The 72,089-nt window shown below is 33.4% G+C and overlaps 4 protein-coding genes across 7 annotated transcripts in view; all 4 read left to right on the top strand.

Moving 5' to 3' along the window:
- The window catches only part of LOC148278724 (inactive peptidyl-prolyl cis-trans isomerase FKBP6-like), an 11,021-nt gene extending 5,297 nt beyond the window's left edge, over positions 1 to 5,724 (top strand). The window contains exons 1-5 of one of the 4 annotated variants that reach the window (XM_088230955.1): positions 697 to 714; positions 1,023 to 1,159; positions 1,756 to 2,096; positions 3,463 to 3,665; positions 4,733 to 5,724. In XM_088230955.1, coding sequence (XP_088087081.1) covers positions 1,872 to 2,096; positions 3,463 to 3,665; positions 4,733 to 5,468 — 1,164 coding nt within the window. In that variant the 5' untranslated portion in view covers positions 697 to 714; positions 1,023 to 1,159; positions 1,756 to 1,871 and the 3' untranslated portion in view covers positions 5,469 to 5,724. The other 3 variants (XM_088230954.1, XM_088230957.1, XM_088230956.1) reach the window with 3 other exon arrangements.
- An 8,139-nt stretch (positions 5,725 to 13,863) lies between these two features.
- LOC148278723 (trypsin-3-like) lies at positions 13,864 to 38,477 on the top strand. Its single transcript, XM_088230953.1, has 7 exons — positions 13,864 to 13,960; positions 22,985 to 23,076; positions 25,105 to 25,211; positions 29,445 to 29,592; positions 31,982 to 32,092; positions 36,906 to 37,061; positions 37,875 to 38,477. Exons 1-7 carry the CDS (start codon positions 13,921 to 13,923, stop codon positions 38,088 to 38,090), a joined length of 870 nt encoding a protein of 289 aa, XP_088087079.1. The 5' UTR covers positions 13,864 to 13,920; the 3' UTR covers positions 38,091 to 38,477.
- A 4,932-nt stretch (positions 38,478 to 43,409) lies between these two features.
- LOC148278722 (uncharacterized) lies at positions 43,410 to 50,800 on the top strand. The gene is made up of 3 exons (XM_088230958.1): positions 43,410 to 43,539; positions 46,966 to 47,039; positions 50,690 to 50,800. Exons 1-3 carry the CDS (start codon positions 43,485 to 43,487, stop codon positions 50,789 to 50,791), a joined length of 231 nt encoding a protein of 76 aa, XP_088087084.1. The 5' UTR covers positions 43,410 to 43,484; the 3' UTR covers positions 50,792 to 50,800.
- A 5,564-nt stretch (positions 50,801 to 56,364) lies between these two features.
- On the top strand, positions 56,365 to 70,552 carry LOC148278721 (trypsin theta-like). Its single transcript, XM_088230961.1, has 4 exons — positions 56,365 to 56,494; positions 60,320 to 60,433; positions 67,046 to 67,180; positions 69,809 to 70,552. Exons 1-4 carry the CDS (start codon positions 56,489 to 56,491, stop codon positions 69,947 to 69,949), a joined length of 396 nt encoding a protein of 131 aa, XP_088087087.1. The 5' UTR covers positions 56,365 to 56,488; the 3' UTR covers positions 69,950 to 70,552.
- The last annotated feature ends 1,537 nt before the right edge of the window (positions 70,553 to 72,089 follow it).

Here is a 72,089-nt window from a genome sequence, read left to right as displayed (position 1 = left end):
CTCAAAATAATAAATGCCTGTTTAAAAAAACATTAGTTAAAAATGTGTTTATATTAACACATACATGAATGTCCAGAAGATTGTTTGTTTCAACATAATTCATGTTTAAACGAAGGTTAATGAACTTAGTATTTTTATCCTAAATGAATTTCAAGCAGGAATATTTTCTTTGTGGGAGAATAAATCAATCGTTACTAAAGTAGTTTTGATCTTAGTGTTGTGTTTTGTAAACATAAACAATAATGTCATTACACTTGAGCAAGACCCTTTCCATAAAAAAGTAATAATTAAATAAGATGATGTCATTGAACTTTTAATCGTATGTAAAATAAAAAATCGGACTTCATTTTTTAACAGCTGTATAGTGTACAAGGAGTTATCCCTACTCAGCGGAATCCGAGAGATAAGGAATGGTCACTACGAGTATGTTGTACGTTTGTACGCAGTTCGCAGATGTACTATCTACTATCGCTCTGTGCAAGTTGTCACTTGAAATATTGTTTTATTACAATTGCGTTATAATTTGCATTTTAATGCTTTATTTTAGGTGTTTTCCAATACAAAATGAATAATTTTGTGAAATAACCTGCACATAAATCTAAAAGTATGTGCAGGTTATTTCACAATTATTTTACTTTAAAGGCTAGGAAATATGAATTTAGTAAGGATAACCTTAGGTTACCACACAGGGACTTTAGGAAGTTTTTTAACATAGTATGTTAAACGTTAATCTTCATTAATTTATTTTTATTATTTCTCGACAATTTATATTCTTTTTCATATGATTTATTAGTAGGAGTACTTTTCCATCTTTTATAAAACATGTCTCTATTTCGTATTTCTTCTGATAAATCATTTGTGACCCATTCTTTAATAGCATAAGGTCTAGTCTTTGGCTTAAAATGTATAATTTTTTTACTTTAGTTTTAAATTTCATTAAAGCAAACATATAATCTCTCCTAAACTATAAAACAATTTGATTCTTCTTTAAGAGAGTTCCATTAAATTATATATAATTCTAGGGACCTCGCCAAAGCTGGAGTGGTACTCAAGGTACGAGGGGAGTCAGAGGAACTTAAAACCAAACTAAATGTTAGCCATCGGGAGGTCACAGAGGAAATTATTGTGGGTGGAATAGAGGCTGGTGATTGTGAATTAGGTAAGAAAAAGTTTTTAATTTAGATAGAAATTATTTTAAAGACCCCATATTATTATTATTGACATATTGTTTGCTATCATTAATAGCTTTTACGGAACAATAAAAAAAATACTAAATACAGATGAAAAAAAAATAGTATTTAATATTTAATTTACTACAAATTAATATAATAACTTATAAATTAAATATGTGTACATTGTAACTATTAAAGCACACATAAGAATATGTTTATGTGTGCCCTATTTCAAGATTAAAAATAAATAAAAAGTAAAGAAATAACCCAGAAAAACCAATTGTGAAAAAATAAATAAAAATGAATGGTTACTTACTTCTGCAGCGGAGAAAACAGGAGTGCGGAGGGAGTAGCTAGCTCTGCGTTCCGCAGAAGTAAGCAACCATTTGGTTTTTTAAATGTTTTTTTTCTAAATTTTTTTTAATATGTCATCTTTCTTACACTGAACATTGTGATTTCGAATGTGACAGGGTTTATCATACACGCTGTAGAATACGACGTCAATCCCCCACTGGGAGGTTAAGAGAACACAATGTACAACAGGCAGAAATGCCCTGTGATGATGATATTGTATTTATTTCAGATGATGATGTTATTTATTACAATGCACATCACGGCCCGAGAAGCAATAGATCCAAACACGACTTGTTGAAGATCCACCCTGGACACAGTATAAAGTTTGCAGATCTAGCCTCTCGTATGGAACCTGTACTAGTACCCGATCTAGGAACCGTGCAGGGGGTAGTGGGAGCCATTCAAGGCAAGCATTTTCAAGTTCCTGATTGTGATACAGACACCATAGAAAGCGACGAGGCTCTTAAACCTTTACATAATAGTTTAGTTTGGATTCACTATGCTATTTTTCTCGAGGGACAGGATCTTCCATTCGATAACTCCATAATAAGACTGCACGGTAGACCAGCTGTAAGTAAACACATTACTTCTATCTCTCCGGAGAACATTTTTGAGAAGTAAGTATTCAAATCTAAGATCTGGTTATTAGCTTTGTTAATGCCTAGACTTTCTTATTTTCATAATGTAAAAAAAAAAAAAAATATCAATTTTATACAATAGGGTAATATTACATACTACGAATACCGATAAAAATATATGAAATGGATTTAGAATAGTTAATTGTATTTTCAAAATCAATATGGATATTGTGGAGAAATGTTTTCATAATAACTTTAAAAAAGAAATTGTAAAAAAATATGTCACTAGAAAAACGCAACATGTTTGGCATTGATAGTTGTGACACCAAGGTTCTGACGATGTTCCATAAAAAATTGAATGGTTAGGAACAAAGTTGAACATAAACATGAGTGGTGACGTATAACGGGCGTGGTCAATGCAATTACCGTTTTTGCGGGAATCAAAAATTACAAATTAAAAAATACTTTTTATGCTATTAATAAGTAGCTTTTTTTTTATTGGACAGTATTTCATAGACCCTTATTACTTTTAAAATGTTTAAAAAATGTGATATATCCTTGTTACGAATTCATAACTGATCCAAAATGAAATATTAAATTGAAAGGAATTGAAAAATATTCTCATGTTTAATTTTTTAATTTTGTCAGAAAACAAAAACAATAATAATAATACTACCTCTCTCTCTGTCGCGTCCGGTACACTGGACGCACGTGCATATATGGCTAAATGTTAACACAACTTTTGAATTCTATAAACTTTTCGACTTGAACCTTTATTTTACTATCCTTTCTTCCAGTTTTAGCTTACGGGGGTCAAATTACTGCAATATTAAAATGTCCCGAATAAGTGGATGAAAGCTAATACCGGAAGAAATCATAGAATAAAATTACCTTTTGCATTATTTGTGTACAGATCTGCCTCTGGGTCGCGATTGCGAACGATCATTGATACATATCAAGACGGTATAAAGTTAAATCGATATTTATGCACAAAAATATATATGTATATTTTTATGAAAATTAATATTAATTGAACATGTTTAGAAAAAAAATTGTATGCATATTCTATTTTTCACACTGAAAACTTAATTTTATTTTGTAGATAAAATTTAAGATAAACTTCCCATTATAGAGTTATATTGACTTTAAATAAATATCTGTAAATATTTCAGCTTCTTTTACTCTTTTAAAATTAGAATATTATACATAGAATATTCTGTAAGAAAAATTTAGTATTTATTTTTTATCTTTATTGAAACATATTCAGTTATAGGTTTTTGAAAAAGTTACATCAAACTTTCATACAAATATACACATACAAATTTAGGTTTTTAATCGTTTTTTTAAAAAAAAAAAAGATTATAAAGGCTTCTCCCGATGAAATATTCCCCGGTATGGCAGTGGCTATTCGCTGGATGAGCGTCGGACAGAAGGCTCGCTTCCTTATTCCCCCTCAGGCGCACTTCGGAGACATGGGTCTTCTGGACATCATTCCTCCCAACACCACTATACTCCTGCTGGTTCACCTTCTCCGGTACCTTGATGCAGCAGCACTAGAAAGGTAACGGATATTTATATACTTCAGTATTTATTAATAAATTAATTTGATTTATTTATGACCTAAGCCAATTAAAATATATACATGAAAAAACAGAAAATAAACACATTTATCAAAGACAAACATGGACAATAAATTAATGATATACAGTATATTAAAAAAACACAATCTACACATTAGACTTCGAGCTAAGTCGTGCCAATCCTTATTCACCCCACACTGTATTAGTTGGTGAAGAGATCTACGAAAAGGGAGAAGATCTATCCCAAAGAACTTCAAGTTGTGTGACGAATTGACTAATCTACACATTCTAGATATTAGGGCATAAAAACAAAGATTGCTCTTAGAAGATTTGATAAATTATGTTTAAAAATAATAAACTAAAAAAAATACAATTCTGTTTGTGGAATATAACTAGAATGCTTGACAAGTATTTTCGACTTGAACGCTACTCTTCTCTAAAAATCCTGGAAAAGGAAATGGAGTCGAGCCCGTGGTGTTTTGCCTTACAAGTTTGCCTTCATTCCTGGGATCCTGGGCTCGATTCCCAGCAAGGTTGACATGAAACATGTATTTAAAAGATACATAGGTTTTCCAACTGCATAGTACTGTCCATCTGCAGGACATCAGGTAGACTGTTCATATAATGACTTCCTGATAATTACCTAAGACAGAGTCAGCACAGATTGTTTCATATTCCGAGATACAGGACCAACCTGCCTATGGTTATGCCTGTTGGAAGGGCTACCGCTATGCTGAACAACATCGCTCTGCATGTTGATCTGTTTCATGTATCTGAAGGGGTTTTCCGTTGCAGAATTCTCCTACTATTTTGACAAGAGTCTTATTATGTATTTTTCGTCTTTATATAATATGTGCGTCTTGAATTTTAGTTTCTTATGTACGTGTTATTTGAAATAAAATGAATTGAATTGGATTGAATCTGGACTGATATCATAATTTCGTGTCTGTCGTATAAATGATTTAAATTATTTATGTTAGTTTGTGTTTCACTATCAACTACTGTAAAATAAAAAACTGTGTATTAATGAATAGTTTTATCGTTACAGATATGAAAATTTAGAACCAGAAAAAAAGGAAGACTTTAATATTGTTCACCCTTTTATCGAAAGCATAAATAATTTAGCAAAAGACTACTTTTTTAGAAAAAAAATTAGCCAATCTGCGCAACTGTATAAACAGTCCATAAGAATTACAAAACTTTGTCAACTTACAAGAGATAATAAGGATTCTATTAATGCTCTTAAAGTGAAAACATACGTTAATTTAGCACTTTGCATGGATAAGTTGGGAAATTCCAGGGATGCCCTCTTTTATTTAGATGAAGCTTCTGTTTTGGAAGATTACATGAAGAACTGTAAAGCACTCTTTCTCCGCGGAAGATCACACTCCAAGCTCTCGGAATATGAAGACGCTAAACTGTATTTACTGGCTTCGTTGGAGATGCAACCCCTGAACGAAGAGATCGGAGCCGAGCTGGAGAAATTAGAAGAAGCTATCAGCAGCTGGGGAAAGATAGAGCATCGTATCGCTAAAACCATGGCCGGGAATCTCGAAAGCACCCAAAACTCCACGAAGAACTCCAGAAAACTCGACGAACAATTCCTTTCCCCCCATGATAGAGAAAAGATGATTGAAAATTGTAAATCTTTACTTGAAAATAATGTCACAAAAATATCAGTCGGCGCGCGGCTGTTGAAAAGTGAAATTGAGTTACTTGAAGGCATTCTGAAAAGTAACGGAGGACTAGAATTGTGGAAACCAGACACCAAAATATCCACTTAATTTAAAAAAGGAATTGTCAATCTATCTTAAAATTTGTGTTTTTTGGGTAAATTGGATTCGTTACTGCAGGAGGCATCTTCAGGGTAAACTGTGTAATGATTGCTCCTGCAATGGTAACCAAAACGTCAGAACGAATCCAACAATCGTGGGTACCCATTTCGGCCGCACGTTGCAAGTTTCATTTTTAAGGTCCAAGTTTTGTAGGATATGCTTAATAAAAAAAATTGTATTAGAACATAATAAAAATGGCTACGAATATTTGTAATTTTATATATTTGAGTGTACGTTTATTAAATTATGATACATAGTTCATATGTAATAAATTTTCTTACAAAAAAAACCCAATTTAATAAATATTACATGCTTTCCATTTATCATCACTGTCATGCTTTATTTGCCTATTCCCCTTTTTCTAATGGGCCGAAAATCTTATTCACTTTTCAAACTTTCATCTTAGTTTTCGAAAATAGTTTTATTTTGTAATTTAGCTAAAAGCTCTTTATATGTTGCAATAGATAAACTTTTCATGTCATTTACGTTGTTGGCTTGTACGAAAAACGCGTTAAATGGAAACCACAGCATGCTTTATTTATTTAATTTAATTTTGCAATTTGCCAAAGGGGCATTTACAAAACTAATACAGGTTAGTACAAACTTAATAATTTTAAAAACAAAGAAAAAACAATACAATACTTACATAATTTTTTCTATTAAAAAAAAGACTTCTAGAAACCAAAAATGCACGTTGCAATGCACAATCAAAAGTAAAACTGCCTAATAAAAAGAGAAAAATATAGAAATAATGTAACATTAATAGTTAGGTATAAAAAGATGCATTAAACAAAATACAATAGGTTTATTGTCTTATATTTCTTAGGGAATGTATTCCCTTCTTAGAGTATATAGATGTACACCGCAAGACAAATAAATTTACGAGTTCTCAAAAAAAACTAAAATTGACATATAATGAATTATTCTTGATATTTAATTAGTTTTTTTTATATTGTTTGACATATGTGATGACTACTCGTTATTTCAAGGTTAAAATAAAAAATCTTACTCATGAATTGTACTTAGAAATTGCCATTATATATCAGGTATCAGATTACCCGAACCTTAGAGACCCATAACGGTTCATTTATGGTCGAGTGTTTGTGATGGAATAATAAAAGACATGTTATTTTTTAATTCATATTTAAGAAGTAGGTTCTTATCGCTTTATTTTAAATTAAAGTATTTTACATTTAAACATATTTATAACATTTAAAAATATTTAGTACTTAGTGAATTCACCTTTATTTTTTATAACATGTAAAATTCTATTATTTAGAGAAGCGTAAAGCGAATCTAAAATTTCTGATGTTATTTCTTCTTCCCAAACTTGAATTAAGTTTTTTTTTAATTCCTCAATGTTTTTTGATTTTTTTTTCCCGACTTTTTTTTTCATAATCGCCCATAAATTTTCTATCGGGTTCAAATCAGGGCTATTCCCGGGCCACGTCAACGATTTTAAGCCAATTTTCTCCTTGAATTCATTGATCTATAAAAAAACAATAAATTATTTATCATGTGGTCACAAAATGCATTTAAAAATATATATATTTGTACTCACAGTGCGGGCTCTATGGCACGGCGCAGAATCGTCCTGAAAAATTGGGTCCGCGGTATACTGCGTAATGTCCTCGATTGTTGGAATAATATGTTTTTTTAACACTTTTTTGTACTGAATGGCATTCATCGTACCCTGTACAAAATTTAGAGGTCCTAAACCGTATGCTGTCATGCACCCCCAAATCATCACGTAGGGTGAATGTTTAACGGTTCGAGTGACGCACGACGGATGATATCTTTCCCCACGTTTTCGTCGAACTATCTTTCTGCCGTCTGGACCAAAAAGGTTGAATTTTGATTCATCAGAGAAAACAACATTTTGCCAATCCTCCAAGGTCCAATTCTGGTGCTCTTTCGCCCAATCCAGTCTAGCCTTCTTCATTTTGTCCGTGAGTAATGGTTTCTTTGCGGGACTCCGTGCTTGGAAACCATGCTCCAACAGCCGCCTGGACACTGTTTTTACTGAAAATGTTGATGTGCTGGTAGACTGCACCTCTGCGTGTATTTCAGGTGCCGTTAAAAATCGATCGCGCATAACATTTTTTTTTATTAAGCGATCATCTCGAGCAGATGTCACGCGCCCCCGTCCGCTTCCTTTTTTCCGTTCTATGGATCCAGTTTCTTGGTTTTTTTTTAATAAAAACCTCACTGCACCTTCTGAATACCCAACTCGACGAGATATTTCACAATTAGATATGTTTTCTTGCGACAATGTGATTATTTTGGATTTTATCGCAATCGACATTTGCTTTGCACTTTCCATGATTGTTGTGTTATGTTCACTCAAACGCGGGTAAAACAAGACTGTTGAGACATTTTAAAATGTAAATATTGTAGAAAGGTGACACATAGTGTCCTTAATTTATTAAACAAAAGAAAGAGGTATCGATAAAGGATTTCTTAGAAAAAGTGTTCAGTAAAGTCAAGGGGCGCGGTAGCAGGTAAGCTCGTAATTTTTTTTGTCTTGCGGTGTATATACTCTAAGATTCCCTTACAGTTTGAATTTTACAGCGTTATGCTCTTTCGATAAAGCAGCGCTTCGCAGTTTGGAGGTAAAACAAAAAATAACCAAGATGGCGACATTATGTTAGAGTCAGAGATAATGTAGAACCATAATAGTTATGTTAGATTTTTAATAAGATTTGATTGTCGAAATAAATCATAAAAGCGAATTGGAAACATATTGACTTAATAAACTTGAATGTTTCTTTGTTTTTTACTGGTAGAAGTGTTAGTAGTTAGTGGTGTGTGGGAGTGGTGGTTAGTTTAGTTTGTTTTGTGATGTAAAACTTTGTTTTTTACAGGGCAATGCAAGTATTATATTAATTAGTCAATCAATTGAATGGAATTAATATTATGTAAAGTCAATGTAAAAAATGTTAGAAATAAAAAGCAAATTGTAAATATAAAAAAAATGGTATTTACAAATTAATATTACGAATAAATGATAAAAATTAAATTACATTAAGTGTATAAGATAATAAAATATATGGTACACATATTAAGAGCATTTAGTATAGAAGGGTTATTTTTACACTTGGTTCAGCTGGATGAATCTCACCCACATGATAAAGGTTTCAGCTCCTTTACTCCACAAAAGTCGACAGATGGAAGAGTGGAGTGAAAGTGGATGTTTAAAGATGAGCAGAATGGTGAATGTTACACAGTGTGTAAAGTGGCCACTTAAACCAGCCAATGACTGGTCATAAGCCCTGTACATGCCTAGACTTCCATATTCCCTTCTTGAAAATGTTTTCCCTCTCTGTTGCAACAGAAGACAATTTAGGAAGTTCAATGTTTTGGGAAATTGGATATAAAAAATGATTTCTTACACACGGTAAAAATTAGAGCATTTGATTAAAATTGAAGAGCATGTACAAGTAATATACACGGCGAAGTTTCTCAAAAATTTGCATTAAAATTTTTATAAAAATAAGTTTAATTTTAAAAAAAACTATGTACTTTGAAATGTCACAGGTTCAATAGCCAATGGTAAATTTCCGATTTCTGGGTATATTCAGCGTGTTTTAAAGGTAGGTACTTAGGAGGTTTTCTTTTTAAATGTCACAAAATCTCACCGACTTAAACTCGTTACGTCACGGGCGGTGTAATTTCAAAACTTTAAAAAATCGCAGCGATGATACTACGATTCATAAAAATAAAATAAAATAAAAAATCTTTTGGCTTAGTTTGATAGCCAATTAAAAACTATTTAAAGAAAACACTGAACTTCCTCATTGATGGCTATTCTTAGGATATTATTTTTAGCCTTCAAGGCTGTAGTCTGTCATTCGAATCCTACGATTTGCACCAGTGCGTAAAATATACCGTTTCAAGACGAAGCAAGTAAAAAAAATATCCATTGGATATTCCTCAATTTCTTACGTCTTTACACCTAATTTGCGAAAAAGAGAAAGACAGAAATAGTATTTTTGCATGATTATTTAATAGGTAAAATCTATAAATCACACATGTTATCATTCTACAGGCAATTTAAGAAGATACCTACCTACTTTTGAAGTTTACACGCTCATGAAGTTCGGTAAATATTGACAGTTAGGTAGGTGTAGGATAAAAATGCCGTACTTTATTATTGTAGTCGCCGCAATAGTGACGTACTGCCGGAAAACATCACTATAATGTCGAATTATGTTATGTGTATCGAGGAGTTTGCAAAACGATGCATTAAATTTAATCGACGATACTTTTGACGTCGACCTTATTTATGCGCCAATTTTTTAATACGAGTAAGTTAAACTTTAAAAAATGATACATACTATTATGTCTGATGTTTAGGTACTTAGAGCGAGGTATGTTCACAAATTAGTAACTTAAGCCCTATTTTTCTAGTTTTGCTTATCCCCACCACCATCCTCCATCCCTCATCCATATCGTAATACACAAAATACCGTCAACAATCATTTCTATACTACATTTATGTATGTTGCAAACGAGTGGAGGCGTATAAAAAAAATCTGTATGTTAAAAGATAACACCTCCGAGTTATTCAAAATAAAATAATTATTACTTTTATTATAATTGCATATTGCTTTCGCATACTTTATGGAAGTGTACGCAAGTACTGAAAGTGTCCCTGGGCAACAGTTAGGTTGTGCGGAGGAATATATGAGTGATGATACTACATGTGATATGTGATATAAGCATGGTAGAAATAAAGAGTGCGCTGAAAAGTATGAAGAATGGTAAATCCCTTGGGTATGATAAGGTGGCTGTGGAATATCTGAAGAGTGGTGGCCAGATCGTGGGCACATGGCTGCACAGACTTTTCAATCTCTGCCTAAAGAAAGGACGAAGGACGTACGCCTTTGCATTGGAGGAGGGCAGTTGTCATGCCTTTATATAAGGGAAAGGGATCTCGTGCGGAATGTGGAAACTATAGTCCTGAGTTCTGTCGGTAAACTAGATAGGAAAATTATTATCGAGAGAGTAAGAAAGGTGACGAAAGATAAAGTGTGGGACATGCGAGGAGCCTTTATGAGTGGACGTGGATGCACGGATCAAGTTTTTGCGCTGCGAATGCTAACAGAGAAGTTTTTGACAAAAAGTCAGAAACTATTCTGCGCATTTGTCGATTTGCAAAAAGCGTATGATAAAGTAGATATGATGAAATTGTGTGGCGTGTTGGAAAAGTATGGAGTAAACAATAAACTTATACGTGCAGTATCATCTCTCTATGAGGAGAGTTTAGCGTGTGTAAAGCTAGGGTTTCCTAGGACAGCGGTGCCCGTATTTTAACGGCCGTAGTGAACGGTGATGCAGTGGACAGTCGTCGTAACGTCGACTAGAGAGTGGTTTCCTAGGGAAACGAAGTTAAATGGTGTTGAAAACACCGTTTTCCTAGGAAACCACACTCTAGTCACCGTTACGACGGCTGTCCACTGCATCACCGTTCACTACGGCCGTTTAAATACGGGCACCGCTGTCCTAGGAAACCCTAGCTTAAGAGTTAATGGGGGATTCACATCTTGGTTTGCGATCACAAAAGACGTGAAACAGGGATGTGTAATGTCACCATGGTTGTTTAATCTTTACATAGACAACTGTATGAAAGAGATAGAATGTATGGGTATTGGAGCAAAAATTGATATTTTTTCAGTTTGCTGCTTGATGTAAGCTGATGATGCAGTTCTGTTAGCAAGCAGCAAGGAGGATTTGCAAAAAAATATTCTCTAGAATGTATGATGTATGCCTGGAGAGCGAATTGGCAATGAACGAAAGTAAGTCAAAAGTGGTGGTATTTGAAAGGAAAAGTGAGGTTACTGACTGCAAATGTAAACAACGACTGATAAATGTAAACAACGAATGTCTTGAACAAGTAGAAGAATTTGAAGAAGATGAGTATAGAAAAGATGTTGAAAGGAGAGTGAATGCGGGCAACCAAATGAATGGAGCACTAAGCACAGTAATTGCTACTAAAATATGTCAATCGAAGCTAAACTGGCAGTGCACAACGGAGTTTTAGCCCCAACACTTGTGTATGGAAGTGAAACATGAAACTGGCAGAGCAAGGATGAAAGCTAAGTGAATGCGGTTGAAATGCAATCTCTTAGACGAATGTGTGGGAAATCAATATATGACAGGGTTACGAATGATGAAATCAGGCGAGAGTGTAAATCTGAGTCAAGTATTATTTGATAGAATGGACGACAAAAGAATGGTAAAAAAAGTATAGGTATATGAAAAACTTGTTTCTATTCACCCCACCCCATCTGACGGAATTTTTTTATCAATATAATTAAACATTTTTACCGTTTTTAAAATTTCAATTTTCTCATATTTCCTAAAACTAGAACCTTGCCACTTTCTGTAGCTTGTTGGTGGAGATTTATATTTATACTAACGTTATATACATTTATAAAAAAACAATGAATTTACACATATAATTTTATTTAACTTTTTGTACATAATGATTATTTGTACATTGGCGGGCTTATTGCCAAATGGCAATTTCTTCCAACCAACCAATCCGGATAATATAATAACAATAATTAACAGCCGGAAAGATCAGTAATTTACATTTTTTTTTTTAGTACATGAAAATGTTTAATATTTACACATAAGCTACTATTCATGAATAAAATTTTGATCGAGTAGCCACTTTCTCACTTTACTCTTGTTACATTGTGTGTTAAATTTAAATTCTTTCGGGAACAAATTAAAAACGCTAGGTACTAAATAATTGAGAGTTCATTAAACGTGAAGCGTGTATTATGGTTATGTTTGAGAGGAATTTTGAAAGTATTACTATTAAATTGTTTTAAAATTATGCAAAGCCACAGTAATCCTCGAACAGGCAGAGTTGTAAGTGTTTTGTACAGGAGAACATTATCACTTCTTTGTCTGTAAATCTCTGCTGGTACAAAACTATAGAGTACTATAAACCCTGGATCGTTTTAAAATTAGTTTTAGTCGAATGTCCCCATGACTTTATACCATATCTTATTATTGATTCTACTAAAGAAAAATAAATAATTTGAGTGATTTTATGCCAAATAAAAGATACCTTATAAAAAGTAGGTACTCACAAGAGTCCTCAATAGATCACAAAGTTAAAATATTTGACAATACCAATCGATAATATAATTAATTCTAATTACTTCTGTAGCTCAATCAACAAATCACAACTATCGACGTGCTAATAAGCGACGTGATAAAATCTTCTCACCATGGTTGTTTATCATTAACATCCGTGAACACCTAATAAATATTTACGTTTCGCGACATATATGGCTTGCATGCACCAATGTCCCGATTGTGTCGTATTGTAAACTCGAGACAAGATCTGGAATTTTTTGGTGTAAGTCTTTAAAGTTTAGTTTTAAAAATTCACTAAGATAGACCAGATCTTGTCTTGAGGTAGTAATTTTTTTTTTGTCCTAGCTTTAATTTTATTTAGTTGTATTTTATTTTATTAGTGCCTGTATCTATTTTAAGAAATTGTATTTACCATCGTTAGAATGGATTGCAAAAGTCCGTCAAATAAGTAAACAAATAAATAAAATCCTGCAGCGCAATCTTATACTAGAATTTAACCGGTGTAAATATAGAAAATATTCCAAAACTGCCATTTTTATTTATTTATTTATTATTTATCATGCTATTCATTGCATTTAGCCGGCGCGGCGGTTGGCAAGCCAAATGTCAAGAAAAGCAGTCGCCATAATAATTGTAATTTAATTTTAACTTTTTTGTATTATATACTCCTTACTATTTTGCAAATGCAATATATTGTATTCTTTTTTATAGTAAACGCCCAATTTTTCGCCAGTGGACTGTATTTATTTACGAGGAAAACAATAAACAAACCGACACGAGCGTTGACTGCACACGCGATGACTTATGACTGCGATAACTTAAGCATGTTCATTGTGATCGCTCAAAAAATGCTTAAGCACGTTGATAGTTATTTGTGATTGAGCTCTTGATTTTTTAGTTAATTTTTTACATATGTTCCCATTGTTTACCAAAATTTTGAGGTTATTTTCCATGTGTTGTAAATAACTTAAGCTGGAAAATTGGAAATCAAATTGTTCTAGAGTGGGATTCGAACCTTGGATCTTTGGTCCGTGTCACAACAATATTACCGAACACCGACTAGGTTCTGATTAACAGTAATTTTACTTGCGAAGAAGTTTAAGCATAAATTATAAAGAAATAATACATTCGTGAGATATGAGTCGAGACTAGGAATTGGTATCTTTTTTATCGTAACAGATAAGATTATGCTCAAATGATTGACTATTATGTTGTTGAATAAATAGAAAAATCAATTAAGTTTTATGTTAATTTGTGAGTGTGTTCCACCAACCGGCTACGTACAATGAAGCAGCTGCTTGGGCTTTTGGTACTTTTGATCGCAGGTTTAAACTTTAATATCATACTTTAAAATATATTTTCCCAGAATATGGACCTTATAACTTTTGAGAAACTCAATTTTTAACAGCACTGTAGGAAATGTGGAAGTCTACGCATTTACAGGACTCGTGACTCGTTATTGGCTGGTTTGAGTCGCCACTTTACACATCGTGTTACATTCTTCATGTGTTTAAACATACATATTTCTTTAATTCTTTCATCTGTTCATACACGGCAAAGTCTAAAAATATTTTCCGATTTTTATACTTCTTCTTGGACCAGATCATCCGCCCTGTAAATGCCTAGACTTCTATATTCTCTATCGTAAAACGCTCTCTTTCTCTGTTGTAATATGTTAGTCTTAATAACTCCCTAAGGAGTGAAATCCAGTAATCCAGTCTTTGTTTACAAACCTTTGGATAAAATATTGTTAATAAAACTTCAGTAAAAGAATGTATTCTGTCGTTACACGCTAAGGATTTATTAAAGTGATTTAGAGGATAGGCGGATTTCAAGTTTTCTTCCAAAACACCACTTCACCCTTACAGTTTCACCACAGATATTTCCCCATTACAACCTGAAAGAAATGCTGCGTTGCAGACGACCAGTCGACTTCAACGAGGACCGCTTAAACCGTATTATTCGTGAATATCTCCTTTAAAACACCGTAGAATCGTCTGAACAAATGCATTGTAGTTACATGATTGTATACCGCCGTTTTAAATCGTCCACCGTCTTCGAAACGCAAAAAACATCGACGAGCTTTCTTTTCATTCATAGCATCTTCACCGTACCCTGCGCAAATATCGTGATCAACTTTGGCAGCTTTATTCCCTCGATTGAACGCGAACGGATCAAGGTGTCGAAAATTCTCACTTTCGTCTGCTTGATATATTATTTTTTAGGCTTGTAATTCAATAAAATAATATTTGTGCCTCAAAGCGGAAAGGCTGGAGGTCACATTTTTTACAAAATTGAGCTATGAATGTCATTTTGTTTACATATTCAGATTCTATTAATGCTAAAAACATTGGGGTCCTCCGGTATACCATTACTAAAATAGCTTGTTCTAAAACACCAGTAGTGCAGTAATAATACTCGTGCTTTTAACAAAATTCAACGGTTTGCTGGTATTAAAGCAGTGGTTACCGAATAAATTCCACAATTTTTACTTTATTTTTATATTTAACAAACTGTCTATGACGCAGCGAGGGATTTTGCACAAGTATTATCGTCATAATAAACTATACTTAACCATTGTGTCATTTCTTTTGCCGTTAATTTCATTATTTCACTTTGCTTTTTTTCACTTACTGTAAACTTTCAATTACTGTCTTATAGCTATTAATATCATGTCATTAAATTTATATTTACCTTTTATTTTCATTGACGATTATTGTTTTAATTAATGGCACGTAGTTTAATGTTTTTGCATAAAAAAAGTTTTATGAATACATCGTTTTTCATTCAATATTCTACATTACTTTTTATACGAGTACAGTGGTGCCTCACACAACGAACTTAATTCGTTCCAGGAGCAAGTTCGTTATGCGAAAAGTTCGTTATGTGAAACGCGTTTTCCCATAACAATACATGTTAAAAAAAATAATTCGTTCTGTAGCATAAAATATGGTAAGATGACATAAAAAAAAGATAAATTTTTTGTTATTATTTTTATTTAGATACATCTAAAAACATAATGAAAAAAACACACATTTTTTAATTTTAAGAAATAATCGAATCTTGCACATCTTCATCCATTTTCCGCTTTTTGGCCGATGGTGCAGTGAAAAACCTGTCCAAAGTCGTTTGTTTCTCTCTTTTCTTCAACATCTGCCGGAAATAACGGACAAGAGTATCGGAGTACAGGTCGTTGATCCTGTTTGCTTCAGCGGAATCCGGATAGTGGGCATTGGTAAACTCCTTAACTGCTTTCCATTTGACCAGGATGTTCTTGATGTCAGCAGTTGGAATTGGTTGATTGTTTGATTGTTGCTCCTCGTTATCAGATGACGCTTCCCTTTGAGCATTGTCCTGTTGTTGGGCCAGAAGTGTTTGGAGCTCTTCAGTTGTCAGCTCTTCTTTGTGTTCCTCAATAAGCTCCTCTACATCCTCTTCAACGATTGCTGCGACACGTGCGTAAGTTAAGCGTACTGCTCAGTGACTAACGACTGCCTGCGCGGAAGGATGCAATAAATCGGCAGTGATCGTGTGAAGTGGGCGACTTCGTTGTGTGAAGCGAAGTTCGTTGTGTGAAGCGAAGTTCGTTGTATGAATCGTGAAATGAACGAAAAGGAAGTTCGTTGTGTGCAGCGTTCGCTGTGCGAGGCGTTCGTTATGCGAGGCACCACTGTACTTAGGTCCGAGGAGGAAGTAAAGCGTGGGTCGGGAGGTTAGAACAAAAAAACATTGAAGTTCCATAGTTATTTGATAATCTATATTTTAAATGTTTTTTTCTTAAATATTTTTATCAAAAGTTTATAAATCCAAAAAAACAGCAATATATAGTGTTTTTACTTGGAGAGATACGTTTGAAACCGTTTTACAACTTCAAACCGCTCGCGCTCTCCTGAACAATTTACCAAATGTGACTTCCAGCATTTCAGCTTTAAGGTACAGTAGCTCAATCACAAATAACCATTGACGTGGTAATAAGCGACGTGATAACAATTTCTCACCATGGTTGTTTATCGTATTCGTGATCACAATGGATCATCCGTGAACACCTAATATTAAATGTCAAAATATTTACGTTTCGCGACGTATAATCCTACTGCGCTATCACATATTTCAATTTCACCGGTGTAAATATAGAAAATATTTCAAAACTGCTATTTTTATTTATTTATTTATTTATTATTTATTATGCCATTTATTGCATTTAGCCGGCGGTTGCAGTCGCCATTGTAATTGTAATTTTATTTTCACTTTTTTATTTTAGATACTCTACTATTAACTACAGTATCAGGCATAGAAGAAACATTCACATTCTATCACTTCTTCACAATATTTTAAATAATCCCACTTCGCCTGTTTATCTGAGAGAGCTCATCCAACCTCTTTTACAACACGGACTATCTCTTCGTTCTAGTAACGAGAGAACCCCTTTAATACCCTGTCTTCGCTCTATTTTTTTTACCTCCTCTTTCACAGTAGTAGCCGCTCGATTGTGGAATAATCTACCCACTAATGTTAGAGACGCCCTTTCTTTATTCACATGTTAGTCAAGATTAAAACGTCACTATCTAAATATTTAAATTGTTCCTTTATCCTTCTTCTTTCCTTCCCATATCCTCTCCTCTCTACATAATATAGTGTTAATTAAAAAAAAATATCTATTTATTTTTGTAAATCTTTGCTTTTAATTTTTGTATACAATTGTAAGATTAAATATGTCCATGTATTTATAATTTTCTCAAACTGAACGGTTTGGGTAGGTAGGAAAAAATTGCCTTAAGGCAATATGCTCCCCTTTATATGTATATTTATTGTATATGTATATAAAGTGCCAAATAAATCAAATAAATATTTTGCACATGCAATATATTGTATTATTTTTTATAGTAAACGCCTATTTTTCGCCAGTGAACTGTATTTATTTACGAGGAAAATAAAAAACAAACCGACCCGAGCGTTGACTTAGATATTACACTCGCGTTGACTTATGACTGCGATAACTTAAGCATGTTCATTATTGTTCATTGTGATCGCTCAAATGCTTAGCATGTTTTAAGCACGTCGATAGTTATTTGTGATTGAGCTACTGATGTACCTATGTAAGTTAAAAGCGAACGATTTCTTGGAGAGTAGAAATTTTTCTTTCAAATGGCCTTTACCATTTTGTTTTACCATTGTAATGCTCCAAAGTACTTTTGTTACAAAGATTATTACTATTACACAATAGACCTATCCGTTCACGCACATTTAACATATAACTGGCATTGCTTCATTTTACGGTTATAAAAATCCATTTCAGTTGTGGCATCAAATTTTAATTGATCAGGATTATTATCATTATTTTGTAAGACTGCTTTATAACTCTATCGACGTCACAAGATATAAGGATGTTCAAACACGGGCATACGGTGAATATTATACAATGCGTAAATGATATATATCTTAATCCAGGTATGTTTTTGAAGTAAACGTGCAATTTAACTCTGTGAACTAGCCAATGGCAGATCATCTAAATTACCAAATACAAACAAATAAACCATCACACCGTTTCCCGCAGAGGATAGAACGCTATATTTGCGTACATATCTCGCTTCCTCTACATTCATACATCTTCTCATGCACGCGCCCCAATCATTCCGACTTTTAAAATGTCCATCTTCAAGTTTTTGTTGGAGTTGGTCGTGCCATGTCTTTCTCGGTCTTTCTCTATTTCTGCATCCATCAACATTAGCATTTTAAATATTTTTAGCCGTCCTTTCGTTGTCCATTCGCTCTACATGTCCGAACCAACGCAGAGCTCCTTTATTGATTTTGTCACTAACGCCTTATATAATGAATGTGCGAATCTCAACATTTGTGCATCCATCGTGCATAGTTTTACCACACATTCGTCTGAGAGATCGCATTTCGACTGCATTCAGCCTACTTCATCCCTATTTTTTCAAGTCCATACTTCGCTCCCATACATCAGGGTCCGGACCAGGACTTCATTGTGAACTGCTTATTTAAAAAAAATAAATTACTTTATTAAAAAAATATGTACTTTATTTACTTCTCATAAATGTTTTCCATCTCTGTTGTAATGAATGTAACAAAAAATTCCTTATCTAAAATTATCATAATCCTATTAAAAAATGATAGGTACATTCGTTGAATGATAAAACTCTGTAATATCCGATGTTTGTTTGATGAATAGGTAATAAGGATCTTCAGCCCTACGGGAAATTGGATACAAAAAATGTTTTCTTGCGCGCGGTAAAAATTAGAGCAATAAATTTTACGGCAAAATTTCCTGAAAATGTACGAAAAAAATATTTTTATGAAAACGCACTACTTTGAATGACGTCACTGGTTCATATGAACCATCCAATGATATTGTTTATTTTTAATTTTTATTTATTTATTTTTGACACAGTCATAGTAATAAACAATACATAAAGAATAACAACAAATAACAAGACCAATTATGGGTTTCATATGAAAGCTTTGAAGGATACCATTTTGGTCACCGTAAACGAACCAATCGGAATAACTGTCAGAGAACAACCTCTGACGTTACACGCGGAGTTATTTCAGAAATAAAAAACTTTAAAAAATCATAGCGCTGATAATACGATCTTTGAAATTAAAAAAAAAAATTGGCTAAGTTTAATATTCTATTAACAAATAAAAAAAGACACTGAACTTCCTCATTGAACACTGTTTTTATGTCATTTTTTTGAAAATGCCTTTCCGATACTTTGAGAAAAAAACAATTGTGACTCAATCTCAATCTCAAAAAACATGAGACTGATTATGCCTAACTAAAATCAACAAAACCGACGTTTCGCTGTCTCGTTTTCCGCCCCCCAAAACTGAACCGATATATATTTTTTTCAGAAGGACTATCAGAATGGTATTTTCTTTTCTGGTACCTTTTCCGTTTTTCAAAATTATTTATCATATTTGTATAGCGTACGCCCAAAGATGGCCGATAAAACTAAGCGCTTTTATAGGTTTTTGGATGGTTCTAGCTCCAATAAGAAGCAATTGATCAAAAATGCAAAACGATAGATATACGCCAATGGTAAATATCTGAAGTGTGTAAAAAAATCACCGTTCTAGATCCATGTCTGAAGAAAATCACCTTGACGGGAACCGAATCCGAGATCTCTTTCATTTTGGCAAACCGCCCTAATCATTAGACTATGTTGCGGACACATTTTAACAATCTCAATTTCTCAATGGTGATCACGCCTGACTCCAAGCATGGCTTTTCTGTGACAGTCTCCCTTCATCTGGAACGGTCTTGTGCTCTTCTGTAGGCATTTGTCACTGATAATTCGGATAATTCAGTGAACGAGCCGCTCCATCTTATCGGTTGACGTCCACGCGACCTTGTAACTTCGACACTTCCCAGGAGAATAGTTTTCTCCAAACTATCAGAGTTCCTCCTGGAAATATGTCCAAAGAACTACCAAAACACCACGGCCTCCGTGATGTATTGGTCAAGACGCTTAGCTCACAAACAGAACGTTCTGGGTTCGATTCCCAGTGAGAACACGAAAATTAAATGTGATTTTTCTCAAGGTGTTTTGTGCTGTAATTTACCACTGTCATTGCCTCCTGGCCCGTTGTGGTGTAAAACAAAAAATCCCTTAAAAAAAACATAATTGCTTTTTCGCACATGGATGTTAGTCTTTCTCTCAAATTAATATTTACCTAAAAATAAATATTCATTATTTCATTAGATATCCTTTTATCAAACAATTATTAATGCAATTACACAGTAAAACATTAAAATCTGACTCATTGATCACCATGAACAATGCAATTTATGAAGAATTTGAATTATCAGTTAATTACGCGTTTTACTAAATTATAATAAATTTAATATAGATAAGATTGTAATGAAATTAGTCTGAATAGAAATTAAGGATGGTCAAAATTTATTATTTTTATTACTAGATAATAATAACCGCAAACTTACGATAACGTAGGATCCAGCCTATCCATCACACAAGCACTGTGGATGCCTTGCAAAAGGCCTAACTTTGCTAACATATTTTACAAAGCATCAGATTTTTGTCCTTATGTATTAAAGTATTTAGGTACCCAATAAAAATTAAAAATAATTGAATCTGATGTTTCATGTTTTAGTTTTGATATATACCTAAATGATTATTAAGTACCTAGTAGGTGATAATCGATTGTCATTGACTTTTACATGTCAGGAAATTCAGCTTAATTGGCCACTCAAGTGTCAATGGCATAGCCCTACAGGCCTCACCGGACAAATCACTAAGCTAGTAGTTTTTTTCACCTCTGAGGTTTTTCACCTCACACCTAATTGGGGCATGTGAACATCACCAGACGCCTCTGGGAAACGCTATCGCTAGCTAGCACTCTCGCCTCCTTCCACGTCTCTTAGTTCCGCCGAAGTATCATCATCGCCGGTCTCCGGCGGGAGCCCACAGGTGTGAAGACGAGGCAACTTGGGTTAAGGCTCTCCTGAGGCAACCGCAGCACATGTCCGAGCCAGGTCCACCGCCGAATCCTCAAAACGCTCGTTATAGGAGGCTGCTGCGTCCGTTCTCGGACTTCAATGTTAGTTATGAAATTGAACAACCTTATGCCGAATATTTTCCTAATCTTACCTTCAAAACTCAGAAGTTTTGAGTTTTATTAAGGTGCCAGGATTCGCACCTGTGCAAGAGTACCAGTATAATACGAGAGTTATAATATCATTATACGGCATTCTGTTTTGACCGAGTATAGACTGGAGTTCCAGACAGCACGCATCGTTTTAAAAGTTGCTCCAGCAATTCCTGGGCGGATGGTGAGCTCTTTGTGCATGCCACCATCCTCGGTTATGTGAACTCCCCAATAGTTAAAACTGCTCACTTTCTCGATCTTCTGCCCATCATTATAAAGAGCCTGATTAGGTCAGGAAGGGATTTGTTGCACATAATCTGGGTCTTTTTGATATTAATATTAAAACTCAAACGAGTGAAGTTTTCCTGCAGTCTGTCAACAATATCCAGAAGATCACCAATAGACTAATAGATCACCAATAGTCATACTATGTACATTTTTGTTTCCTTTGAGATGCCCGGATTTTGCCAAAATTTGGCATAATACTTTAATTACTTAAAAATAATAATAGATATGTTTTAAATTTTGGCACTTTCCTATGATGAAATGCCTCGGGTTGCGTGTCTACCTTCTAACAGCTTGCCCACCAAATACCGCACACCGCGTCTGAGGACATTAGTCTACTTGGCGGAGCCCACATACACAGAAAATTTGCTCATTGTCAAACAAGAAAAGCTGCCCGAAGGAGCTCTCTGTAATCTGGTAGCCTTAGCATCAGCTGAAAGCAAGTAATCCAGAAGTGCATAATACGTACTTCATTGGATCGAGAAAAGAGGGAAGTGAATTTTGCACTGACTGGGATTATTACAAAACTTTTCAAAAGCCTTGAAATTCTTTTTGATAGCCACCAGATCTGTATATCCGACTCCTTCTAACAGAGAATTATCTATTCGGTGGTGTATACAATGTATTGTATACAATGCATGTAAAGGTAAACTTCATTACTACCAAGGTAAAATAGAAAAACGGTTTTGAAACTGAAGAGTTAAACAAGGTCTGTGGTAGATGGCTTATCTTCAATGGTAATAATATATAAATATTTTAAACATTAAAACTTCACCATTAGAAAGATTGCATTAATGCATCGCAGGTTGCTATGTTTGTATAATAAAATATACGATATTAGTTATAAATTATTTATTTATCTACTAATTAAAAAAAAAAAGTAAATTCACAATTTGTTATTACCTAGTTGGGTGACAAATTGTTTATTGAAAATGTAAAAAATAAAATCGACATGTAAATAGTTCCCTGTTTTTTTTCTTTCTTTTTGTTTCTCTTCTCTTCAATATATAAATATTATATTTGTATGCAAATATAAATCATAATCAATAAACAAATAATGGATTTAGAAAAACAGAATTGTAAGGCTTGCATTACCAATATAATATTGAATTAAAACAAGTAATTAGTTAATTGGTTTACTTTTTGGTTTTGTTTTTCTCAAATTATATTACTTTGAATATTATAATTATTGAAATGTTAAATCTTCTTGATAACACGAACACTTGGGTTTGTGATTTATAGACTTGATCAGTTTTAAACAATTGAATTCTTTCTATGCCTACATACTTCCCTGTAACTAAAATGGTGCAAAAATAAGGAGTTAAATAATATTCATGTCCAAATGTTTCTAGACAAGGCTGGAACCCGCTTGATAATAAATATTGCTCCGATTACCATTATTACATTTATTTACTGATTACCAATTTTTGTAGATTCAAACTGTGAAAATGTCGACAAGGCACAGTCAGCAGACACAAAGATTGTTGGAGGAATTTTAGCTCAACCCGGTCAATATCCTTTTCAGGTGGGTAGTTATTTCATATTTTTTATCCGAAGTTTTTAATGAATTTTTAAGACAAACAAAAAGCCTTAGCCTATAGAGTACCTAAGCCTTGTACATGATATGTAAGGCTACTAAATGCAGGGGTCCAAATATATGTGTTTTTTTTTAAATTTGTGAAAGACTGACCCTGTGACGGGGATAATGAAGGGCCTCCTTCTTTATCGGGACTTTTAGGGACTTTTATTGAATTCTCCATGCTCTCGATCCAAATCGTGACAATGTACGTTGACATTATTTATTTATTTTGTTCATTAACGCCCAAAAGGCATTTATTAGGCATTATAATGTGATGCCCACATACACGGAAAAAATGCTCTTTGCCAAATGAGAAAAGCTGCACTAGGAGCTCTCTGTAATCTGGTAGCCTCGGGTTATTTGTGCAGAAAGAAGGTAATCCAGAAACACGTTATATTACATTATATACACTTCATAGGATTGTGGAAAAAAGGGGAATGAATTCTCCACTGGCTGGGATTAAATTGATTGGACATGATCGATGAGGAAGTTCAACTCCACGGGAAATTGGATATAAAAAATACTCGCGGTAAAAACTAGAGCATTAAATTGAACGGAAAAGTTTCTTAAAAATAAATGGAAAATAATAAAAATGGTTTTAGTAAAAACGAACTACTTTTCACGACGTCACTAGTTCTTTCTAATCAACCGATGATAAGAGAATTGATTTAGATTTACGGTAAGTAAACTTACCAATCAGCTGAACTCATCGAGAAGAAGTGCAATAGAATTTGAGACGTGACTTCCAAAATATTTTTTTTACTCAGTTAAACAGTCCATTTTTTTTTAATATTTGTTATATTAAAAAAAACACTAACTTCCTCATTCGCAGAAATGATAACAAAACTTTTTAAAAGTTTTGAAATTATTTTTGAAAGCCACCATATCTGTATATCCGACAAGACCTATAACAAAGCCACGGATAGTAGCGAAAAGTTCCATTCAATATTTGTAGGAAAGGGAACAGGGACAAGACCATAGGATGCGTTCAGAAGATAAGGATATCCACAGCAGCACGAAGGGGAATTAACAACATTAAAAACACATATTTTTTCATTAAATATACTGCGGGCCAAAGCGGTGTTCGGCTCTGCCAACCTCACGGCTGTTAGTGATGCCCTCCACAATACTATGACCTGCTAAAAACTGGGTAGTCCTGTGATCAAGAAGATTGTCAGCGCTGAAGGATTGAGGGAAAAATAAGAAAGGCTACCTTTCCTGAAAGGGAAAATTCAAGCATCAAGAAGACCATTTAAATACATTTTTTATCTTCGATTGAAACATTCCTCGAGTTCGGAGTAGACGGACGCCAGCAATAACGGATGAACGCTTTCTTTTTAAGTGGAAATTTGCGGGTCGTCGCTGGACATCCAGTTCCAAAGGAGACAAGCCCGTTAGTACCGGAAATGCTATCGTCGAGCTTATCCTGTATGCTCTAGTAAGAACCAGGATAGGTTGCCTTTGTCCACTTAAAATAATTTGTCTGAAATATTACAATTTACATCGGTGTGACCAGTAGCCAGCAACCAGCATCAATAACTCAACATAGCCAAATTTAGACTGACGACAGCGTTCTTCTGGAGATGCGAATTATTAAGGAGTAAATAAAACAAAACACACAAACCATCACGTGGTTTTCGTAGGGGCAGGCAGAAATAATAGAATGTCACACTCCTTTGTCTTTGCCTACGGACATCGCTTCCTCTATATTCAAACCTCTACTCATCCACACACGCAGATTATTGTTTATTGGATTTAGTATTTAAATTATTTTATTGGATTTGGTAATGGGATGTCTTTCTCAGATTTCCTCGTTTTCTGCTTCCAACAAAACTTGGATCATATGTGTATATGTCTAAACAAATGCGGCATCCCTTTATTGATTTTGTCCATACGAGTGGTGTTTGTCTCAGCTTTGCATAATGCACGTATTATACGTCTATTAAGATGAATAATTAACCATTAATTTTACAGGTATCATTGAAAACCCCCAATGGGATTCACTTTTGTGGCGGGACTTTGATAACCATCAACCACGTTCTGACAGCTGGCCACTGCATTTACCAAGACAATGGTCAAAGGTATTGTTTCTAATTTCAACAAATATTTATTTAAAAAAAATAAAATAAATTGAAAACACATACATAATTTTATATAATATTCTCAAGTAGTTTTTGTAAAAAACTCGTTTAGGGACATGCAGATAATATTTATTTACAGACGTTTTTATATTTTAAACTTTAACATTGTTTACAAAAGCAGAATAGAAATTATGATGCATTACAAATTAAAAGGGTGTGAAAATTTTCAAAAAATTACAAAACAAACATAATACAAGGTATGAAAATGAATTCAAAATTATAAATACATAATACATACATAAATAGTCCAGATCTTGTCTCGATGTCCCTTGTGTTTGTCAATGCTTCTTTTTTTTTTTTAATGTTTTAAACTATTCTTTTATTGTAATATTTAAACCTTATAAATTGTATACATGGACAATGTCCGTTAATAAATAAAAAAATAAATAATACAATCAATAAAAGAAAAAATAAGAATAAATAACTGACGTCAGCTTATTTTATTTTATTTATTTATTATTAAAAGAAAACAACAGCAATTGCTACAAAAAAAACATATTTACAAATAAACCAAAAGTATAGGCCAATTATAGTTTTTTATACATTACTAAATACAATGTCAAAAAAAAAGAAAAAAGTGTACATTGAAATAGCCACTCCGTATCATTCCACACGTAAAAATAAATAAAATATTACTATAATAATGAAATAATAAAAAAATAATTGAAAAGTTTTTTGTTTAATCGAACTTTAAAATCTTTTCGCCGGCGGATCCATACGGAGTAATACGGAGCTATCAGTCCTCCCTTCTTTCTTCTTTCTAACAAGAGAAAATAATCAAAATATTAAAGTGCAAAAAAAAAACAAAATATTAGGTAGGTACATTTAGATTAAATTGTAATTAATATTTTTAATTAGGGTAATAATTTTTTTAGAGACGTTTTTAAATTTTAAACTATAATATTATTTAACAAAAGCAGAAAAATTAAAATTATGATATACTACAAATTAAAAAGGGTATGAAAAATACTTGAAAATAACAGAATAAACAGAATACTAGGCATGGAAATAAATTCAAAATAATGTTTACATTATGCAATCTGGGAAAGAAAATTGAAAAAGTTTAAAAATTACATGGATGTATATATATATACTGAACTAGTACAAAATAAAATAATTTTTTTTAATTAACAAAATATGCGCACACCCAATACAGGTTAATTTTTTTTTATCAAAAACGTTGAAAAAATTGAAATTATGTATACAAGCCAAAAAAAGTATATAAAAAGAAAAAAACACAAATAACATTTAAATAGTATTAAAAATTACATATACAAGCAAAAACGGTGAAATATTAAAAGGTATATGTTCAAGATGCGCATTCTCTATAAACTAACATTATTTATTCAAAGTACTTCTGGAAAAAATAATTCTTCAATTCGCACGTCCTGTTTCTATATTTTGAAATAGGTACTTTAAATTTTTGTGGCAATTTATTAAATTCCTTGAAACCTATGTATTGTAAAGATCTAGTACCAAACTTCGTAGACTTCACAGATCCAATATATATATTGTTTTTTGATCGAGTACTGTACCGATGGATGTCTCCAATGAAAGCTGGCTTTATGTTACTGTGCATTGAGTCGAGAGTAGTATTAATGATAGTGTCAGTTATCTCGAAATAGGAAAGCATGCTAAAAGGCATGATTTTTGTTTCAAAATAAATGTCCCTTACATGAGTATCATACGGTAGGTGAAACACATTTCTGATCGCTCTATTCTGAATAATCTGCACCTCAGAAATTTTGCTCTTAGTTGCAAAACCCCAAACACAGCATAGGTATGATAAATGCGAATGGACCATAGAAAAATAGATTGCTCGAAGCAGCGAAACTGGAAGCATTCTCTGAAATCTGTACAGTATTCCAGCTACAGGGACAATCTTTCCTTTCACGCGCTCAACATGTTCATTCCAAGTAAGCTGCGAGTCCACTAACAGTCCCAAGTACTTAGTGCTATTATTTTTCTCCAGACGATCAACACCAATAAAGACATCAATAGATTCATTACTCTTGTTTCCAAATAGAAGGTAGTGAGTCTTTTTTGCATTCAAGCTCAATTTATTTAAACGCAGCCATTCCGCCAGATGTAAAACGTCGCTTTCAACCATCTTCTGTAAATCTTGTTTGTTTTTAGTGTGATATAAAATAGTCGTATCATCTGCATAAAGCTGTATTCCTCCTTTGATGCCCCATTTTGTCACATCGTTGATGTATATAAGAAATAGCAACGGACCGAGTATAGACCCTTGAGGTACCCCGCAGGTGATTTTACCAGAATTGCTAAACTTACCTCCAACTTCTACCAAAGATGATCTGTTTGAAAGATAGTCTTTAAAAATTTCTAAACGTATTCCAGTTACACCAATATACTGAAGTTTTTCGATCAAAATGATGTGGTCCACAGTGTCAAAAGCCTTTTTTAGGTCTATGAAAACACCAGCAGTATAATCACCTTGGTCTAAATGTTTCTGTATCGTAGAAATAAAGTCAAAGGATGTGTTTTTTGTACTTGAATTCTTCCTGAAGCCATATTGTAATGGAGTCAGTAAATTACAGTCATTTAAGAATTTGGAAAGCCTGTCTTTAAGTACTCGTTCAAAAATTTTTGAGAAAACAGAAAGAATGGATACGGGTCTGTAGTTTTGTACATTTTTTTTGCATCCATCTTTATAAAGTGGTATAATTTTGGCCAATTTAAGTTTTTCAGGAAATATACCTGAATATATTATATATATTATGTGAAGATCTATTGTGACGGTCTCCTTGAACAGTTCTCGCCCTCTAAACCCAAGTCTGTAAAGAGCCTGGCTACTGTGGGAAAGGCGAGTGTTTATATTTTTCTAAATCTCCCCCTCCAAGCCCAGATCCGTAAAGTATCGAGCTATTAGATAGGGGGTAAGTTCTTTTATAGTCCTGTAGATGCGCAGACTTTTATATTCCCTTCTCTAAAATGTTCTTCATCTCTGTTGTAATGCGTTGAGATTTTTTAAATTTTAATATAATTGTGCAATTAACTTTGCTGAACGTGTTTAAGTAAGTTTTCAATGTGATTCCAATTCGCCTTTTTATTCTAAAAGCAATCTTCTTCTTATGGTTCCTCTTCCCGATGGAGGTTGGAAATCATCATTGCGATTCTTACTTTATTGGCAGCTGCCCTGAACAAGGACTGAGTGCTGCAATGGAACCAGTCGTGCAAGTTTTTAAGCCAAGAGATGCGCCTTCTACCTGCACTGCGTCTCCCTTCAATCTTTCCCTGTAGAATGACTCGTAAAGTTTTATATTTTTCGCCTCTCATCACATGCCCAAAGTACTCAAGTTTTCTTTTCTTTATAGTCTTCAGTACCTCTTTATCTTTTTCCATCCGTCGGAGAACATCATCGTTTCGGTCTCTATCCACCCAGGAGATTTTTAATATCCTCCCGTGGCACCACATTTCAAAGGCTTCGATCTTTTTTGAAGTGTTTTGGGTGAGTGTCCACGTTTCGACGCCGTAAAAAAGTACCGAGAAGACGTAACATCGAGTAATGCGCATTCGGAGGTCTAAATTAAAGTCTCTACTGCATAGAAGGTCACGCATCCTGAAAAAGCAGTCTCGCGCCACCTCTATTCTGACTTAGATCTCTTGCGAGTGATCCCATTTATCATTCAGCCAGCATCCTAAATATTTATATTGATGAACTTGCTCAAAAAACTGCGCTCCAAGTTTTAAAGTCATTGGGAACGTTTGTGGCTTTTTCCGAATAACCATACATTTAGTCTTGGAAATATTCATCTCTAGCCCTTTATTCAAACTTGCCGTGTAAACTTTGTCCAATAATAGTTGCAGGCTTTCCATACTATCTGCTAGAAGGACAGTATCATCCGCGTATCGGATATTGTTTATAATTTGTCCATTTATGCTAATGCCGTTTGTTAGTTCATTTACTAAAAGCAATAAAATCTCAAAATCATTAATCCGGATAGTTAGAGTTTAACTGTATAATTTAAGTGATTACCAAACTAATGAATCTGTTTACTAATTCTAGCATTCCCAGGTGATTAGTGGCAACCAAACTAATAAATTGATCATTAATCTTTTGTATGTTCACTAGTATTATCCAATTGATCATTAACCTTTTGTATGTTCACTAGTATTATCCAATTGATCATTAACCTTTTGTATGTTCACTAGTATTATCCAATTGAAGCCTAAGGACTTATTTGTATACGCTGGAAGTACTAAACTGACCATGTCAGGAGTAACTCGCAGTGTTTTAAAAATAACAGTACACTCAAGTTACAGTTCAAAAACTCTACAAAATGATATTGCGATTCTTAAGGTAAATTCTTTTTGACATTGATTGTTATCAAATGATTTAAATTTAAAATAAACTATCTGGGCTGCGATTACAATTGGACCTTAAGGACGTCATACCTTCATTATGACGCTATAGTTACAGACAAATAGTCCCGAGCGATTACGAAGATATACTACCGACCCCCCACCTTCAAGTTTTGAGTAGGTACATCGATATGTAACAACTGAAAGCGAACGCCACGGTGCACTTATCTACGAACTAAAGTGACATACGAGTACCTTCCAAGGCCTACTACATGCAGTAGCCCTTGATACCTCCATTATGCCGATATGGTTGAAAATAAATTCTCTCGAGCGATTACGAAGATACACTACCGAACTCCCACCTTTAAGTTTTGAGGTACGGGTCTAGTACTTCACGGTACACATATCTTTTCGTTAAAAGAGACAATCATTTTGTTCCGCCGAGCAATTTTTGCTTTAATTCCAATTTACTCAATTTTTCGATCGCTCTGAGGTGGCAAGTTCTTTTTTTAAAGCCTATTTCAAATATGAAAAAGAAAAAAGAAAATTTTTAAGTCGAATCGAATTCAGACATAACTGTCAGTTTTGAAAACAAACGGCTAGATGCACAGATAATGTGGCTAGATTCTTCCTTATTAACTTAATTAATATATGTCTATCGGTAAATGTGTTGCCAGTATAAAAAAATAATTTATTTATTATGTATTTCCAGCTGCTTTACTAGCTTCACAAGTGTACGATGTAAAAGAGCCGGCTTTGTAATCGCTCGGTAGATAAATGCAGGTGAAAGTTAAGCATACCGTCATAGTATTTGTCAACAAAATCCATATAAAAATCATACGCCGCGAGCATTTTTTGCTTCAACTGGGATTTATTGGAGTTAAATCGCTTTGAAGTGGCCGCTTTCTATCACAGAAGCCTATTTAAAGTATGAATGAGAACTACTTTTAATTTCACTTAAGCTAGGGTTTCCTAGGACAGCGGTGCCCGTATCTTAACGGCCGTAGTGAACGGTGATGCGGTGGACAGCCGTCGTAACGGTCACTAGAGAGTGGTTTCTTAGGATAACGGTCTTAATAAATGTTATCAAATACGTTTTCCTAGGAAACCACTCTCTAGTCACCGTTACGACGACTGTCCACCGCATCACCGTTCACTACGGCCGTTAAGATACAGGCACCGCTGTCCTAGGAAACCCTAGCTTACAGTTAGAAACGCGGATGAACTTTTCGGGGTCATTCATTGGTTGAATTCGATTATAAAACGTCGAGATAACAAGCCAGTAGAATATACCGAGGTAGGTAGGTATGTACCGATGAAGATAGGTCTTATAATCGCGGCCCAGGTTTGCTTACCTGCAGACAAATTATTCATCAATTATTTATTTATTAAAAGTGACCGACTGAAATGAGATTTTCATCCGAAAGCGAAACCAAAATTTATTTAAATAAGTTTAAAGTCAAAAAATTTTGAGTATGTCCAAATGCTTGCAGACTGGCTGGAATTCTTCCCTAGGGAGTTATCCATATTTAAATTTATTTCAACCGAGAGGAAAAACATTTTTCAGAAGGGAACTTCTTCTCTGTTGAAAAAAAAATTTAAGTTAAAAGTCACTTCAAAATGCTCTAAATTAGGCTTTTTTAAAATCTTACGAGTTCGTTGAATTAAGCGTTAAATTAAATAGTCCTTAAAAAATAAGGCATAGTTTTAATTTGTTAATTGGTTATTTTTTAGCGCTTTTTGGTTCGTAAAAAACGGAAAATTGTCACATAGAATCAAGTTAACACAAAAATTCAAACTATACTAGAAATGAAAAAAAAACATATGAGGATTTTTTTTTAAATGAGAAAAAACAACTGTTGAGCCTCTATTCAGAGGCTCGTCAGCAGGTGGGGTAGAGGGGATATGGTTATGAAAAATACACCACAACACCCAGACTTTTTTCCCATTTCTTAATATTTTTACTGCCTTACATACAATAGAATTTTGTGATTTTCCCTTTTTTCTAAATGGGAGTCTGATTTTTACCTTTTCTCAGGTATTGTGATCATGTTCATGTTGGTTTTGATATTTTTTTATCCAAAATTCTGTGTTATTTATTTAATTAATACTGTTATACACAAACATCATCGTATTGAAAAATATTTTTTCTTATATGTAGGTATGTGAATAGTTTCAATTCTTTTAACATCAAATTTACACTTATGTTTCGTTTTTTTTTCAAAACGATTCTTAAAGCCTTGTTTTGTAAGACTCATATGTTACAGTTTTTCTGAAACTGGCCGAAAATAGGCGAAAACGAAACTTCGGTCGGTCACTATTTAGTTGATTGTTATTTAGCTGTTGTTTGAACACGTTTAATTGCTCTTGAATTTTTGTGTTTTCAGCTCTCCGCTCCATACAATATGACAAATGCCATTAGAACCATTTCTCTTAGGTCATCATCTTTAAATCAAAATGAGAACTGCACTGTGTCGGGCTGGGGATATACTTTCCAGGTAAAAATAAATCAAATAAATTTCAAATGTATAGAACACGCTGAACGTCGAAAAACATGGCTACCCCGGAGACCGGAAATCTGTCGCAACATGTGTGTCAAAAGTTAGTCCTCGCGACTAGTAGTAATCCTTCTGCAGAGTTTTGGCCGGTTTTTCATAAGAGTTTGATTCTAAAAATCGTTAAGTATTGTTATAATGTCGTTTAAGTATAAGCGTCGGAAATTCTCAAAAAATATCGTCCGACGACATAGCCGCTGTGGGGGGTGAAAATTTGCTGCAAGCAGCAACCGACCGAAAGAAATGGAACGGCCTATCCAGCAGTGGAGAACAGAAGGCTGAAGAAGAAGAAGAAGATTTAAATATCGCACCTCCGGAAGAGCCATGACGCATGTGGAAGTAATGGTGGGAATAATCGAATTAAAATAATCGAAATATTCGATTATTAAAAATATCGAGACATTTCGAAATGCTTACGGGTAAATAAATAAATCGGGTTCACTCGTACTAATCGGAAAAATAATTGAGATATCTCTAGTAAACTCATTCGAAATGGTTTTCCGAGACAATCGAGATATAAATTCGGACTTGACATTTCGAGACAATCGAAATATGATTTCGGACTTTATGTTTCGAGAAAATCGAAACATTAATTTAGAATGGATTTCGAGACAATCGAGATATTAATTCGGACATGACATTTCAAAAGCAATGGTATTTCATTTTAATGATTTTTCGGAAGTGTAAAATATCATTCGTATTCAATAAAATTCAAGTATGGAATGTTAAATAAGCTGTTGCTATGGGTTCATATTTATGATATAAAGGGACTAGTTTGAGCTGATTAAGATGTGGGAAAACAATCACAACTTTTAACATTTTTGTGTGTCGTATTATCAGCGCTATGATTTTAATTTTATTTTGAAATTTCTCTGCGTGTGACGTATTAAGTTCGCGTCTGTTATTTTGTTTCCCGGAAATAGGATTACTATCACAAATTTATATTATTGGTCGATTTCGGTGAACTAGTGACGTCATTAAAATTAGTTCGCTTTTATTAAAATAATGTCTTTCATACATTTTCAAGAAATTTATAATTTTTTGCTTTAATATTTACTGTGCGTAATAAAACATGTTTATACCCAATTTCCCGTAGAGCTGAACTTCCTAATGATTATTTTGAAGTACTTTGTTTTTACACATGTATATGTTTATCCCCCCTCCCAAATGTCAGCAATGTTTTTTTTTTGCCGTTTTCTGAGATTTCACGGTAAAAAAAAAAATCGATTAATTCGATGTTTGAATTCGATTATTTGCATTCTCGAATGCTTGTGTTTCGATTATTCCCATCATCACGTGGGAGTAACGAAATTTTACAGAAAACGCATTTAAGCATTCAAAAATATTGTGAACTTGATTTATGACCTAAATTATAACCATAATAACAATCATTACTAATGAATGTTATATTACGCATGCGATTGTTTATGTTTTTAGCTATGTAAACATGACGGTTTTTGGTTATTTCAAGTTTTTAACAATCCATTTTACAGCCTTAACAATGAGTTGCACACCTAAATGATGTCATTGTTTTGTTAGAATTTTGAAAGCATATAAATTAAGTCGATAGATATTAAAGTAGGTTGTTTTTAATGCATCATTTTAATTAGAATCATAAAAAAAGACACTTAATAAAACGATGATAAAATGCAGGTGAAATAACGCTGCTAACGCTCCTATATACCTGCGTGAAAAATTTCAACGCTTATCAGTTCATGGTTTACCTCTTCGTTCTAATTCTCAAGACACTCTCTTAATACCCATCCACAATTCCTCTTTCTTTTCTAACTCATATAGTGTCCATGCGGCTCGACTGTGGAATCATCTCTTATCCACCATCAAAGATGTTACTACATTATCTCTGTTTAAATCACGTCTGAAGAAACATCTCCTTTCTCTTCCTTAATCTCTCCTCCTTTCCTCTTTCCTCTTTTTTCATTTTTCCCATTGAGTAATAGTTTTGATTTAAGGTAATTTATTACGTTTATTTCTATTTTTATACAACTTTAGCTTTTTAATATTTTTTTTTCTATTGAATATGTTCTGTAACTTGAATTATAAAAATTAAACTTTTATTTTATTGGTTGGTTGGAAGAAATTGCCATTTGGCAATAAGCCCGCCAATGTTAAAATAACATTATGTACAAAAAGTTAAATAAATAAAAAATATTGGTTGCCATTATTTGTTGCTAGTGTTCTTGTTTTAATCCAGGTAGGTATCTGTACTTTCAATGTGAAAGCGGGAATTACGTCCAGCACCAAGTTTTGCATTGACGTTTACGTAATCTTCTTCGTAAAAGTTCTTATATTGATAAAACCCTTGACCTTCAGTAAATTGTATAATTTTAAAATAATTTACAATAATAAATTGCGATAGTAGACTTTCAACAATCGCGTCGTTGGGCTTCTAGATGTCAAAAATAATTTGTCATATTTTCCGTTAGCGTCGATGCAGCTCTATCGATGTTGACACTCCGCTGATGCAGATGCAGTTGCAAGCGAGGAACTGACCAATCAGACACCGTAGCTTCAACACCTCGCGAATTTCACACCAATACTACAGTGACACTACCGCTCCATGGCGGAAATAAATGGAACCATCAATTTCGTTCTTCTTCTACTAGTACTAAATATCTTTTAGGATTTCTGACAATACTTATCTCTAACATGTTTTGAGTATGTTCCAATGTTTATAGACAGGCTGGATTTCCTCCATAGGGAGTTAATTAGATCTAAATTTGTTGCAACAGACAGGGAAGACATTCCCGAGGGAAATTCTGGGAAATTGTAACTGGTATAATGAGAAGATGCGTGAAAATTAAAATTGGAAAATTGTTTACAGGCGTTGCCTAGTAGGTAAATTGGTTCACCCTGATGAATCTCACCCACATAATAAAGGTTTTACAAATAACCGAGCCGAAACTTTTTTCCGTTTTACTTCGTAAAACTCAACAGTAGCTCAATCACAAATAACTATCGACGAGCTAATAAGGGACGTGATATCAATTTCTGACCATGGTTGTTTATCGTATTCGCGATCACAATGGAACATCCGTGAACACCTAATATCAAAATATTTACAATTTGCGACGCATAATCACATCACATTGTGGCTAACGCGCTACCGGCGTCGTGTTGTGGTTCTGCTGCAGTCACTAACGCACACGTCCCGATCCACTGGTTGTAAGGCAGCGGAGGCTAGGCGATCTTGTCAAACTTGTCAGGGCCGGAGATGTCCTCAGAAAGGCCTCTTACTTCAGGTTGAAGTTGCCGGTTCGCCGTGGTCAGGAATCCGTAGGGAGAGAAGTCAAAAATCCAAGTCCAGGGTGAAGCGAAGGTGTCAAGCGAAGTGAAGTAGAATCGAGTAGAAAGCCGGGTCGGGGAGAAGCGAGTAGAGATGAGTAAAAGCCAAACGTCAGAGAAGAAGTGTCATTTATTTTCAAGTGTACACGTTATATACCGTTCGCGCTACGTGCCCCACCATTCACCCCGCCGAGCGGGTCTAGCCGTCGTATGCCGCGCGGAGAGAGAGAGAGCGATAGAGAAGGCCGCACGCCCGCTCTATCTATCTCCCTCCCTCCACGTATATAGGCACTACCCCCTCCAGTTCTCACGGCATTCTTGCGGCGGCAACGCAGCGCGAAACGATGAACATTCAAAAATATACTTTACGTAAAAAACTAATTTACGAACCAAATGCCTATTCTAAATGTCTCGGTATGGAAAAGGCCACCCCCGAAAGTGACAAATACTAGTCTTTATTGGAGGGGAAGCTCATTTCTAACACATACCGAGATCCCTAAATCTAAACACTTAGTCTAGCGCAGTGGCGGTCCCTACAAGGGCCGCTTTCCGTCTTGACGTCCGTAACACACATATTTTAATATCACCGGTATAAATATGGAAAATATTTCAAAAATGCTATTTATATTTATTTATTTATAATTTATCATGCTATTTATTGCATTTAGCCGGCGGCGGCGGTTGGTAAGCCAAATGTCAAGGAAAGCAGCCGCCATAGTAATTGTAATTTAATTTTCGCCTTTTGTATTAGATATTCCTTACTATTTTGCAAATGCAATATATTGTGTTATTTTTTTATAGTATAATGAACTGTATTTATTTACGAGGAAAACAAAAAATAAATCGACACAAGCGTTGCTTAGAGATTATACACGCGTTGACTTATGACTGCGATAACTTAAGCATGTTCGTTATTGTTCATTGTGATCGCTCAAATGCTTAGCATGTTTTTAAGGACGTCGATAATTATTTGTGATTGAGCTACAGGTGTAAATAAGAGACTTCGATAAAATTCTTGCATCGCGCACAGTATAAAGAGATGGAAGAGAGAGAGAACAGATGTAGAAGTTCAGGAAATATGAATGTTTAATCATGGGCAGAATGGTGAATGGTGAAAACAGCGTGTAAAGTGGCCACTCAAACCAGCCAACGACAGGTCATTTTCCTTGTTAATGCCTAGACTTCAATATTTCCTTTTCAAAAATGTTTTCCCTTTCTGTTGCAACAAATTCAAATACTTATCTCTGTTTACGAAAAACGTGAACTTGCGTCATCGCCATTATAGAGGCGCGATATTATGTTTAGATATTTATGTTTGTAAAAAGGGGTTTTTCTGTCTATACAAATAAATAAATAAGTATGTTTTTTTTAAAGTATGTATAATGTATGATTGAATCAATAATTCTGATTTATTTTGTGTATTGTAAAATAAATAAATAATGTCTGTTTGTAGGGAGGATATGTTGTAGACGACTTAAGGGTTGTTGCAATACCAATTTACAACCAGGGAGTGTGTAAAAGAGTTTATGTAGATAATAAAGGAAACACACTTATAACTGATGACATGGTTTGTGCCGGATTTGCTGCTGGTTCAAAAGATTCATGCCAGGTAAATACTATTGAGAAGGCAGACGCGTCATGAGGCGAACTTATCTGCACTTAATTTCCTTTGTCAGAACAACACGAAAAGCTATCGAGCAAAGTCAAATTGATATCCTCTATGAAAAATACAATATTGATAATTTTTTCAAAACATGTCAATTACCGACAATACTTTAAATTGTCATTCAAATATCCACATTTTCATTTAAAAAATTGGCTTCCCTTTGTAATGCCGGCTCCGGATCATCGTATCGGGGCCTTATGCTGGACTAATTCGACTTTAGAATCGTCTGCGACTTCCGTAATTTGATGAGTGATTCGAATGAACTCGATTGAAAACCAGTCGACTTTACCTCGAGTGTCCCAAAGCACTCGACATTGATAATCGAATGCGACATCGTAACTTCAGTCGTTAAACTTCCTTAATGTAAAACGCTAATTGATGTTTGAATTTAGGATGACGAGTATTTTTGTTGAAAATTTGTAGGTATGATACCAGGGAGAGGGTCGGATGGAATTTTGTATATTTTTGTATCGAATTCCTTTGCCTGAATTTGATCTTTGCCAACCAAAAACAGTAAATTATTTATTGTTTTAGCATATATTTTGTGGAAAAACGTTATGAATTTACTTAAAGTGAAACGTTTTGTAAGTTTATATTTACACCTGATGATGGATAATTCAGAATACCTAAAACTAGTTGTGTTATAATATACAACAGTATTTTTTAATCCGACGCATTTGATCTACTTCAGAAATACGAAAATTCTTCTATCTTTAGTTAATTCAGTTACGTTTAATTATGTTTCCTTGTATCTAGGGGGATTCCGGAGGACCTTTGGTATGCGCAGGAGCAATTTCTGGAGTCGTGTCCTTTGGTAATGGCTGCGCTCTACCAAACTACCCAGGGGTTTACACGAATGTCTACAAGTACAGGAGTTGGATTCAAAAAATAATCAATGGAGCACAACAAACAGCTTCTGCATATCTTTCTCTTTTTATATTTGTTCAATTCATTACGATTCTGTTAAAATAAAATATAAATTAAATACAAAAATCGAATGTTAAAACAACAACCCAATATTGTCTGTGGCATAAAAGCCTATAATTAACACAAGATGCCTGTTTAACAGTTGTGAATATGAGAATTGTTCGTCAAAAACAACCGTGAAAGGTAGTTCTGCGTGATGTTATTTTTATATTTCTGGCTTTTTTGTAAGAATTTTATCTTTGTTTGCATTTTCAATAAAACAAAAATGAATACTTATCACATGTACAAACTAACACACTTGCAGTTTATTTTACCAAACTTAATCAAATTACTGTACTTTTTATATCTTGTTATTTATATTTTTAAATCTATTCCGTATTTACTATCGCTAATATGTTTATTTTATGAGTTCAAAAATAGATCTAAAAACAATGAATATGTTTTATTTTAAAACTCCAAATACAACCTATGATTGCTAAAAATGTGTATATTATGTCAGCATTTTTAGCTAATTACACTCACCACTAAACCAAAAGAAATGTTTGCCAGGAATGTAAAGTAAATTAAAGGAATAATTGGTTTAGTATACGATAAATAATTGGTTATAATGCGGAACAAGCTGCTCGAAGAAATAACACACGGAAACTTTTTCAAATCACGCGTAAGATCTGTGGTAAACGCACGATTACCCCAGAAGTTGTAAAAAACTCTGATGGTGTGATCGAATCAGACATAGACTACGTAAAGAAAATATGGCGTGGTAATTTCCAGAGAATACTTAATCGCCCCCCTCCTCGTTTTAATCTCGATATCTCAATATAGACTGCATCAAACATTCCGCGGGTAGGTTATGGTTCTCCGACACTGGTTGAATTAAAACTGGTCGTGTCAAATTTGAAAAACAGAACAGCACCGGAGTTGTCGAAATACACCCGGAATTTCTCAAAAGCAGCATCACCGGCATTGTTGGCCCTTTATAACAACTAATGACTAAGGTATGGGAACAAGAGAGGTGCCCGAGAGACTGGGGAGATTATCGCATTGCACAAAAAGGGTGATCCATTAAACTGTGATAACTATCGTGGCATCACGCTACTTAGTGTACCAGGAAAAGTACTGGCATGTATAATACTGCAAAGAGTTCGAGTATTGAGGGAGAACCAGGCAGGTTTCCTACCTAGGTAGGTCATGCGCGGATCATATCCACAACATACGCTGTATTCTACAGGAGAACAAGGAACTTAATAGTTCCTTGGCCATGTGCTTCGTAGATTACGAAAAAGCGTTTAATAGTCCGCACAGACCTACACTCTGGAAAATACTTGTAGCATATGGGGTGCCTATAAAACTAGTCAAACTTATCAATGCCCTTCACTCAAATAGCGAATGCCGATTCAATGATGTTGCCACAGATTGGTTTGAGGTCACCACCGGAGTTCGTCAAGGTTGCATCCTTGCACCGTTCCTTTTTAAAACCCTCATGGACAGATATGCTTGGAGGATCTTTGTGGACACCATATGCTCCAACTAGGGAGTGGACATGGAATAATAAAATAATAATAATTATTATTATAATATGAATAATAACCAGAATATTTTATAATTCCTTGACTGGTACCTGAAACAAAAGACTCGGCTTATCTTCACTGTTGTTCTCAATTTTCATAAAAAATATCATAAACGTAATTTTAAATTCACGTTTTATGTTGTTTGCGAATGACTTAAAAATCTTTTTAAAGGTGACAATTTCTCACGGCTTTTGTCTTCTCCAAGCGGATATATCTAATACATCTGAATGGCGAAGGCGAAACAAACTTAGGTTTAATGTTTCCATGTGTTCAATCACGTCCTTCACTAGGGCCCAAAAAGTACGATTTTTCCCTACAAAATAAATGACCAGAATCTGCAACAAACATCGAATGTTAAGGATCTGGGAGTTAGATTTGTAAGCACCCTGACATTTCATGAACGCATAGAGACAATCAGTGGCAATGCATTGAAGATGTTTGGATTCGTTCTACGTACTGCCAGAGTTTTCGAAAATACCCGCGTACTGAGAACCCTTTACAACTCCTTGGTGCGAAGTAGACTCGGAAGTGGCTAGATGATTTGAGGGCCACATGAACTGAAGTACTATCTTATGATAGAGAAAATCCAAAAGTAGTTTCTGAGATATCTCTACATGAAAGAGTGAATATTATCCTTGGCTCTACCCAACCGAGTATCTCCAAGATATGCTTGGCAACAACAGTTTAGAGACTAGAAGGAATGTGTATTTGACTACAAATTTTTATCGATTGTTTCGCGATATGATCGATAATTTTGAAACTATGATGAGCATTGGTTTGTATGTTCCTAAGACAGCATCAGCAAAGATTATTTCATATTCCGATTTACAGGAGCACCCTGCCGTTGGAAGGGTTACCGCTATGCTAAACACCCGGGTTACCGCTATCGGGTTGTGCTCCTGTGGCTAGTGTCTCGGACTCGTGGACCAAAGGTCTGTGGTTCGAATCCCACTCTACCCCAACTATATTCCATTTTCTTATAGTGAGTTATTTACAACTCGTTGAAAATGGCCCTCAAAATGAAATATTTAAGTTAATCATAAGAACGCAAATATTTATTTAAAAAAAAAAAAAAAAACATCGCTCTGGATCTATTTCATGTATCCGAAGGGGTTTTCCGGAGCAGGATTTTCCTACTACTTAGACAAGAGTCTCTTTTATATATTTTTTTTCTTTTTATGATACTAGTACGTCATGAATTTTAGTTTGTTATTTTATTTTATTTGTGTTATTATGGTTTACAAACAGTAAACAATACATTTGACATTGGTTTAATAATTACAAATTGAGATTTAAGATATTGTTCATCAATTATGTATGAACACAGCATGCGCAAATAAAGAAAAAAAAGTTTAAAACATATATTTTTTAAAAGTGACTAGCCTAATTGAATTCTATGATTGTTATAAACGTTATTACAACAAATTATTACTAACGCATTATTAATTATTATTTTACTTTACCTTTAATAAATTAATTGAATTGAATTCACGCAAACAAAAATGAACAAGATACGCTGCGATTGGTGTACCAATGCAGTATCCTATGCACTATTAGGTGCGAGTAGATGATAATAATTTTGATAATACGTTTAAATCTGTAGATGCAAATAAATTATTGATACTACAGTTATTGTAACATGGAGATGTAATAACACGTATGGAAGTACTTTGAAAGCTGGTGAAATAATGAAAATTCTTACTTTTATTAATGGGAATATACAACGTTTTTTTAAGAATAAGGATCCATGAAATACTGTCGAGTAAAAAAAAAAATTTTTTTATACATATTAGTTTTTAAAAAAATATTTTTAAATTAAGAATTTTCGCGAAAACAGTCATTGCACTGGCTACGTCCCTAATACGTCACGATTTATTCTAATTTAAAACTTGGTTTGTAACCGTTTGAATTTTTTAAACCACACCATACAGATACAAGCTGCATCTATCTTGGTACGGGTTTACCTACATAGATAGATGGCAACATAAAACTAATATTGGGAAATATACATGGCTCATTGTACTTTACTATTAGAGCTTATATTTAAATATTTTTTAATATGCACGGTGTATTAGTATTATTGGTGATATGTAAATGAGTTTTTTTCATAAAATGCCTAAAAAAAATTATTATTATTACAATTCATTATGTGAGAAGGAAGATAATTACATCATTGCTTATCGAATAAAAAACCAAGACTTTAAAGGGTTTAAATTATTAGTTATAATAGTTTTATTTTTTATGTTTATTTGATTTTTTGCCATAATTTCTGTTTTTTTCATTTGTATTAGAAACGCGCCGAAAAAACTTTATTTATTACCTATTTATTTGGCGTGATCTAAATTTTGTTAAATTTTGTGTCGTAAGTTTTATTTGAAAATAAAAAATATACAAAAAGTTGTCCATAAAACTGGTCCTTTTTTTGGATAGTCCTAGCTCACAAAAAGTTTAAAAAAATAGAGACACCCTTATAGTAAATATCTATAGTGTAGAACTGCAAACACTGCTCCAGTGCTATAATTCAGGGAGAAAATGCGGAATACGTTCATATGAAAAAAAGCCAGACCGCTTTTCCTCTTAGTAGCCTACGTCGTTGACTTGCTTTCAACTACTACTACTACTACCATCACGCCATTTCAGGCAGAGAGGAAGGCAGAGAGAAATGGACCGCCACACACGTCTATCCTGGCATACACTTCTAGATTCTTCCACATTCATACATCTTGTCATACTAGCCTTTCGGTTCTGCCTGTTTTTGACATAACTAAACCTAAGATTTATGTTTATCTGATCAAGCCACGTCTTCGTCGTCGTCCTTGGCTCACGCTACCGTTCATTTTCGCCAATTATACTTGTTTTATCATTTTTTCGTCATCCATTCGTTCTACATGACCGAACCATCTCAGAGACCCCTTCTTAATCTTATCATTTATATTTGACTCAGGCATACATAGTCGCCTGATTTCATTATCGGTAACCCTATCATACATTGATTTTCCACACATTCGTTCCGCGTTGACTCGGCTTTCATCCTTCCTCTGCCAGTTTTATGCTTCACCTTCATATATAAGTGTTGGTACTAAAACCTTGTTGCGCATTGCCAGTTTAGCTTCAATTGACATATTTTATTAGCAATTGCTGTGCTTAGTGCGCCGTTCATTTTGTTGCCCGCATTCATTCTCCTTTCAACATCTTGAAACCACGCTTCCCAGATACACAAATTCTTCTGCTTGTTCAAGACATTCGTTGTTTACGTTTATTATGCAGTCAGTAACGTCACTTCCCCTTTTAAATACCATCACTTTTGACTTACTTTCGTTTATCATCAATTCGCTCTCAAGACCATCATACATTCTAGAGACTATTTGTTGCAAATCCTTCTTGCTGCTTGCCAAAAGAATTGCATTATCAGCGTGCAAACCTGTCTCCCAATTAAAAAAAACAGCTGTTATTTTTAATTCATTAGGTTTTTTCATTTTCATTTTAACATAGTATGTATGTTTGTTTAAATGTATTTTTGTTTTTTTATTCGTGGTTTGGTAAAAAAAAAAAGACTAATCTCTTCTTTTGACCAGTCTGTTTTTTGGTTGGCTGGAAGATATTTATTTTTGCAATAAGTCCGCTAAAGTTCTTATTCTCTGTACTTAAAGTATTGAATAAATTAATTATTAATCGGCTTTATTGTAATAAATCTGTAAAATACTTCATTTTTGTCGTTTTCTTTTCAATAAACATACGCAAATACCTTTAATAGAAATGAACGACCAAAAATAAATCATAAAATTAACAAGTGAATCATCTTTTCAAAATATCAACTGTCAAAATTAAATTATCGGCTACTATAATAAATAAATTAGTTAATTAATTGGAAATGGATGTATTATTATTACATATTATCCTATTTGCCGTGATTTTAACGAATTCAGGTTAGTCTTGAGGTGGAATTTCTTTAAAATATTAATCATTCAAAAGCATGATATTTTTAAAAAGTTCGATGGCAAATTTTTATAACCTACATGTTTAGAATTAAGAATAACCAGAATAGTTTAGTGCGCATATGCGCATCAAACTGAAAGCGACAAAATTACTCATGAATGGGTTTTTAATTTTTTAAAATTTATTTTTCAAAAATATTTACAAAATAGTCTTAAATTAAAGTCCTGCTGAGTTGCATACATACAACTCGTCAGCAGGTTTTTATAAATTGCTTCGATTATTCACACTTAACCTACATTAATAATAATTTTACTTAAACAACATTACATATTACATTATAAAAATTAAAAACTATCATTAATACAAAAAACTTTTTTCTATTAACTGTAATTTGAGGAAACGTCTCACTCCTGTATTTAAGTCAGCATTTTTTATATTGTTTGGTAACATGTTAAATATTTTAGATATACTGTATTGCAGTTGTTGTACGTTTTGACCATTGGTTCCATTGTAGACATCGTTCAGTACACAACTCCCGATTTGAATTCAAACATGCCATGTTGTGTCGTTTTAAAGTGTAGAAATACTGCTGGAATAAAAAATAATATATAATGGGATCACATTTCATGTGTAAGTAGCAAATCGACAAATCATATTACTTAAGAGTTTAATTATTTTGTCAACTGTCAGATTGTCAAAGAAAACAAAATAAAAATTTTGTTAGTGTTGCCAGGGTAGTATTTTTTTACGCTACTTTGCTCATCTGATGAGAGAACTAACGAATATTGGACCTCTAGGATTAAACAACGCCGTGGTGAACATTTGACTGACATTATCTTTAAAACATAATGGCATCAAAGTGGAGCAAAGTAGGGGGCGATCGACGGTTTTTTGGACACAGTCCGATGTATTCAAATATGATTCTATGCTTCTTCCGTATATTATAATTCTATGCTTAAAAGCTTCAGTGTTTTAAAAAATGTATTATTTCTTATTTAAAAAAAATATGTGTCAGGTTTGTAAAGCAAGTTAGAATTTTGATGTTCACATTATTTTTATGCGGCGTTTATAAGTCCCATTCATAAAATCATAATATACCAGAAGGCTTGTAGATTCAAGTTTTCATACATCTCACTGTGTCCTCTCTGCTCCATATCCCACTTGCGGGCATGCGTGAAGTGGCCGCGTAATGTTACCAAACCGCGAACAATATAATATTATCATCACACAAATATAATATAATTTTGTGTTATTGTGTTATTTATGTTATTATGTTTTGCCACAAAAAAATATTTTACGGACTGGACTATAAAAAAACCGGGTACATTTATTAAGCTAAAAACATTAAATTCATACGAACAAAGAAAAATTTGACTACCCTTGCAATACTAACCAAATGTCCGGCCTGTTTTATTTAACAATCTGACAGACGGTGAAATAATCGAATTCTTAAAAATTAATTCATCAAATGCGACAAAAGCATCCGATAGAACCGTTATACGTTTGTTGTCAAACAAAACAAAATGGCAGCCAATTTGTTGCTAACCAACATCGCTTGCGTTCTATGAAACATAGTGATAAGGCTTCTCTATAGGTTGACGCATTATTACTCTGAGATTATAATTATATATGTGGTCCCATTACTTCATTGGATTTTGAAAAAGAAGGAAGTAAATTCTTCACTGACTGGGATTAAATTTATTGGACATGATCAATTCTCCGAAATGATTAAAAACTCCGAATGGATGTATAAAAGGGTGCACAGCAGGCGCGTTCCATCCATAGAAATTTAAAAAATAACGTGAATTTACAAAAATACATTATTAATATGAAATAAAACCTTTAAATATGTATTCCTCAAATTCTCACTGAGAACGTTTGGGTGCACGCGATTCAAACAGTATATTCAGTATACATACCTAGCTACATATGCGGATTTCCTATACCAACGTACGTACTGAAGGTAAGGTATCTTGTTTTTAATAGTATTTGTTGTATACGCGGGATGCTGCTTGTCGAGTTGCGTCTAGTTCCCATAGCATTTGTCCAAATTTTTACGCATGCGCTTTAGGTTCATAATGTTTTAGATTTCTCTTTCGAGACTCTGAAAGATAAGAAGCATCCAAGTTGTATGATGCAAAGAAAAAACGACTCTAATAACGTTTATCATAAAGTTTGAAGTAGAGTATTATTGACACTTGGCCCAAATTTAGGAACTATTGTCTCGGGTCTTGTTTTAGGTGTTTTAATGTTTATATTGTTATCTCCTTTTCACACCTACGGGGACCGTCCTGGAAGACCATCGATGGCGATCTTTCAGCTTTGTTCGGCGGAACTAAGGGGCATTGACGTTGGAGGAGGCGAGAGTGCTGGCTAACGATAAGGTCTCCCGGAAGCGTCTGGTGATGTCCACATGCTTCACTTAGGGTGGAAAAAGAAAAAGAAAATAAGAAAATTTACAGCTTCACCTTTAGACGCGCCTGTGCTCCGTCAATTTATTGATTGTCAACTATTAATTATGATTACTCTAATGAACAACTTATCGAGACAACACTATAACGTAGGCAAAAAGGTCCATAACCTTTTGCCAGAATCGTGGAAAGACGGGAGTGTTGTCAAGTTACGGAAGGTGTTGACCTCGCTCTTTCATGACATTGGTCGTAGGGAGTCAGAAAAGTTAATGCATGCCACGGATTGGAGAACCTTACTGGATGTCAAAAATAAAATATAAAAAATAAGGAATAATTAAAAAATATATATATTTATAGATGACCACCATGAAGTTTCGCATAAATAAATTGTCCATGTTTTTATGAATGTATGTATGTGTATGCGCATGGGTGTATGTACGTATGTGTGTATGTACATGTGTATATATGTGTATATTTATATATATGTGTGTATATATGTGTATGTCTGTATGTATATGAATCAAAATGTGTATCCGAATAAGTTTATATTTTGTTTGTCTGTGCTCTATATTAATTTGTTAACTATTATAATATATTAAAATGTAATTGCCTAGCTTGGAACGGGGTATGTACCCTTGTTAGCTGGGCAAAGTGAACATGGAATTGTATTTTGATAAAGAGTGTGAATAAATAAAAAAAATAAAATGGCTTATTAAATAATTCTGGATAAACCTGCTCAAATAAGGAACATGATGGTTTTTTGTCTGCATCCTTACTGATAAAAGTCACCGCACGCGCCTGGTGCACAGTGTACCTAAAATTACTTCCAATCACTGACGTGTAATGAATAGACACATTGTTCTCTTACTAACTGTATTTCATATTTGGCTAATAGTTTACATAGTCTCCAAGAATTAGAAATCAAGATATAGCAAACCACGACACACGTGCAAAAACTTGTGTGAGAAAACTTTCTTTGTCGTTAAAATTTCTGTTTATTTCCAGGTATTTCTTCCTCCCAACTTGATACAAAAATAGTCAATGGAACTTTGGCTGAAACTGGCGAGTTTCCTTACCTGGTGAGTAATACCTTTTTAAAAAGATTTTAATTTAGTTGACATTTATCTTCAATTTTATCTACACAGTAAAATTAAGTTTTCTGTATGAAAAGCAGAATATTATGCATTCAATTTATTCTTTTAAACACGCATAAGCGTTACCGATGAAAATAATTTAAATGTTGATGCAAATATACTCATTTTCGTACACAAATATCGTTTTTTTTATAGACAGTCGAAGATAATTTTGTTAACTTCCCGTTGTAATCGGGGCCCTGGTATACGTTATGGGGGTAAAATGTTACAATTATGTTTTTTTCTATTTTAGCTCATTAACTATTCATAAAATAATTAAAAAAATTACATTAATAGGTATACAGTGATTTCAATGAATGACATATAAAAAATAATTATTAATATAAATTTTAACTTCTTTCTATATACTTTGTATTCCTAGCTGCACTTTTCATTTCCTTTATTCATTTTATTGAAGAAAAATACTCCTCTGTAAGCATAATTATGTCATTTTGTTGTGTTTTGGAATTAGAATATTATAAAAATAGCTACTTTAATAGTCCTATATGGCTTTTTAATTGGAGAGTATAAAAAATGCCATAAATGAAATAAAAACAACAATATTTTGAGTTTGTCCAAATTTCTGTAGACAAGGACTGGATTCAACTCGTCGGGGAGCCGTTAATTTTAGCGTATTACAATAGAGGTGAAGAACATTTTCGAGAAGGTAATATAAAAGTCTAGGCATCTACAGGGCTTATAACCTGTCATTGGCTGGTTTAAGTGGCCACTTTACACACTGTGTAACATTCACTTCAATTCTTTCATCTGTTTATGTTTGTGAAGTTTAAGAGCTGAAACCTTTATTAATGCGGGTGAGATTCGTGTAATTGAATTATTTCACCTACATACTAGGCGACGCCTGAAAAATTTTTTTTTTTCAATTTCTATACTTCTTCATGCACCATGTGAATCAATCAACAATATTTTGAGTTCGTCCCAATTTTTTTATCAAGGTTCACAAACATCAACAGATGAAAGAAATTAAGGGATGTCGATGTTTAAATATGAGCAGAATGGTGAATGTTACACAGTGTGTAAAGTGGCCACTTAAACTAGCCAATGACATATCATAAGCTCTGTAGATGCTTGGACTTCTATATTACCTTCTCTATCTTCTTCATTTCTGTTGTATTGTGTTAAATACAAACGTTATAAGCACGTTATCTTTTTTAATTTTACAATACGCCTAGGGGGCATTTACAAAAACAATAAAGGTAAGTACAAACATAAAAATAATTTAAAAAATAAAGAAAACCCCCAATGAAAATAAATAATTTTTAGACACATAGAAACCAAAAAAGGATACTGCGTTGCAAAATTAAAAGTAAAAACTTTACTTAGTAAAAAAGAGAAAATATGGATATAATGTTACATGTTAGGTGTAAAAATATGCGTCAAAAAATTAATAACAATAATGAAAAACAGCAGGTATAAAAGTGAATAAGAAACATTACAAATTACAAAGCAAATTGGAAGTATTTTTTCCCCCTTTCCTTTTTAAATACAAAAAATGGTATTAATAAATGAATATAACAATAATAATAAAATAACAGTATGTGTATTAAATAATAACAGTACACATTTTAAAAATATTTGAAAAAATAATTTCATAAAGAGCATAAGACAATAAATATACACATCAAGAACAGATAAAAAAATGCATGAAAAAGAAAGTTTTATATCGACTTTAATAATAAGCTTTAAATAAGGCATGTAAGAACGTTTTAAAATGAATAATAATTGTTGAATTAAAAATGCCTATATCACATCTAAATTTGTTGCCTGAGGAATGTAAACGCGGAATCAGAGAGTGTCGTGCATAGTTAGTACCTACGTATAAAGTTGCAAACAACTCAGTTCTTCTAGTAACTCGATTTGGTATTTTGAAGTTAATATGATTCAGGAGTTCACAACAATCGAGCTCTGAATTTAAATTTAAAAAAAAAAAGGTAATTTATTTTTCTACTATCTTCCAATAAAATTAAATTTGAAGTATCTACTAGAAACGTGTAATAAATATTATCTAACAGAATATTTAATTTAAAATTTACGTATCTCAAATACTTTCTTTGAATTCTCTCTATGCTCCTAATAAGTTATTTATACTGAGGAGACCACGCAGTGGAATTATGTTCTTAATGACTGCGAACTAGTGCTTCATACAAAATATTTATAACTTTAAGCGAATTGAAGTGTTTGATAATGCGAAGCAGGAAACCTAATGTTTTTATGTTTTCTGAATTGAGCTAATCGGTAGACACAGAATGAAAATCAGCCATCTTGTCATATAATTACATTTATTTATTTATTTTTTCTTCCAAACTCACAAACTTGGTATTTATTTATTTATCTCTTTATCTCACGCTGTCCCCTTCTTCTGGGATATATTGAATGGAGACCTTTGGTTATAATTCGTTTAGTAGATGGCGATGCTTAAGCTGGTTTCCGACAGTGGGTATATAAAATTTGCAATGTCACAGAGCGAAATTGGAATGAATAGGATTGGATTGAAATAGTATGACCCTTTGAAGATTTTTGTTCCTCTGGAAAACAGCGGCAAAACTCCACACTGATGGTATCATCTTTATCACAAAAAAATAATTTATCATTTATTATATTTTATTTTTAAGCGATGCGTTTATACCGAAATCAATTTGGCGATGAACGAGTATTTTAGTTAAGTTTCAAGTGAACACTGACCCCAGGTGACAAAATAATAAATAAAATAGTTTTTGAAACGTTATACAGGTGCGAAAGGGACAGGATTGAAGTTTGCGAGAGAAAAGGAGACAGGTATAGGAATTTATTTACGCTGTGACAAACGGCCTAACCAGTAGACAGCCCTCTCTTTGTCTAGGATTTACCTTTATATCATACATTTATTATTTATATTTTATAGTCCTTTTAGTAGACAACCCCTTAATTGTCTAAGACAAATTTGGTATTTGTGAGTGTATTGCTTGAAACTAAAAAAAATACATGGTTGATTTTTGTTCACCGGTGATCTATACCATGTGGGTGATCACATGAGCATCTACATGTGTAAGGAAGGCCAGTGTTCGTTTTATAATACCAGTTGTTTTTAATCAACAAAAAATTCAGTTACATTATTTAGTAGATTGCTAAATAATGTTTCATTTTATTTAATTGAAATGAACGGCACTTAGTGCCTTTTACATATTCGTTACAAATACAGTAAAATAAACATACATGTAAGTAAAATAATAAGTAATAACGAGCATTTAAAACAAAAATTTTAATTTACAAATTAAGAAAGTCTAAAAAGATTAACAATATAAAAAAGTATTACCAGTTATAAAATTATTGAAAAAATAATCATTTGGTATTAGAAATATTTTATTTATAGCCACTAAAAAAAACTTTGAATAATACTAAACGATTAAAAAAATACAAAAAAAAAAAAATTTCGTATAAATTTAATAAACCGACTATATTTCTCCTATCGCTTAGACTTAATAATTTCAAAATAAACCAATTTTAATTTAAAAATCCAACACTAACACCTAATTTAAAATTAATAAATCGGAAAAACTTATATTTTATATTATTAGTAATGTTATCTTCTTTTTTAGGTATCGCTCTGTAAAAAAAATAAGCCCACACACCATTTTTGCGGGGGATCACTTATTACCCTGCGAGTAGTTTTGACTGCAGCACACTGTATGATTTTGTAAGTGTACGAACATATTTATATTATTTATGGTAAAACCAACACTGAGGTAGTCAGTGTAGAAGTACGCGTATCTCACAAAGCCGCAGAACTGAGATAATCGCATTCAAAGTCAAGCCATGAACATTGGCATATTATATATATACACAAAAAATTTCAAGTCCATCCAATCATTGAAAATATCATACTGTTCTCTTGTAAGAAGTAATTTAGATTTTAATTCATCAATATGGTCACCCTGCTATAATGTTCATGTTTATAACATAGAAAATATTCAACATAAATTTCTACGATATATAAACTACAAACTAAACATTCCAATACAAAATGTGAATTATGACTATTTATTAACACTGCTTAACCTAACAACACTTTCTGAAAGAAGATGATCTCACTGTACTGTATAAAATTGAACACTCTCTTTTTGACGCACCAAAAATACTTGAATTAATTCATTTTAGAGTACCTGCTGTCAACACTAGGAGTACTTTATTGTTTCATTGCTCCAGCCCTTCTTCCAACCAACAAAACAATTCATTGATACCGAGACTGCATAGTCCGTAGGTTAGGTAACACTTATGGAACGGCTGCAGACATTCTGTCCAATTCTTTACTATCTTATAAGTCCACAATATCAAGTTTATTTGTAGCTGCTCGTCAAACTATTATTGACAATTCAATTCCATAATTAAAAAAATACTTGCTTGTTTATTTTTATTACCATATACTTGTTTTTTATTTTTTACTATTATATCAAATTGCATTGTAGTATTGGTAAATACGCATTTCATAGATACATATTTTTATTTCTTATTTTTTCGTGGTAATATATGCTCGCTTGTTTATTAATTTAACTTAAAAATGTCTTTCTTGCTTATCGTAACACTTTATTTATTGTTTGCTTTACAGAAATTATTTTTTAAGCTTAGATCTTTGCATTTTTTGTTTATATGCTTACTGTTTTTTCTTGCATACCTTTGTTATTATTGTTATTTTTTTTTTACTTTGTAAAACTTTTTATTATATCCTCTTTAACTAATTTTACATATTTTTTTCTGTATATTCCGTGTTTATTATTTAGTATGTTAGCATGTATTTCATTTTTATTTTTTGTAAATGCCTTTCGGGCGTTAATGAACAAAATAAAATAATAAATATCGACATTCCCCATAGAATAACATATTTTAAAAAACAGTGACACAAAAACGTACCCATAGTTACTATGTACTGTTTGTTTATACCAGGGCTGCATTCAACTAGCATGCATATGCTACCAAAAATAGTAGGACATTTATTTTTGGTACATAAAAAAGTTTGTGTTTTAACGTTAACAATCAACATTAGTTTTTGGCAATATTTTGAGTTTGTCCAAATTTTTGTAGACAAGGACTGGATTCAACTCCCCGGGGAGCTGTTTATATCAACATAAATATATGTTGATATAAACAGCTCCCCGGGGAGTTGAATCCAGTCCTTGTCTACAAAAATTTGGACAAACTCAAAATATTGTTGATAAATCCACCTGGTCCATGAAGAAGTATAGAAATTGAAAAAATAACATTTTCAGGCGTTGCCTAGTATGTAGGTGAAATAATTCCATTAGATGAATCTCACCCGCATAAATAAAGGTTTCAGCTCTTTAACTTCACAAACATCAACAGATGAAATAATTGAAGGAATATAGATGTTCAAACAGAATGGTGAATGTTACCAGTGTGAAAAGTGGCCACTTAAACCAGCCATTGACAGGTCATAAGCCCTGTAGATGCATAGACTTCTATATTACGTTCTCTTAAATGTTCTTCATCTCTGTTGTAATATGTTCATTAGTTTTTGGTGTATCAATCAGGTTCTTTCCTTGAATTCCTTATAATTTCGACCCATTTATTTATTTTCACTGGATTTTTAGGAACGAAATGATAATAATATTAACTCACGTATATTATATTAAAAAAAAATCTTGTCTGAAATATTGTTTTGCTCTCATTTAACATTAGTAAACACTGTTTGTTTCTGGCTAGTATTACCGAGAATGATAAAAGCCATAATAAATGAAAAAAAAAATATTTTCAAAAAAGAAATAGATATACCTACCATAGAATTAACACAAGAGATTAAGAAAAACTAGCTGTGCCTACTAATAGACTAAAAAAAAATTACATAATTTTCCCTTAAACTGTATACGGGTCCATAACAAAAACACTTTGATATTAAATATTTGTCAATCAAAGAATATTTAGGTTTTATCAAGCACAGGCTATTTGAAAAGAGCTCTCATAGAATTGTAGAATATTTGCGAGATTAAACTTATTAGAGTCACAATTGCATAAAATTTTTATTAGTTTATTTTACAGAAACAAACAGTCAACAATGATATAATAACATAAAAAAAATACGGTTTAAAGACAGACCAGCGAAGGTTCTAAATAAGAATCAAACAAAATGGTGTGTTTATGTGTATTTGTATGAGAGTAAGTGTAGAGGTGTGTTTATGTGTATTTTTGTGGGAGTAAGTGTTCAGGTGTGTGTAAGTGTGAGCATCAATAAATGGCAAGTGGGGTCGTATCGCAGCCAGAAAAAATGAATCTTAATTTATTTTTAATTTTAAATGAATTAAAGGGCATGTAAAATATATCAATAGATGAAAAACAAGCATTATAGTTGGAGCAAGAACGAGAGAGGAAAGAGTGTTATGCCTAGTTAGTGCTACAGACTGGCAGATGGAATAAATATTTATTTCTTGTCACGCGAAGGAGACATTAAGATTAATTTTGGAGAAGGTTAAAAGAGTCTACTTTATTATTTAATAATTGATATAAAAAGCATAATTCAGATCTCTATTTTCAAGGGTAAAAAATCAATTTTGTGTAGCAGATTGGCTGTACCTACAAAGCGTTTTATTGAATTAAATTGTTTATTGAATTATAAAACTGTAATTATTGGCTGACGTTTGCAGGATATTCCATGAATCCTATGTCTTCTTCGCAGTTTGAATCCTGGGGATTGGTTTGCAGTAAAGTCCTGCGTCTCGTCCTCTACTGGTCTCTATTCTCTGCAGCCCTCTTCAGCTCGATATATGAGGCGCAGTTCAAATCCTCGCACACTTGCTCCAAATCCTTCCGTCGGGGACGCCCTATGTAATTTGTCCCCTCAGCCATTCCCTCTATTATGTCATCCTATGTAAAAAACAAATATATATATATATTGAAATGCTTGTATGCACTAGATGCGGTACTAAGTACCCGTCTTGTGTTCCAATCAACCGAGGCTTCGGAACTGATATTTTATTTTGGGGGAAAATAGTGTTTTACGCGCAGCGGTCAGTAAACGTGAAGCACCGCAAAAGGGCGCGACAAGTAGATTTGAATTCACAGTAAACTGGCATAGACAGCTAGTTTTTTTTACTCTAGTGCGCGTTTTGTACGGAAATGTTGCTGCGGCATGACGCAACAACGTTTATTTTTAGAACATAATTTAAAACTATCGTTCTATTTAATATACCTAATTGCGTAACATTCGAAATGCCATTATCTTAATATTTAAATCAGACATTGATTTGAGTCTATTATTTTTTTTTAAATGCAAAATTGTAAATTATATATACGCCAAGCATAATGCGTTCAATTATAATTAAAGTACCTAAATCTTTAATCTACTTAATCTTCACATTTCATTAAATTCAGATTATTCGTACAGCGCCGTATAGAAACGACGTTAAGTAAATTTCGAAATATTAAAACTGTACATAAATTAGACCGATTAATTTTGCATTTAGTATATAGAAATTCCATTCTAATGGTCCAAGGTTTTAAGGATAAGTTAAATAAATAAATGAAAATAATACAAATGATAAACGACTAATTATAATTTTGCATATTTGAGTGTAGATTTATTAAATATGATAAACAGTTTGTATAATAATGAAAAATCTTCATTAACCATAATATGTACAATGTGATAAATACATTTTTTTTTCTCAAATAAAATAAAGGTATGCACCGTTAAATGGCGGACTTATTGTCACTAGCAAATTTTTTCAGCCTGACCAAAAGAAAATAATTAATACAACAATACAAATAGTTTAAAAAAATAACTTTATTAAATAAGAAATAATGTAATCAATCAGAAATTAAGAAAATACAAACAGCATAATCATCACTCGTATATGTTATGGTGTCCAAATATTTATTAATACATTTTCCTTTCATTCATTTATTAGAAACACATTAAAACTCTTGAAAACTTTTTAATATATTTTTTTCTTAAATTTTTTTGGGAAGCTTATTATATATTTTGACTGCCACGCATATGGGCTCTCTTTGCTTAGAAAATATTTTTACCAAAAAACTTAATTTAATACATATTAGAAGCTTTTCATTTTTTTTATTATTTTTTTTTTTTTTATTTCAAAATACAAAAATGTACATAAACACAATTGTATTCCCATGAGTTAGCAAACTCATTCTGGGATTGAAACAATTAAAGATTATCAGATAAAAATAAAAATACATTTTGTTGAACATAATTAAAACAAAAATGGACATATCTCGGAGACCTTTTTAAAAACAAATTATAATATATTATTTAACATTAAATCACATGGGTCAATGGTTATCGAGAAATAATTTGAAGAAATGATTTTTTAGTGTTATTTGATTTCCATTCGTAGACTGGTAAGAAATTGATTTAAAGTGAATAGGCAGGAGGTTATATTGAGTAGAGGCAATGTAGAGGAGTGACCTCAATCCGAATTTAGAGGAGTGTACAGGGGGTAAATGTAGACAGTTATAAGATCGTGTGCGATGGTTATGTAGATCACTGTTAAAAGTAAGCGCTAAATTTGAGTTTAATTTATGTTGCAATTTTTGTAAAAAAGTGTTAGTTATTTCCTATGAAGGTAAAATACTAAAAGGAATTATATTTGTCTCGGAATATATCTCTTTTATGCTTTTATCTCTTGGAAAACAAAATACATTTCTTATTGCTCTATTTTGTAGAACCTGTATTTCCGCAATCCTCTTTTTCGTCGCAAATCCCCAGACACAGGTAAGATAGGATAGATGAGAGTGAAACATGGCAAAATATACGGCCCGAAGAAGTGTTGCATTCATCACCCCTTTTTCATATATTATTTGCCAATTTTATAAATCAATTTTTTTTAACGGCCGAAAAAATCCAATTTACTTTCCAAATTTTTGCCTTAGTTTTCGAAATTTGTTTTATTTTGTAATTCTGCCAAAATATGGAACAATGATGAGCAATGATAATGTTGTTTTTTTTCTTACGAAAAACGCGTTTTTTGAGGGTTGTTCGCAATTTTCGCTTCGCTTTACATGGGGACGGCGTTATAAAAGTATTGCATCGAAGTATGGTTGACTGCCTTAGTTTCTACAATTAAAATAAATTATAACGGAAAAATAAAGCTGGTACAAAATAATAACGACCGTGAGGCCGGATTTAGTATATTTTAGTGATTTTTGAACGCTGAAATATTTACAGCCAATAAGTCAAGATCCTGACTTGAGTTTGCGATACGATACGTGATCATTTCAAATGCATTTTGTTTTTCAGTAAAATATCCGGAATACATGTTCATGGGGGAATCAATAAACTCGAGGAGGACGGACAAATACGAAGTGTTTCGACTGTACACACGCATAAGTATTATAACACTTTTTCCAACGCCAACGATATAGCCACGATGATCGTAAGTCATTATTTTATTATTATTGTTATCAAAATCAGTTTTCACTTTGTGGTATGACATTTTACACTTATATTTAAATTTATTTCAACAGAGAGGGAAAACGTTTTTGAGAAGGGAATATGGAAGTCTAGGCATTTACAGGGATTATGACCTGTCGTTGGTTTACACTGTGTAACATTCACCATTCCGCCCATTTTCGAACATCCACATTTCCTAAACTCTTCCATCTGTTGACTTTTATTTTATTTATTTAATTTTATTTTATTAACATAAACGGAAAATCTCCCATTTACAAACATTTATAATACTAACATATATGGCTTAATATATATATATTTTTTAAACATAAATTTCCTTATACCCAAGATATATAAAAAAAAATTATCGTAAAAATTTGACAAGATTTATATTTAGAAAATTAACCTAAAAATTATACAGCATATTCAGTAGAAAGTTTAAATAATAAAACATTCTACAGAAATACTACAAAAAAATCAAGTACTGTTTCATACAGCTGGGCAAAGTGAACCAAAAACTGTATATATTATGAAATGCATGAATAAATAAATATAATTACCATTCACCATCTTTGAAAATGTTCCTATAGAACAAACCTTTTACCTACTAACAAACCTACTACCGCAACTTCATCAAGAACGAACCAGGTTAGTGGCTTCCATTCCTGATCCATTTCATTTGTTGGGGTTGTGACTGATTGACATTGCACACCGCACATCGAGGATATTCATTTATTAATACAGTGGTGCCTCGCATAACGAACGCCTCGCACAGCGAACGCTGCACACAACGAACTTCCTTTTCGTTCATTTCACGATTCATACAACGAACTTCGCTTCACACAACGAACTTCGCTTCACACAACGAAGTCGCCCACTTCACACGATCACTGCCGATTTATTGCATCCTTCCGCGCAGGCAGTCGTTAGTCACTGAGCAGTACGCTTAACTTACGCACGTGTCGCAGCAATCGTTGAAGAGGATGTAGAGGAGCTTATTGAGGAACACAAAGAAGAGCTGACAACTGAAGAGCTCCAAACACTTCTGGCCCAACAACAGGACAATGCTCAAAGGGAAGCGTCATCTGATAACGAGGAGCAACAATCAAACAATCAACCAATTCCAACTGCTGACATCAAGAACATCCTGGTCAAATGGAAAGCAGTTCAGGAGTTTACCAATGCCCACTATCCGGATTCCGCTGAAGCAAACAGGATCAACGACCTGTACTCCGATACTCTTGTCCGTTATTTCCGGCAGATGTTGAAGAAAAGAGAGAAACAAACGACTTTGGACAGGTTTTTCACTGCACCATCGGCCAAAAAGCGGAAAATGGATGAAGATGTGCAAGATTCGATTATTTCTTAAAATTAAAAAATGTGTGTTTTTTTCATTATGTTTTTAGATGTATCTAAATAAAAATAATAAAAAAAAAATTATCTTTTTTTTATGTCATCTTACCATATTTTATGCTACAGAACGAATTATTTTTTTTAACATGTATTGTTATGGGAAAACGCGTTTCACATAACGAACTTTTCGCATAACGAACTTGCTCCTGGAACGAATTAAGTTCGTTGTGTGAGGCACCACTGTATATTAAATTTTAAATACAGTCCACTATATCGTAGAAGCCCTAGGGCTTCGCTTCCAATATTTCTCGCCCCGCAACCGCGTGGGAATTCGTTTTCCCACCAATATTAGAAAACTATATATATTGTTATTAGTGTTAAACACAGATAAAAGAGTCTATTTGCTATTCAATGGTGTAACACAAACCTAGAGCATTTTTAGAGGGAGGAAAACATTTTAAAGAAGTAAATATGGATGTGTAGGAATTTACAGGGCTTATGACCTGTCATTGTTGCCTAGAGAACAAACTTTTAAAATATGGCCTTTTACGGCTTATAGTGGAGTGGAAGATAGAGGGTTAACAATTGTATTATGGGTTATTATTTATTATTATTTTTTTTTTTTTTTATTTTTGCACCACAACAGGCCAGGAGGCCCAATTACAGTGGTGAATTACATAACAGAACACCCAGGCTTGAGAAAATACACATTTAAATTTTTGTGTTCTCACCGGGAATCGAACCCGGAACCTTTTGTGTGTGAGTCAAGCGTCTTGACCACTACACCACGGAGGCCGCCGGTTGGTAAATTCAATACAACAACAGTGTAAGTCACTCTCCAAGCACAAGAGTTTGTCTCTTTTTTTTTAAGTTACAGTGATAACATTTACTAGATGTGTAAAAGTAGATTTGGATAGAAATTTTAAAAAATATGTACCTTGTATGAAATTTATTAATAAAAAATAAATTAAAAAAATACTGACATATGGTCTGATTGGCTGGGGAAGCTGCACTAAAACGACTATGACTTCAGCAGCAATAGCCCAAAAATCAGTGATAAGAGTAATAATAAAAAAACATACCGATATCCAAGTGATTCACTCTTTAAACAATTTTAAGTACTAGATATCTGTCAACAGTATATATTGAGGTCAGTAGCGGTCACGCATCTCAATAGGGAAAAAATCGCAACGATTTGCCATAGTCATAAAACTAGACACTCCAATAGGGATCTGATTCAACAGAGAGGGGTTAATACTTTTTTGGCTCAAAGGCAAAAATACTATATTAGCCCGAAGATATATAACCGTATCCCAATTTCATGAAAATGCAGTGGGAATGCCAGGCTGAGGAAAGTGTTGGCTATATTTTTAATCTGTATTGATCGGGGGAATCTTATTAATGAGCGGAGTGGACTGTAAAAAAATTTAATGCAAATAGGTAAGTATTTTCAATTTCAATGATTAACTTTTGTGTGGCTATGATGTCACACTAGTCGACATACGATACAAGACTTAAAATATATATCTCTCTTATTTGTTTAAATGATGAAGTTGTAATTTTTATAATCTTCAAATAGACATTTCTACCCCGTATTTAGAGAAAGTAAAATTTGTATAATTATGCTGGATTTTAAAACAAAAAATATTTGACCTTGCTACCAAAAACTGATGTCCGCAAATACAGCAATACATTTGTATTAGAGAGAACACGAAGATAAAACACATAACAAATAACAAGGGAGACAGAGACGCTGTTCTGTAGCGCGTAGCCAGTGCTGTGTGTTGTGTCGTTGTGTGAAACAAATTCAATCGGTTGTTGATAGTGATGAGGGACGCAAGCGTGAACTATGAGAACGAAAACGACAGGGCTCAATTATGTGTTGTTTATTTTCATAAATTATGGAAAAAAAAATATTAAACTGTATGTCTTCATGTTTTTTTCTCTCAAATGTCTGAGCTTAAGAATATTCCGTATTTTGTTTGTGGTAACATGATGTTACATTACCGCGTGCAAAGGTATTATTTACCGCAGTCTTTTAAGAGTTAAGTGTCAATCGGTCACAACTCCAGCGATTGTGATGGATTAGGAAGGGAGGCCACTAATCTCATCCTCATTCTTGATGGACTTGCCGGAACTGACTTGACACTTGCGAGTGGCACTAACACGATGGCAGGCCCCGATCTGGAGCTCAACACTGGTGGTCGGTGGAAACAAAGTTTTATTATGCGGCACACGTTCAACGAAATAAATGAGTGATGTACGACACGAGGTCTTAATGTGGCGGGTGATCGAAGAATACTGAGGTGGAAGGCGAACAGTGGTTGTGGGTAAAAGGATATAGAAATTGTGACAATACTTGACCCATACATACTCACATGATTCGCAACCACTATATAAACTATTATTTTGTAACTTTATTAATTATTAATAATTTAGTGTTGTATTATTTCAGCTCGATAAACCATTCGATAAATCGGAAGCTGTGAAACCAATATCGATGAGCTCGAATCCAGTAGCAAGCGGGACTATATGTACTGTTGCCGGATGGGGGTTACTTGAGTTTCAGGTGAATTATTATAATTATTTCTAATTTTTATTATTGTTTTGAGTGCATTTCAGCTCTTTACCTGTTAGGGTCGATCGCTCTTGTATGGAGAAAAAATTGAAATTATCACAATGGACCTATGCGGAAATTTTTTTCCATGGTATGTAAAATAAAAAAAAAATAAAACATCTTTTTTAAACGAAGGGTTTGCTGCGAGGGGATTGAATTTTAGATTTTTTTGAAAAAATACATGTTTTGGTAAGATGATTTTGGATACTAAATCAAAGTTTTTCTGCAATATAAATATGAATAAATTATAATAACTAATTAAATAATATATACTCTTTGCAGACGATGCCTTAATATATATATCGGGAGAAAATTATAAAACAATTATGGACAGACTAAATCATGATCTTAATAGTGTATCACTGTGGCTAAAAATTAATAAATTAAAATTAAATGTTAACAAAACTAAATATATGAATATAGGAAACAAAAGAATAGAAATTACACCATCAATTGTAATAGAAAATGAAAAACTTAATGAAGTCACTGAAATTAAATATTTAGGTGTAATGTTGGATTCAAAACTTACATTTCACCAAAACGCTAAGATGGTAATAAATAAGATTGCAAAAAAAATATCAATTTTGGGAAGGATCAGAAGATTTATTGATAAGGACTCCTGCAAAACTATTTACAAAGCAATTATTGAACCACACGTTAACTACTGTAGTAGCATTTTATTTTTATCAAACAAAGAAAACATAGATAAACTAACTGTATTACAAAATAAAGCCTTTAGAATCATTTTGAAAAAAAACAGATATACGAGGGTAAAGTCGATGGTAAATGAAATGAAATTATTAACATATAAACAAAGAATATTTTACAATACAATGATATTTGTTCATAAAATTATAAACTCTAATAAAAAAACAGAATTTTGGAAAAAAATTGATCGGAACCAGCATGAACACAATCACAATACTAGAGAAAAGAACAAAATTAGACTTCCATTTAGGAAAAAGGCAAAGTCACAAAATTCAATTTTATTTAAAGCAATTAAAAAGTATTACGAAATGAAAAAAAATATTTATGAAGAAAAAAACATCAAAATTTAAAATAATGGTCAAGACATATGTGATAAACAATTTATAAATTAAATATATTTGTAATGTTATTATTAGAACACACATAACAATATGTATGATATGTGTGCCCTATTTTAAGATTTAAATATAAAAAAAAAAAAATAAATATGATTTTGATAACCAACCCTTTTCCCGCATCCTCTCAAACCATTTCGTAAAACTGTATCCAACTGATCGAGCGGCTGTCATAATAGCATACGCATACGCGACCGCTGTTTCCGCTAAATAAACTAATATTATATGTTGTGAATTTTGCAAATCTACGTACTTGAATTAGTTTTGTACTATGGTGGTATTAAGAAAATACACGATTTGCCCTATTTTCGGGTCTGGTTGTGATATGCCACCAAATATGCTTTCTACCCGTGAAAACGGAGTCTGTTACGTATTTTGGCATTTAAACCGACATAAGACATGAGAAAGACATATCTACACCGTATAAATAAATTGTTAAGAATTTAGAAGATATCTAAAAACGAGCATCAATCCCAATAATTAAGCACAAGATCATTTTGAGAAAAATACGAGCAAACGGAAGCAGCGTGTGAGCGAGAGTACTGACTTCCCAATACAGTCAGATATTGTTGAAAGCCTATCTCGGATTCTCTAAGGCCTCAAACTTGAATATCAGTATGGCATTTCTGATCGAGCAGGGGCAGCTATCGAGCCAGTTTCACTTTAAGATGTTGGTCTTTTATCACGAAGCAACATATTAAACGTCATTAATTGAATTTTAAAATTGTCGTTAGATGACAAAAACCATCTTAACATCTCAGCCAATTGTAACAGATTCTTAACTGATTAATTTATATTTTAACTGACGTAAAGACAAGACCATAATATTAAGAAAAAGCGGAAGAAAAAACAAAACGAAACACACATAAATCTGGTAAAAAGAACTTGAGTCCGAAAATATTGGTCACGTACTCAAAGTAATAATGCGTAACCTAGAGAGATGCCCTATCACTATGTTTCATAGAACGCAAGCAATGTTGGTTTGATGGTTACCAACTAATGGTGGCCATTTTGTTTTATTTGACAACATAAACATACCGGTTCGATCGGATATTTTTGTAGCTGTGCTTGGCTTTGTTTGTAAATGACTTGTATATTTACGTTATAATAAATAAAAATCGACAATGGTAAATTGCACTATGTTTGGTTGCAGCAGTAGAAACATCAAAGGTGTTAAAGGAGTCAGTTTTCACAGGTAATTGATTACGAATATTTTCCCATGATTTTTATTGATTTTTGGCATTTATTGTTCCGAAACGTGTATTATGTTGCTTAAAAACTTTCCTTATATAAACATATTTACTTCAGATACTATTTTTTTCTCAATTAAAGGGATACATTTATGAATTAAAGTATGTTTACTGTTGATAATGACAGTTGATTATAAGCAATATGTCAGGGCCGCACTAGGCATCCATATAAAGTTTGAGTTTTTATCGAGTAGAGGTTGATTAAAATTTTACTCGAAAATAGCAACGTTAACCTTGAAATCGCATTACAATGACGTGTTGACATTTCAGGCCGCTACGAATTACCGTTTCGGAGATGTTACAGATAAACAAACTCAATACAGGACTTTGGTTCCATGGAGTTGGGATTTATGTCTCAATAAATGTAACATAAGTATATTGTGAATAAAATGAATAAATAAATAAAATAAAAAAACACACATGTATTTTCAGTTTTATAAAATAGATAAAGGCGAATTATAGAAAAATAAATTGGAATAACCATGCAATAATAAATACGCAGGTACATATTTAAAAGTATTTACAATGCAAATTAATATCCATTTAGTAATTCTCAACCCAAGTACGGCCCATTGTTTTGCTGCGAATGGTAGCTAACTTAATACCCAATAGTCATAGAATGGTTTTCCAACCTTTGGGTCCTTCTCTAGGTTACGCATTATTACGCTGAGGTCACGTATCTGTAAATTTCGGAAGAGTTATAAAAATTAGAAAACACATAATAAAAGGTCTGATATTGCTCTTACAAAGCTGGTTGCGATTGGATTTAATGAAACAGTGGTTTGTGTCAATAGCTTCCATATTGTCATAAGTTTTCAAATTTAGGTGAAACTCATCGGGCTTGGACGCATCACAGGAGAAATTAGAAAATTGTTAGATGGTAAGAAGTTGCATATTGTTTTATTCACCTCAATAGAATGCAAACTACCTGAAGTCACTAATAAGAATGATTTAAGCACTGATCATCTATATTTAATGGAGATTACGAAACTATCATCTTAGGACATTGCAATTAAAGCCTGTCGAAGAGAACTCCTAGAAAAATTTGGCACTTGAGGTGGCCTTCAACCGCAAACAGGATTCATAAGTTGTATACGTCTCACAATAATGCATCCGAGACTTAGTTGACATTAAAGAGTTTCATTATGAATTTTCTTGCACCCAAGTGGTTCAAATAATATAGACCTAAAACTAAGAATACTCCCAATCAAGACCTATGTATGGAGTATCTTGATGAATGGCTGCGAGACATGGTGCCTATCCGAAAGAGATAAACGGAGACTAGAGGCTTTTGAGATGTGGTCCTATAGAAGACTACTAGGAATTTCCATTACAAATGAGGAGGTTCTCCAAAGAATCGAAGGTGGAAAGCACCTACTCAGGACCTTGTCCGAAAGGCGAGCGAGATGGATCGGCCATGTAATACGTCAAGAAGGCCTCCTGCATGTCATATTAGAGGGGACGATCGAGGGGACAAATTCTAGGGGACGCCCACGCCGAGAGTACCTGGAGGATTAAAGGACGTGCGCTGCTCATCATATGCTGACTTTAGAAGAGCCGCACAAGACAGGGAGGAATAGAGGAGAAGAATGAATGTAATTGCTGCCAGCCAACCCCAGGATTCAGACCAGAGAATAAGAAGAAGTGGTTCAATATAAAAACAAAACCATCAAACATTTATAGTGCGCAGCATTTGTATAGGTCAACCGCTTTATCTCGTTATTTGTTCAGTGAAATGAAATGAGTAATTATTATGGACCAGTTAAAAAAAACAAAACTGACTTCGTATACTGAGAACGGTCTTTTCGGATTTCAGAAAGGATTCCAAAAGCTTGCAAAATAAACGGACTGCAATTGCAACAAGTATTCAAGGATTCTACTAACCAGAATGTGATATTTGTGCAACAAATTATGTGGATTTGATTAATTGAGATTATCTGACGGAGCCTCGAGTGACTGAACAATTTACATAATATAAGATAATTTCAGAAGCAATAGGAGACACATCAATTATTCAGGATGCTATACTACCTTCCGACTAGGGGTTTTCCTGTCACAGTAAAGCCACATGAATTGTGTAGGTTTCTGTCTGCAGAAATAAACAAAAATCAATAATTAACAAATTACAACAGGGATGGAAAATACCTTAAATAAGGGAATATGAAAGTCTAGGCATTTACAGGGCTTATGACCTGTCATTGGCTAGTTTAAGTGGCCACACTGTGTAACATTCACCATTTTGCCTATGTTTGAATATCCATATTTCTTCAATTCTTCCATCTGCTGATTTTAGTAAAGTTAAAGAGCTGAAACCTTTATTGTTGTGAAGAGCTTCATCTGACTGAATTATTTCACGTACTAGGCAACGCCTAAATACAATTTCCTAATTTTTAAACTTCTTCTTGGACCAGTTGGTTTCATTACAATATTTGAATTTGTCAAAATGTTCGTAGACAAAAGACTGGATTTCACCTCTCTCGGGAGTCATTAAGATTAACAAATTACAACAGGGGTGGAAAATACCTTAAATAAGAGAATATGGAAGTCTAGGCATTTACAGGGCTGATGACCTGTCATTGGCTGGTTTAAGTGACCACTTTACACACTGTGTAACATTCACGATTTTGCCTATGTTTGAATATCCATATTTCTTCAATTCTTCCATCTGCTGATTTTAGTAAAGTTAAAGAGCTGAAACCTTCATTGTTGTGAAGAGCTTCATCTGACTGAATTATTTCACGTACTAGGCAACAAAATTTTGTCTACGAACATTTGGACAAACTCAAATATTGTAATAAAAATCAATAAAATTAATACCAGTGTTTAACACTTGTAATAACAGTCAACTGGAATTATAATGTTTTTTTTTATATAAAAAAATCTGCATCATTTGTAATGAATATTAAAAAAAATAAATTATATGCTTACCCAAAACAAATTTACTATAAAACTACCATGAATATGCTAAAATACCTAAACTTCAACAGTTTTGCGGAAAATATTATCGTAAAAATGTATTTTTTTTCCTTAATCTGTTGGTCATAGAACATCTTTTCCGCATAAGGCCGTTGAATTTCCAAAGAATAATAAATCGAACATAAAATTAGAAGGCGCGTTTGTCAATCAGCAATAAGCGTTTGATAGAGTTGGCAGAGATAAATTAGAGAAGGTGTTATCGGAGTATGGGGTGAACGGCAATTTGTCACGGGCTATTGCTCCTCTGTATAAGGATAGCACAGCTTGTTGCAACGATTAGTTCGAGAAGGATCGAAAAATAAAGGATAAATTAAAAGTCGAAAGAATTTACTTTGCCAAACCCACGATCCTCCGTTTACGAAAAAAATTGCCACCCGCTAAGCTACGACGCTAAATAGAACAGGACAAGGTCGAATGAGTTCGAAACTCTTAGTACTATGCGTCACATGAATTTGATTAAATAAAACATCATCATTCTCTATCCGCACCTGATGGTGCATAGGGCACTGCATTAGTACAACAATCGCAGTGTATCTTGATATTTATTTATACATGAAGGAAGATGATCAGTCTTACACTTTGGGTACTAGTCCAGGGACTATGGAATGTTCTGATGTGAAAACACCTTTTTGAATAAATAATTAATGTCCACCATGTTGGGAATCGAACCCGAGGCCTCTTGCATGGTGGGCAAACGCGCTGACCTCTGTACCACTGCACCACGAGGCCGACAATTATACATTTTTTTTTAAAAGTGAAATTTACTAACTGATTTTAGAGTTTATTCAAAATACTGCCTAAATTTTATCCGAAATAAAGATATTAATTTAGGAAAATAATTTTGTTGGAATCTAAATGGAGTTTTAATATCACTAGTGATAAAAAAGGGTTTTGCTAAATAATCAAATATAAACAAATAAATTATATTACATAATTTGTTATTTTTACCTGATTTTTTGTGTAGTAGTTAATTTTATTAGATCAATTAGAAAAAAACCAATGTAATATGTGTGTTTTACAATCTCAATTTGAAGGATTTGAACTTTTAAAAAAATTGATAAAAATAACTGTCCTTGTAAAATGGAAACAACTTGTGATAGAGTGGGATTTGAACTACGGACCTCTGATCTACGAGTCCGTGACACTGTCACGAATGCCACCCGAATAAGCTCCAATATTTGTCGGCAAACGTCTTTTTACAGATCTATTCATTTACAAATTAACATATTTTCTAGGCTAAAAGTTTACCAAAATCTTTGATGAAAACCACTCTGGACATCGTGGATCCTCTCACGTGCAGCTGGAAATGGTTTAAATTAATCGAAGTATCTAAAATATGCGCTTACGCCGATAAACGCGATAGTTGTCAAGTAAGTAACACTATTTATTTTTAATATATTGCAAGAGAGATTTAGAACATTTTAGAGATGGTTATTTTTGTAATGGTCTAGGCATTTATAAAGCATACAACCTGTCATTGGCTTGTTTAAGTGGCCACTAACACACTGTGTTACATTCACCATTTCACAACATTAATATTCTTTCAATTCTATTTGTTGATTTTTGTGCAGTTTAAAATGATATTATGTGGTTTTAGGACAGGTATTTTGTTTATTGATAAAGCATCGCTTTTTAATGAGAAAAATACAGTTCAAACAAAGCAACGGCTTGACAAGTGTTATTTGGACTCTGCGCCATCGTGACATACAGCAAATAAGTGATTTGGTGGTTTTTAATCCGGCCGTACAGACACCGATGATTCTGAACGCTTTGGTGGCCCAAATTCCGCAGTTCTCCCAGAAAACAAAAAAAGTCGACAAAATAGTTTTGACCGATCATACATTGAAGTTGCGCGAGTCAGAATGCTATTTTGCATCAACATTTGTTTATGATTAAGTTCTGTTCGAAGACCGCGCTTGCTCACAAATGATTAAAAACAACAACGCGTCGACAGTAATTTAGAGGGCTGTTTTAGCTCAATATAATATATTTTCCATACGTTATGTGATAATGGATGAATCATGGAGCCATAACTTTATTCTAAAGTTAAATAGGCAGTCAGCTGAGTGGACAGCAACCGCCGAAAGCCGCCCAAAGCAACCAAAATCGCAAATGTCAGCTGGTAAGGTTCTGGCCTCCGTATTTTGGGATACGCACGGTGTTTTATTCATTAATTACCTCGAGAAAGTTAGAATTCATTATTAATGCATTTTATGTGTTGGTGCATTTGGTGGAATAAATTGCGAAAAACGACCGCAAATGAAGACGAAAAAAGTATAAGCTCTTCCACTAAAACGATACACCACGTCACAAGTCGATGGTAACAATGGCCGAATTGCATGAGTTGAACTTCGAATTGCTTCCGCACCCACCGTATTCTCCAGATTTGGCCCCCAGCGACCATTGAGATTTATTTCGCAAACCTCAAAAAGATGCTCCAGGGAAAGAAATTCGGCCCCAATTAAGAAGTGATTGCCGGAACTAAAGCCTATTTCGAGGCCAAAGATAAATCGTTCTACAAAAAAGGCATCGAAATGTAAGAGAAGCGTTGGAATAAATGCATCATTCTTGAAAAAGTCCATGTTGGTGAATAAAGTCGAATTCCACCTAAAAGTTGGTGTTTTATTCGTCATCCTACGAACTTATTGAGTGATGTAAGGTACTTCTATTTTTTTTTTGCCAATAAACGCCATATTTTTATTTCTATTCGGGAAGCTGTCACTTTTGAAACTGTCATCTTTTTACATTTGACAAGTAAAAACTACGCCATTACTAAAAATGGAACGATACACGCTTCAACAACGCATTGAAGTTGTTAAAATTTACTACAAAAATGGTGATTATTTTGCAGTCACAGTTTGCAAAACGAAAAGCACTTTTGGGTCGTCGTGAAGCACTTTCTCAGCCGGCAATAGTGAAACTGGTGAAAAAATTTGAGCTGTTGGGACAAGTTAGTGATGTAAAAAATCAAAACCGTGTGGGTCACTCAAGAAAAACGGAGAATATTGCTGCTGTAGCCCGTAGTGTTGACGAAAACCCACGTTTGTCGATTCCTCGTTGATCTTTAGAATTAAGCATTCTACAAACGACATTACACCGTATTTTGCACAAAAACTTAGGTTTTAAGGCTTTTAAAGTTCAGTTAACACAAGAACGTCGTATCTTCGCTGATTGGGTCCTGGAAATGCTTTAAAATGATCCGAATTTTCATTGAAAAATCATCTTCAGTGATGAGGCCCATTTTCACCTCGGAGGCTACGTTAATAAGCAGAATTGTCGAGTTCGGGGCTCGGAAAATTCAAGATTAATTGTTGAAAAGCCTCTCCATCCTCAACGTGTCACTTGGTGCGGTTTTTGGGCTGGCGGTGGAATTGGACCTTACTTATTCGAAAATAAGGCTGGTGCAACTGTGACGGTGAATGAATTGCGCTACCGAGCTATGATTAATGATTTTTTATGGCCGGAATCGGAAGATGTTGATGTGAACGACGTTTATTTTAACAAGACGGCGCTACGTGCCACACAAGCAACGAAACCATCGCAATTTTGCAAGAAAAGTTTCTTGATTGTGTTATTTCTCGAAGAGATGATCACAATTGGCCACCGAGATCTTGTGATTTAACACTTTTAGACATTTTTCTTTGGAACCACGTGAAAGATAAGGTCTATGCCAATACTCCACAATCGATTCAAGACCTTGAATGTATAATTCGTGAAGTTATCGAGGACATACAGCCGCAAATGTGCGAGTTGGTCATGGAAAATTTCATGAAAAGGATATGGTGCTACAAGAGTAGCCGTGGCGGCCATTTGGCTGATATCGTTTTCCATTGTTAATGACATACCTTCCTCTTTGTAATGAAATAAACATCCATTGATTTCTCTTAAAAAATACTAGTTTTTTTTTAACATCAAAATGAAACCTCTTTTTGGAAAACCCCCCAGCTTAAGTATATAATTGTTTTTTAGTGCTGTTTTTAAACGAATTATTGTTGTAGGGGGATTCTGGTGGTCCTTTAGTTTGTAAAGGTATCCTGACAGGGATAGTGTCCTATGGAATCAGATGCGCGTCCAAATACCCTGGAATTTATACTAAAGTCTCCTACTTCCCGAAATGGATAAAGAACCATATGACATAGAGCTGTACATAACAATTTATTAATTTAAAATCTGTCATTTTTAGAAATATTTTATGTATGCCCAAAATTAAGTGTGTCCTGTATTATATATTCGAAAGATTTATTGGTATCGCAAAGAAGACAAAGAACATTTTTGAGAAAAGAACCGTTTTATTACAATACAAAAAGTCTCGGGTTCGATTTCCGGCACGGTTGACATCGAATATTTAGGTGTTTTTACGCACTAATATTTTAAAGTCCCTTGGACTGGACCTGAAGCTTAAGACTGATCTTTCCTTCGAGTATCAACAATGATCGAGATCTTCAGTTGGTGTACCGATGCTGTGCCCCATACACCATTTTTTAGATGAAATTTTGATGATGATGAACATGGAGGTTTTGATCTATACATTCTTTAGGCATTTACAGGGATATAACTTGTTATTGTCTGGTTTAAGTGATATTTTTGCGCACTGTACAACACCCACCTTTCTGCAAAGTTAAAACACCTGTATTTCTTGAATAGTTCGTACTGTTGTTATTTTTGTAAAATAAAAACTTGAAATCAACGTAAGCAGGATATACATTTTCTTTTCAAAAATGTTAACCGATCTTTTATTTTTGCTTAACATTTCCGAATATTTTGAGAAATAAAATTTAAATACAGTTTTTTATATGTTTTATTAATTATCAAATTTTAACATATCACAACAGAGATGAAGAATATTAAAGAGAAGGTAATTTAGAAGTCTAGGCATCTACAGGGCTTATGACCTATAATTAGCTGGTTTAAGTGGCCACTTTACACACTGTGTAACATTCACCATTCTGCCCATATTTGAACATCTATATTCCTTCAATTATTACATCTGTTTTTCAGGCGTTGCCTACTATGAAGGTGAAATAATTCAATTAGATGAATCTCATTCGCATAAATAAAGGTTTCAGCTCTTTAACTTCACAAAGATCAACAGATACCAACGAGCGCTTTCGTCTAAGTAAGCCTAAATCTTCAGGACTGGTAAATTTTTTACAACATTTTCAACCTTTATACTATTTCTTACAAGATTAAGAGATAAGAAAATCACACAAGTATTTTATTAAGTGACATACAACAAATGTAAATATAATTACACACAACTAATTTGCTGAACGGTTCATTTTAGGAATGTTTATTCTTGAACCGAAATTAGGAAAAAGCAATATTTATCATTTAAAAGGTAAAAAAATACACATTTCATTAGAAATAAACGTTTTAACCCTTTACTGCCCAATTTATCTGATTCTCACTAAAAGTACAAAAAAAAAATATTTTATTTATTTTTCTGTTTTATTTTTATGTTTGAGATATGAAGACTAATATGCTACATGGGTATATATTTTTTTCTAATTATTAATGTTGAAATCTTTAAAAAAATACAAACCAAATCATCATTAAAACATTATTTAAATTATACTCTTGACTGAAAACGTGCAACTAACTTTTTGTTGCAAAATTTTATTGAACAAATTTACCTGGCGGTGATTTTAAAAATAAATAACTATAAAGGCTAGTTTGTATTCAATATACTCGAACATAATTCAATAGTCACCGTGTGATAAAAATGTTTGATTTACACTCCGATTATCGGTAAGTAGCAGATCGTCTACATTGGGCAGTAATATAATAGATTTAACTAATACAGTACCTCGATTTAGGAGTTTTTATTGATAATTTTATCAAAATCCTTAACTACGGAGTTTTATCAAGAAATATCTACAAAAAACTGATACGTAGTTCTTGATATCAAATGTCTCTGCTCAGAAATCCTTGAGATGTTGAATAATAGATTTTATCCAAATTAAATTAAGTGTATTTAAACTTTACTAATCTGATTTCGCCATTTATTTTGTTTTTCTTTTCTAAATTTGCTCCTAAGTGGAGCATGTGGACATCACCAGACGTCTCCGGAAGACCCTATCGCTGGCCAGCACTCTTGTTTCCTTCTATGTCAAGCCCACTCCCCTAAGTTCCGTCGTATGTAGCCGAAAAATTGCCATCGACGGCCTTCCAGGACGGCCGAAATCAACAGATGTGAAGAAGAAGTAACCCGAGTAAAGGCTCTCTTAAGCCATCAGCAGCATGTGTTCAAGCCAGTTCTACACCAGCACCCTTAAATCA

The sequence above is a fragment of the Micrasema longulum genome, unplaced genomic scaffold (assembly GCF_059751315.1).
Source record: "Micrasema longulum isolate JH-2025_06_02 unplaced genomic scaffold, ASM5975131v1 h1tg000834l, whole genome shotgun sequence".
Lineage (NCBI taxonomy): Eukaryota > Metazoa > Arthropoda > Insecta > Trichoptera > Brachycentridae > Micrasema > Micrasema longulum.
Note: the sequence above shows the minus strand (reverse complement) of the source record. Positions and strands in the feature narration are given on the sequence as shown.

Excerpts from the sequence above, each read along its gene's own strand:
- LOC148278721 (XM_088230961.1), top strand. Across the intron at positions 60,434-67,045 it reads GGGGGTTACTTGAGTTTCAG|GCTAAAAGTTTACCAAAATC; the intron begins GTGAATTATTAT and ends CATATTTTCTAG. Across the intron at positions 67,181-69,808 it reads ATAAACGCGATAGTTGTCAA|GGGGATTCTGGTGGTCCTTT; the intron begins GTAAGTAACACT and ends TTATTGTTGTAG.
- LOC148278723 (XM_088230953.1), top strand. The coding sequence starts at position 13,921 with ATGAAGCAGCTGCTTGGGCTTTTGGTACTTTTGATCGCAG. Across the intron at positions 23,077-25,104 it reads CCGGTCAATATCCTTTTCAG|GTATCATTGAAAACCCCCAA; the intron begins GTGGGTAGTTAT and ends TTAATTTTACAG. Across the intron at positions 32,093-36,905 it reads GCTGGGGATATACTTTCCAG|GGAGGATATGTTGTAGACGA; the intron begins GTAAAAATAAAT and ends GTCTGTTTGTAG.
- LOC148278722 (XM_088230958.1), top strand. The coding sequence starts at position 43,485 with ATGGATGTATTATTATTACATATTATCCTATTTGCCGTGATTTTAACG. Across the intron at positions 43,540-46,965 it reads CGTGATTTTAACGAATTCAG|GTATTTCTTCCTCCCAACTT; the intron begins GTTAGTCTTGAG and ends GTTTATTTCCAG. Across the intron at positions 47,040-50,689 it reads CTGGCGAGTTTCCTTACCTG|GTATCGCTCTGTAAAAAAAA; the intron begins GTGAGTAATACC and ends CTTCTTTTTTAG.